The following is a 72,089-nucleotide window of genomic DNA, read 5'->3' as shown; positions in this document are numbered from 1 at the left end:
ACTTTATAAGGTGGGTCATGAACTTCCACAGGCACTGAACATAAAAAACTGCCCAACAGGCCTTTTCATTCCCAACTTTCTTGCTTTCATCTTCAATAACTTTTTAAAAACCCATGGAACTCATATCAAAAGGAGCAACAGATGATGGCTTTTGAGTGGACAAATTTCAACATAACAGGTATCAATTTTGAACATCAAGGTATTAGCCATAGCACAAAAATTAGTATTAATTAGTATTAAATCATATTGACAAATTTCAATACAGCAGGTGTCATAATTTTGAGCATCAAGGTATTAGTCATGGCACAGCAATTAGTATTAACCCATAACAAATTTAATTAACAATCAAGTATTGAGCCATCTGAAGTACTCAAAGAGTAGCATGGATTTCAATGTACCAAAGAAAAGGAATTCTCTCCACTTTATAGAAAAGGGATTCAGTGACACCGTAATCAAAATAGCCTGGTACTGGTACAAGAACCAGGCATATAGATCAATAGAACAGAACAGAGACCCCAGAAATTGACCCAAACCATTACGCTCAATTAATATTTGACAAAGGAGGCAGGAGCATACAATGGAGTCAAGACAGTCTCTTCAATAAATGGTTTGGGGAAAGTTGGACAGGTACATGCAAAAAAGTGAAACTTAGACCACCAACTTACACTATATACAAGAATAAACTCAAACTGGATGAAAGACTTAAATGTAAGTCATGAAACTATAAAAATTCTAGAAGAAACCATAGGCAGCAAAATCTCAGACATCTCCCATAGCAATATGTTTACAGATACATCTCCTAGGGCAAAGAAAACAAAGGAGAAAATAAACAAATGGGACTACATCAAAATAAAAACCTCCTGCACAGCAAAAGAAACTATCAACAAAACAAAAAAGAAGCTTTTTTGTTTTGTTAATGGGAAAACATATTTGGCAATGATATATCTGATAAAGGGTTAATATCCAAAATATGTAAGGAATTCATACAACTTAAAAGAAAGAAGACAAACAATCCAATTAAAAATGGGCAAAGGACCTAAATAGACACTTCTCCAAAGTAGACATACAGATGGCCAAAAGACATATGAAAAAAATGCCCAAAGTCACTGATCATCAGAGAGATGCAAATTAAAATGACAATGAGGTATCACCTCACACCTGTCAGGATGGCTATCATCAACAAATTTACAAATGACAAGTGCTGGCGAGGATGTGGAGAAAAAGGAGCCCTAATACACTGCTGGTGGGAATGCAGACTGGTGCAGCCATTATGGAAAACAGTATGGAGTTTCCTCAGAAAATTAAATATGGGACTGCCATTTGACCCACTGATTCCACTACTAGGAATATATCCCAAAAAACCCTAAATACCAGTTAGAAAGAATGTATGCACTCCTATGTTCATAGCAGCACAATTTACAATAGCTAAGATCTAGAAATAGTCCAAGTGCCCATCAGTAGATGAGTGGATAAAAAAGCTGTGGTACATTTATACCATGGAATAAACTCTTCCAAAAGCAATTGTAATCATGAGCATAAAAAAGAAGAATCTCTTACCCTTTAGATTTATACTTATATGGTATAAATCTGACAGCATGGAGGGACCTGGAGGGTATAATGCTAAGTGAAATAAGTCAGTCAGAGAAAGGTAAGTATCACATGATCTCACTCATATGTGGACTCTAAGTAACAAAATAAACTAATGAGCAGAGTGGATCCAGAGACATGAAAGCATGGAATAGAGTATGGAATCTTAAAGGGAAGGCAGGGGAGGGTGAGTGGGTGGGAAGTAACCAACAAAGGACCTTCTATGCATATATGCATGGCCCATGGACACAGAAGAGGCTATGCATAGATGCGATGGTGACGGCCCGGGGCAGGGGACAGGGGTGGTCTGGAGGGAGTCAATAGGGAGGAAAAGGGGACATATGTAACACTTTCAATAATAAAGAATTATTTTAAAAAATGAAATAAAATACAAGTGAAGGGGGGAAGTTTGTACTACACACGAAAGAAAGAAAGAAAGAAAGAAAGAAAGAAAGAAAGAAAGAAAGAAAGAAAGAAAGAAAGAAAGAAAGAAAGAAAGAAAGAAAGAAAGAAAGAAAGAAAGACCCAGTGACAGAGTGAAGATTTTGAGATTTTGCAGCTTTAGTCCCAGCTCTCTTCTGATATCTACTTTCTCAGATTTTTCTCTAGGGCTTAGGCAGTTCATGCTGCCCTGAGAACACAGAGGATGCAGTGAAGCTTGCTTTGTTAACACTACTCAGAGTAAGTCTCCTGTGCCTGTAGTGTTAACTTTGGAAGGGCAAGTGATGTATGCAAAACACACACACACACACACACACACACACACACACACACACACACACAAACAGTCCCAACTTGAAAAGTTCTCTGCACAGGGAGGTACTGGGGTATGATAGAAAGAGCATTGGCCAATGAAGCAATAAAACTAATTATGTACCCAGCTCTACCATTGGCTCTGTGACTTCTTTAAGCCATTGAAACTGCCCAAGTGTCTGTTTCCTTATCTACATAATGAGGATAATAATAAACTGTCCTTCTTCAGGGCTTTCCATGAGAATCAAATGGAAAAAAAAATAAATAGGAAATGGTTTGCCTGACATGGAGTTATAGTGAGAAAAAACACAACTATATAAGCTCTCCTTAATTGTATTCCTTAGGACTTACTGTTTGACTTCTTTAGAAGCTTTCTATTTCGATTTAACTTCGTTATTTGGTTAAACCACTAATCAAAATGTCACTTTCATCCCCTCAACAGGTTTCCTAAAATATGAGTAAAAAACCAGACCTATCAGGTAGCCATAATGTCTGCAAAGAAATGATGAAATGCTAGGGCATGAGGTAAGGCTAATACCATCCTCTATGTGGATCAAGAGATGAGATAATAAATGCAAAAGATCTCTGAAAGTATAAAGCACTAAACTACTGTGTGTTGTTACTATTAATGAGGAAGGGTTGGGTTTGGCGACAGTATTTCCTGGCTGGGCCCAAGGTCATGCAGTCAGACCTCAGACATCGTATAGACGGTTGTTGCTCTGACTAAGGAACAAATGCCCTCTGTCTTCCTTGTCCCTCTATAGACCCCAAACATTACTCATGCTGCTTCATCATCCTTGTTTGAAGGCTCCTGTTGACTTCTGATGGGGTTTAAATGAAGTTTTCTTTCACACCTACTTAAAAACACTGGAAAGTCATCATGCCCTCACCTCTGATGTGTGCTATTTTATCTGTGAGGATTGTTTAAAACCCTTTAGTTTCATTGAATGAAATATCTGAGGATTAACTTTTAAGTCAGAGTCACTTCTGTCTTCAGAAGAAATAAAGTACAAGGTGCATTAACTTGGTCATGGTGGTTATTGGAATGATACTAAGGCAGTCACAGGCACCAAGCATGTGGGTGCTAGTGTATCTTCTGTATTTCTCTAATGAGATGATTTTAAAGTGTACCACAACAATAACGCAAAAACATTGCCTCTCTACCCTCATTAATTCTTCTTGGCAGTCTTACCACAGACACAGAACCTTGACATCCTTTCTCTGGTCTTCCCTCATTCTCCCTTTCACCTGCCAAACCAACACTCCTGAACCAGCATTCTTAACCATGGACTAAAGACCTAAGACTACACAAATTCAAAACCAACTGTTTTTGGTGAATGGAGCACTGAGACATTCTAATTACTCATCGCATTACTCGTCTCCATTTATACTAAAAGCACAAGACCAGCTAGATATTTGTATGTTTGTTGGTTTAATTATAAAAGTGACAACCTCCCGTTCTAACGGGTCTCTGTAATTAATGTTTACCTGGCCCTGAATGTCAGACTTGAATAATAGAAGGCCTACATTAAAAGCACCATGGAATTTGAAGGGACCTAAAATACCACGTTATCAAATCTCAGTAGTTAACAGATAAAGAAGCTGGGGTGCAGGGAAGGCAAGCCCTTGCCTGTGGCCACACAGCCAGCGGATAGTCGAATCTTTCCGGTCCATCACTCTTTTAATTACAACATGCTGAAGGCTCTCCTTGACCCCCTAAAAACAAGACTTCCTCCCAACACTGGCACTCGCCTTTGCTCTATAGGTGTTCCAAAGGGAAGAACACTAATTAAAATTGTCAGCAGAAATTTTAAAACGTTATCCTGTTCATCTATCTTACAAGTTGCTGTCAAGATTTTAAGAGGTGCTAGAGAGAAGATAACACAAGGTGATATGCATTTAAATATGTATTTAATTAATCATGAAAAATATTCATAATTAATATTGGGCAAATAGCCAAATGCAGTAAAGTACCAAGGATTTGGAGAGGGGATCATTTCTCCCCCACTGATCAGTCACAGCCTGGTGAACACACTACTCGGGAAAGAACACGCTCATAAATACATATATGCCATCCTGAGTACCCCTCCATTTCAATAACACTAATTGCCCTTTTTTTCCTTGCTTCTCCTAGCCATATTTCTTGGAAAACAACAGCTGTGTTTATTCAAATAGTAGCATACTGATGACTTGATGATAGGGTAATCTGCTGGAATTCCAAGTGTGACGGTCCCAGGGACAACTTCTCAGCACACCAGATAAGTATCCTTTGCATAGTACAAAGCTTTGGAAAGGAATCCCAGTTTATTAGCACGTGGGATTGGGTGTACTTTATTTCAACTAGTTGCGACATTGAATTTCTTCCAGCAAGTATCATATTTTCTGGTTCTTGCAGAATAATCTTCCCATGCATCATTGTCAACAAGTAATCGGCAACATGAACATTTTCACTCCAATGGTTTCTAAGCAAAGGGATTAAACAGTCCCTTGAATTACAATGAAAACAGGCCACAAGATCCAGTGCAAAATCAGAGCAATAAATTCCATTTGTTGGTATGTTCTCTGAGTCAGTGGGCACGGGAGGGGATAATAATAGCTTTAAAAGCTATTTACTGGAAAAACAAAACAAACAAATAAAAAGCCCAAATATCCCTGAAAATGTAATTAATTGAAGCACAAGATGAATTTCCAAGAGTAGCAAGGGTTAAATTTCTGCAAGAAGTTAATCATATTCTTTAATGAAGTCCATGCAAGGTACCTTTTATGAAATATAAGATCTTTAAAGGATACTTAGAAATAAAATAAGTTTTTAAAATTCTAACCAACATTTTTAGAGTGATGAAGTAATTGCTCTTTTTTAATAATAATTTTTATAATTCAAGAAGTTTTAATTTTGTTTCTTAGATGGTATTTTCTATAATTCTTTTCTGTAAGAGGCATTCTCATATCAATTTAAAAAGTGAGATCTGTTGTATTGATGATTACATAAAGTGTAACAGTAACAACATACATGTATAGCACAATGGGAACTGTTTTATAAGATTTAAAACATTAGCTTGTGCCCTGGCCAGTGTTAGAGCATCGGCGGATGCATCGAAGGGTTGAGGGTTTGATTGCTGATCATGAACACATACCTGGGTTACAAGTTCAATCCCCAGTCCTGGTCTGGGCTCATTTGGGAGTCAATCAGTCAATGAGTCTCTCTCACATCAATGTTTCTCTCTCTCTCTCTCTCTCTCTCTCCTCTTTCTCTTCCTCTCTCCCCCTTCCTCCCTCCCTTATACTCTCTCTAAAAATCAATAAAAATATCCTCTGGTGAGGATTAACAATAATAATAATAATAATGTTTTAAAAATTAGCTCATCAAATAATATAGGACCTTCATTTTTTTTTCCAGAGGGGAACATGAAGCACAGAAATATTGTCATTCGCCCAAGGTCATGCAGCAAATAAGAGATGGAGTGGACATCCCAACCCAGGCCTTAGGCCCTACAGTCCATGCTCTTCATCAGGATACTAGACTCCTCTCAAACATGCAGAAAAAACAATCTACCAAGTGTGAAAAGCAAAATTTTACAGTTATAAATAATCCCTTTAGATTAAAGACATTTATATAATAGCATCCAGAAACAAAGGAAGTACGTTAAAAAAGACTAGAGTTGAGGGATCTGCTAAGTCAGAAAATGTTTTACATACAAATATATCTGACGCATAAGGAACTCAAAATCAATTAAGACTCTGGCCAGGTGGCTTAGTTAGTTGGAGCATCATCCCATACACCAAAAAGTGGTGGGTTTAATTCAGGGCACATACCCAGATTGTGGGTTCAATCCCTGGATGAGGATGTATAGAAGGCAACTGATCAATGTTTCTCTCTCATGTTGCTATTTCTCTCTCTCCTCTCCTCTCTAGGTAATAAATAAATAAGTAAATAAAGTCAATTGAGAAAACTTATCTCCAGCAAGAAATTGGACGTTTTTCAAAAACACAATTCTCTGTATTTCCTAGAGAGAGCAACAACAACAACAACAACAAAATAGACTTCTAAAAGTTTCCATTCAGGTAGGGTTAGAATTTCAGGAGAGCTTTGTTTAGGCCAAAATGTGTTTCTAAAATGATTTACAGAAATTGTTCCTCTAGATGTTATGTTTATATTTTGCTTAGTTGATTTTGATTTTTAATACAGTAGAATGCTACAGGATGAGACTGGTTTGGTGCATTCCTAAAAGGAGGCTAATTAATGGTCTCCATAACCTCATGAGGGTCCTTCTGTCTTTGGAATAAAATGAGATGAGAATTCAGCTGTTTTTTTACTCACATGGGACATCTCAACAACATTCTCAACAACATTAAACAAATTCTGAACCTCTTCTGCATGGATTATATCTTTAGTGTTAATTTCAGATTAAAAATTGCAAAAACAGGATGGTATTTTTAAATTGGCATTTAGCTGTCACTTACTAAGACAGAACATCTAAATTCAATTGAAAATCCCTAAGACAAAGAAGATGAGAACTTAACCTCTCTGTTTCACTCTCACTTCACACATACATGTATGTTCTGTGTATACATATAGACACATACGTGTCCTTATATAAAAATATATACACATAAATATGCATACACAAATGCCTGAGTATCTGTGTGTTTGTGTTTTATGTGTGTGTGTGTGTGTATACCTATATTTTTTAAATGAGAATGATGGTAAGTATAGGGAAAAAAATAGAAATTAAGTCTCAGAATTATGACAGAATTATAGAGGCTCCCAAGAAAATAAATGAAATTGAATCAATTAGCAAAGATGTAACTACATCTGAAAAAAGTCCTTAATACACACATATTATATGTACTATATATACTTCATATTTATATTATATATAACTATATGTAATACATATATATTTCACTATGTTCAAGAAAGATTAAGTAAAGTATATCTATATCTAGAGCAGTGGTTCTCAACCTTTTGGCCCTTTAAATACAGTTCCTCATGTTGTGACCCAACCATAAAATTATTTTTATTGCTACTTCATAACTGTAACGTTGCTACTGTTATGAATTGTAATGTAAGTATCTGATATGCAGGATGGTTTTAGGCAACCCCTGTGAAAGGGTCGTTCGACCACCAAAGGGGTCGTGACCCACAGGTTGAGAACCACTGACCTAGAGAAAACCTTGAAAATGTTTATATTTCAAGAGTAAAAATATTTATTATAAACATGTAGAAAAATGTATCTATACTCAAAGAAACAAAATTAAAGTTAGCATCAGACTTCTATTTTGTAAATTAAATTGAAGACAAAAGAACAAAATAATATAATTTTGAAAGTGAATTTAATATACAGAGTACTTATTTAAAATGCACAATTAATAATATCCTCATATTAAAATACCTCACAGATTTTCATTTCTCTTAGAACAAAGTACCAAATCCCATCATCATTAATTCATACGGTAATCCACAATTGATTTTCTAGCACCCCTCCCTGTAACTCAGATGTCCCACCTCTTCAGTCCCAGTGCTCCAGGCATACTGGTTTGTCTCTCAAATTTGCTGTATGCTTATGCCTCAAGGCCATAATTCATAAGTTACTTTCCTCCCATACTGCACTTCTACTCAAATTCCAGGTCTTGGTCTAGTGATTTTTTTTGTTTGTTTAAGTAGAAATTTTCTCTGATCCCCTAAACCAGTAGTCAGCAAACTGCGGCTCACGAGCCATATGTGGCTCTTTGGCCCCTTGAGTGTGGCTCTTCCACAAAATACCACGTGCGGGCGCGCATGTACAGTGTGATTGAAACTTCCTGACCCATGAGCAGAAGTCGGTATTTTGTGGAAGAGCCACACTCAAGGGGCCAAAGAGCCACATGTGGCTCATGAGCCGCAGTTTGCCGACCACTGCCCTAAACTATATTGTTAGATTGTTCCTTCTGACTTACACTTACCATTTCTTCTTTATATTTTCATCTCCCTTATACTTTCTTTCTCAATATCTGTCTTTTCTAGTAAATTATAAGCTCCAGTAAGGCATGGACTATCATGTTCTCTCTTGTAATTCTAATGCTGAGCACTAAAATCAATTAAATATAGATCCATCTACAAAAACGTAAAATTTAAAACTGTCATCTATCTACACTAATAAAAGACAAACATGCAAATTGACCATACCCTTGCTACACCTTAAGCCACGCTCACCAGCCAATCAGAGCAACTATATGCAAATTAACCCAACCAAGATGGTGGCCGGCAGCCACAGAGCTGGAGCAAGCAGGAGGCTTGGTTGCCAGTGATGGAGGAAGCCAAGCTTCCCACCTGCCATGGCTATCTCTGAGCTCCACTCAAGGCAACAAAATTTCAATTATAGAAGATAAATACACCCCAGATACTTGCTTTCAGCCGGCCGTGGCCACGGAGCTGGAGCCAGTAGGAGGCTTGGGTTTCCCCTGGTAATGGAGGAAGCCAAGCTTCTCGCCTGCCCTGGCTGGCTCTGAGTTCCACTCAAGGCTACAAAGTTTCAATTTAAAAGGTAAATAAATCCCAGAATAATAAAAAAAAGGAAAAAAGGAGAGGCTGGGAGCTTCCATTGCTGGGGGGGCTTGGCCAGCCTGAAAACAGCCCTCAGCCCCTCACCCAGACTGGCCAGGCACCCCAGTGGGGACTCCCCACCCTAAAGTGGGTGTGGCCAGCCTGAAAACACACCCATCAGCCCCTCACCCAGGCTAGCCAAACCTCCATGAGGTGAGGGTCCCCACTGGGGGGGGAGGGGCGCTTGACCAACCTGCAAACGGCCATCAGCCCCTCACCCAGGCTGGCCAGGCACCCCAGCGGGATCCCCACCCTGATCCGGGACACCCTTCAGGGCAAACCAGCCGGCCCCCACCATGCACCAGGCCTCTATCCTATATAATAAAAGGGTTATATGCAAACTGACCCTAACAGCAGAACCACTGGGAATGACTGGTCACTATGACACACACTGACCACCAGGGGGCAGATGCTCAATCCAGGAGTTGTCCCCTGGTGGTCAGTGTGCTCCCACAGGGGGAGCTCTGCTCAGCCACAAGCCAGGCTGATGGCTGCCAGCACAGTGGTGGTGGCGGGAGCCTCTCCTGCCTCCTCAGCAGTGCTAAGGATGTCCGACTACAGCTTAGGTCTGCTCCCCGCTGGCAAGTGGACATCCCCTGAGGGCTGCCAGGCTGCCAGAGGGATGTCTGACTGCCAGCTTGGCCTGATCCCCCAGGGAGCGGGCCTAAGCCAGCAGGTGGACATCCTCCGAGGGGTCCCAGGCTGCAAGACGGCACAGGCCGGGCTAAGGGATCCCCCCCCCCCGCCCCCAGAGTACACAAATTTTTGTGCACTGGGCCTCTACTACTGAAAATAGAGGAATATGCAAATTTTCCAGGACACCATCACAGTAACAGTAATGACCGAACAGTAGGCTGGCAGGCTGCATGGGGTGACAAGGCTGGCAGGGGGGTTAATGAGGGACATCCAAATGACTTGACAGTAGGCTGTGTTTGGCGACCAGGCCGGTAGATGGGTTAGTGAGGGATGATCAGATGACTGAACAGCAGGCTGCATGGGACAACCAGGCCAGCAGGGAGGTCAGTGAGAGACGTCCAAATGACTGAATAGCAGGCTGTGTCGCGTGACCAGGCCACCAGGGGGGAAGTTGGAGGTGATAAGGCTGGCAGGGGACAGTAAGGGGTGACTAGACCAGCGGGGGAGGGGGCAGTTAGGGGGGACCAGGCTGGCAGAGTGGGGCTGTTGGGGGTCACCAGGCCATCAGGGGGGCTGTTAAAGGGGATTAGGCTGGCAGGCAGAGGTGGTTAGGGGTGATCAGGCTGGCAGGGGTGGGCAGTTAGGGGTGATCAGGCAGGTAGGCAGGCAGGTGAGCAGTTAGGAGCCAGCAATCCCACATTGTGAAAGGCAGTCAGACATCCCCCGAGGGGTCCCAGATTGGCAAGGGTGCAGGCTGGGCTGAGGGGACCTCTCCCATGCATGATTTTGTGCACCGGGCCTCTTTGTTAAATAAAATAAATTTGAAATTAACAAAAAGTTGCTAGAAACATCTATCAGTCATGGGAGTCTGGCTGATTTTTACTTTTTATATGTTCCTTTATTTTATTTACTAAATAATCTACAAAAAGCACATAATATTTTCTAAAGAAAGGAAAGAAAATATATTGAAAAAATTTAAAAGAATAGTTTAAAGTCATTGGGTCAACTAATTTCATTAATAAATTCTGTGAAAGAAATCTCTATACCTTTTTGGACCCAACATTTCACAAACCTATTTGACAATATTAATCTTTTAATTTTTTGATACATCTATTTACCAATGTGTTGTATTCTGCAAATAAGTTGAAGAAAATAAGGCACTAGAAGCATTTCCATGAGATTCAGGATGATATAGGCAAAAATATCCTCTGTTATTCCTGGACTAAGAATTGTGCACAAGGGCTTTTACTATAGCTTAATTTATAGTATAAAGCATATAATAGATAAATTTACATATCGAGGTAGAAATATATTTAAGCAATAAATATATATTCAATAAACATAAAACAAATTAATAACATTTTCACATAACATTGAATGCCTGGAAAATACTATATATTGCTAGGTTAATAAAGCAGGATACAAAATTGTACATACAGTATGAATCCCATTAATACACACACATTTTAAATATATATTAACAGTAGTTATCTTTGAAAGCTAGAATCATAAGCAATTTTTCATTTTATTCTTTCTACTTTTCAATATCTTAATCAGAAATAATACAAATTATTTTTTACAGATGTAGAAATAGAACAGTTTCTACCCTACAAAATTTCTGCTTTGTCCTTCAGTAGGCACATTATCATTAATAATAACGCCTATTGAGCAGGAATAATCTGTGTTCAGCATGAAACATCTCGTATTCATGCAAAAATAATCTTACTACTTATTATTTTTAATGAGAAAAATGTGTTCAGGTAGAACAATTCTTATCAAATACTTGATATGAACATGTAATGGAGAACTTGACTTTGTAAAATCTGCGCTGTACACTAAAATGTTATAATCGCCAATGAACTATGGAGAGGGGAAGAGAGTCTGGCAGCTGGCAGCAAGAGTGCAGCCTGGAGATTCGCAGGTCCATCCTAGAAGCAGGTCCTAATGTGGTCCAATAGATCTCCACCATTACCATCACCATTGCCCGCTCCCAACCCTCCCCCCCCCCACACACATATTTAATAATGAACATTTCTTTAAAGGCCTTTTTCTTTCTTGTTTCATGACTTCTCTAGTCTGTAGCTGTCCATTTTCTCCTTCCTGGCTCTTCTTCATTTAAAATTCCTCTGCTAAAATAAATATTTGAGAACATTTTCACTGCATCACTTCCAAGACAAATTTATGGCTGCCTGTGACTTCTCTAGAAGTTAACTCACTGACTATTTCATCATCTTCCTTGGAGTCAACTTCAGGGCGTATTTCAACACTAAAGGCCACTTACTTGGGGGATATGTTGCCTCTTCAAGTAACATTGCAACGGTAGCCTCTAGATTATTGGTTTTATTTTTTTTTTCTCTTTTGTTTTCTTCAATTCTGCCTTAATTTTATTTGAACTCTGACACTCTGATTGTAACATCATAAATTGTGCTGAGATACACATTCTTTCAAAGACCTTATGAACAACAAAAGTGTATCTCCTTGAAGAGTGAAATAGCTCAGTAAAATGAACTTACGCCATTCCCATATTTTTCTCCTTTGCACATTTATTCAGTGTTCAGAGTTAATAAAATGGTGCTTCTAAGATAACACTGTGTCTTGTTTTGGTAATTGGTTTAGTCCACCTTCTAAAAGAACAGAAAAAAACAAAAAAAACAAAACCAGATCCATTAGAGCATGAACTTACATTTCAACCGTTTTTATTTGTTTTAGGTTATCTGTAATAAAACATAGAAAAGTCATTGTCTGCCATTGGATCACGGTATAGTATAGAGCAGTGATGGCGAACCTATGACACGCGTGTCAGAGGTGACACGCGAACTCTTTTTTCGGTTGATTTTTCTTTGTTAAGTGGCATTTAAATATATAAAATAAATATCAAAAATATAAGTCTTTGTTTTACTATGGTTGCAAATATCAAAAAATTTCTATATGTGACACGGTACCAGAGTTAAGTTAGGGTTTTTCAAAATGCTGACATGCCGATCTCAAAAGGGTCTCCATCACTGGTATAGAGAGAAAAATATATCCTTTGAGTCAGATCTGGGTTCCAGTCTCAGCTCTACTAAATATTTTTAATGTTACACCATTTACACACCCTAAGCCTCCATTTATTTTTATTTTTTGGCAAATAAAAAGTATAAATTGCCTGCCTTAAAGATTTTAATGATAGATAAACAACATTCATTAAATCTACACTAATAAAAGAGAAACATGCAAATTGACCATCCCTCCACTATGTCCACCAGACAATCAGAGCAATATGCAAATTAACCCAACAAAGATGGTGGTTAATTTGCATACACAGGCGTGGAGCAAAGACTGAAGACAGTGTAGAAGGAAGCCAAGTGCTGCAGAAGGGAGCGAAGTGGCGGAGAAGGGAACGGAGCTGAGGCAGCAGAGACGGGAGCAGAGCTGAGGAAGTGGACATGGGAGGGAGCGAGGTGGTGGAGACGGGAGGGAGCGAGGTGGTGGAGACGGGAGGGAGCGAGGTGGTGGAGATGGGAGGGAGTGAGGTGGTGGAGACGGGAGGGAGCGAGGTGGTGGACATGGGAGGGAGCGAGGCGGCGGAGAAGGGAGCGAAGCCTCAGGAAGCCCTATTCTTGCAGGAATCTTCCTGCAATGGGCCTCTAGTGTGTTATATAACTGTTTATATCCATATCACTTAACTTTAGATAGGTGCTAAAGATAGGTAAATAAAGTTTATTATTACAGTGGGTAATGCAAATTAAAAAAAATAAACACATTACAGAAAATCATAAAATATGCTCCCAATGCACCAAATTTTGCATGTAGATCACTTTAAAAAAAAATCTGTCTCTCTCTATTAAAGCAATAAGTTGATAGTTTTCTGGGAAATGAGGTTCCATTTTCTTTCATCAGGCTTTCATGTTGCCAGTTTTAATTGACAATTATTATAGCAAGATGGCAGCCTCCACTTTGGAGCTCAGAAATGTCACAGAGGTTGAGTGAAAAGCTGCTTTAAACTCTCATGGGTAGTTTTCATAGTTTGTTGTGAGAAGGGAATGGAGGAAGTTAAGTACTTATTACAGTGTCAGCAGACATACTACTAAGATGAATCTATTTTGACCTTTGTTCACATTCCATCTGCTCTAGTGACTAGAGTTCACAGGTTCATTATGAGTCAGGTTTCATTTACATCCTTAGAAACATTTGCAATAACACATCACACTGTGGAAACCCAGAGTGAGTAAAGGATTTGCTAAAGACATTGCCATGACTTAGGTAATGTGACAGAGGTAATTTACTCAAGTTCCTGCACTGAAATCACCTGTGTCCTCAGTTAATTCCAGAACCAACCTTGTCATTATAGAATTAACCCCTGGCCAAATCATGACCCTTTCCCAATAAAGGTAAAATTAAATAAAATAAATATCAAGAGCAACCTTAAAAATGTGACTAGAGGCCCAGGGGGTGGGGGGATCCCCTCAGCCCAGCCTGCACCCTCTTCAATCAGGGACCCCTCAGGGGATGTCCCTGAGATCAGGCCTAAACTAGCAGTCGGACATCCCCCTCACAATCCTGGACCACTGGCTCCTAATCGCTCACCTGCCTGCCTGCCTGGTCACCCCTCACTGCCCCGCCCTGTCAGCCTAATTACCCCCAACCGCCCCCTGCCAGCCTGGTCACCCCAACTGTACCCCCTCTGATGGCCTGGTCACTCCTAACTGGTCACCTCTTAGTGCCTCCCCTGCTGTCTTGGTCACCCCCAACTGACCCCCTCTGCAAGCCTAGTTGCCCCCACTTGCCCCCCCTGCTGGCCTTGGTCAACCCCAACTGCCCCCCCCCCACCGGCCTGGTCGCCCCTCACGGCCCTCCCCCGCCAGCCTGGTCGCCCCACATAGCCTGCTGTTCAGTCATTTGGTCATCCCTCACTAAACCCCCTGTCAGCCTGGTTGTAGGCAGCCATCTTGTGAGGGCATGAGGGTTGATTTTCATATTATCTCTTTATTATATAGGATAAGCCACACGACTCCCCTCTGTAAGCAGAGACACATATGCAGATGAAAGAGAGTGGGATTACTCCTTTGCCTTAGGATGAGGTGGGAATCCAAGGAAAGCACATCTGGCTTCTCCAGGTTGACACCTACATGTGAAACTCAGTCTTTAGGGAAAAATGGTGGAAGCACTTCATTTTCTTCTATTGCATCCTAGTTATAAGAACCAGCCAAAGTGGAATGACACAAATTGCCCTTCCATTAGAAACAATCAAACAACCCGGTAGTCCTTCCTGAGCAACACCCATCAATAGGTGTCCCGTCTCAGTCTCCTTAGCAGGTTCCCCTTATTTTTTCTTTTAATCTCTAAGCAGCGGAGGACTCAGTCATTAAAAATCTTTTCACAATCTATACTTAATGAGATGTTAGTCCCAGAGTTTTAAATATTATCTATTCACAGAAAAAGAAATTCCCAAATTTTATCTCTAACCCTGAGCTCTTGATTTAACTACAAAATCGCCTAAGTGACATCTCATCTTAAATATCTAATAGGTATCTCACTCAGCTTTATCAGATCAAAAACTGATTATTTGGTTCCCCCTTTCCAACCATCTTGAAGTGTTCCTTATTTCAGTAATTGGCATTTCAATCTTGCCACTTAGACTAAAATTCTTACAGTGATCTTTGATTCCTTTCTTTTTATCAATAAATCATTCAGTAAAAGTGTCAGCATGTCCTATGAATTATTTCCAAACTCCAACCATTTCTCAATGATTCCACTGCCAAGATTTTAGTCCAAGGCCCCACTAACATCTCTTGTTTGAACTAGTCTCCTAACCAATTTCACCAATTCCATACTTGCTTCCCTACAGACACAGAATCCAGGATGACACCTTTAAAACGTAAGTCTGAACATGTCACTCCTGTTATCTACATTCCATTAAAGGCTCCCCATGTCATTTGGAGTAAAATACCAAGGGTGTGCCAGAGCATACAAGGCCTTGCTTAATCTGGATTCCTGCTAGGGCACTACCCTCCACTTCTACTTTCTACCAGTTCTTTCTGCCCACCCATTCTGTCCTCCTTCTTCCTGAAACACTGCAAGAACACTCCCGCTTTTGGGCCCTTGGAGTCACTAGTCCTTGTAGATAGAATGCTCCTCTACCAAGATGTCCCTTACTTCCCTCAGATCTCTACCCAAAACTTGTCTATTCAGAGAGACTTTTTGTGATTAGTGTGTGTCCTTCTTCTTTTACATTTTTCTTACTGGAGTACTTATCATCATCAGATATGTATTGTATTATTTGTTTACATTTTAATTTTATTTCTCCCCTGACTAGAATGAGAGCACTTTGAGAAGATGAATTTTATTTATGACTAGAGGCCCGGTGCACAAAAATTTGTGCACTCGGGGGGGGGGCGGTCCCTCAGCCCGGCCCGTGCCCTCTCGCAGTCTGGGACTCCTCGGGAGATAACGACCTGCTGGCTTAGGCCTGTTCCTGGGTGGCAGAGGGCAGGCCCAATCCCTAGGTGCAGCCCCTGGTCAGGCTCAGAGCAGGGCCGATTGGGGAGTTGGGGCGCCGCCTGTCATGCACAGAGCAGGGCAGATTGGGAGGTTGTGATGCCACCCTCAGTCACGCTCAGGGTAGGGTTGATTGGGGGGTTGGGGCACCATCCCCTGTCACACTCAAGGCAGGGTTGATGGGGAGGTTGCGGCGCCACCCCCTGTCACGCATAGAGCAGGGCCAATCAGGCGGTTGGGGCGCTGCCCCCATCACACACAGAGCAGGGCCCATCAGGGGGTTGGGGCACCGCCCTCTATCACCCACAGAGCAGGGCCGATCAGGGGGTTGGGGCGCCGCCACTCTCACACTCAGGGCAGGCCCGATGGGGAGGTTATGGCTCTACCCCATCACACACAGAGCAGGGCCCGTGGGGGGTGGGGTTGGGGAGCTCCCCCCTATCAGGCACAGAGCAGGGCTGCTCAGGGGGTTGGGGCCCCGCCCCCTGTCACACACAGAGCCGCAGGGCAATCAGGGGGTTTGGGCGCTGCCCCCTGTCACACTGATCCCGGTGCCAGGAGGAATATTACCCTTTTACTATATAGGGTAGAGGCCTGGTGCATGGGTGGGGCCGGCTGGGTTGCCCTGAAGGGTGTCCTGGATCAGGGTGGGGGTCCCTGGTGCATGGGTGGGGGTCCCCACTGGGGCTGAGGGCTGTTTTCAGGCTGGGAGTGACTGAAGTTCCCAACCGCTCCTTTTTTTCTTTTTCTTTTTTTATTCTGGGCCAGTTTTACCTTGAGGCTTGGCTCCAGCTCTTAGGCCTCCGGGGCGGGCCTGCAGTCGCAGGCGGGGAACGTTGGTTTCCTCCGTCACTGAGGCAAGCAAGCCTCATGTTAGTTTCAAGCTGCCTGGCTGCCGGCCGCCATCTTGGCTGACAGTTAATTTGCATATCTCGCTGATTAGCCAATGAAAAGGGTAGCGGTCGTATGCCAATTACCATGTTTCTCTTTTATTAGTGTAGATAATCACCATATTTTACCCGGAACATAATACCTGAAACAGAGAAAATGCCCAATAGATATTTTAAATGATTGAGTATATCAATATAGTTCTTGTCTTCAAGGGACTCATCAGCAAGTAGGGAAAATCAGGATAGGCACAGCTAACTATAATGCTATCCAACAGTGACTAAACAAATTACAGGATAGCACACAGGAGACAAAATTCTAGCTGGGGTTGGGGAAAGGTCAGAGTTTTCTCACACATACAGACATTGGGACTGAAACAGATTAATGAGATTCTAAGAAAAAGAGATATGGAGATCAGTATGGGCACAGGGCGAGAACTTTAATGCTTAGAAAGGCTCAGCATATTCAAGGAACACCAAATGATCCTGGTGCCTGCTAAGGAGAGCTAAGGGGAGGATAAGGGGAAAGAGATGGGCTGGAACAATCGAGAGAGCCAGATCTTAAACAGTTTTGAATGCAGAGAAAGTTATATTGTTTATGTAGTAAAGAAATATTTGCTGGGACTTTTCAAAATGGCAGCCAAATAGGCAGATGAGTCTTGTGCCTTCTCATGGAGCAGATAGAAGGAACAACTAAATCAAATAATATCCACACAGAATTGGTGAATTAAACACAGCTGGTGAGCAAACCACAGCCTGAAAGGACAGAAGATGCCTGGAGAATGGCAGGATTGGGGATCTGGGCTGGAGAGAGAGAGAGAGAGAGAGAGAGAGAGAGAGAGAGAGAGAGAGAGAGAGAGGGAGAGAGAGAGAGAGAGAGACGCATGACCACCGGGATGAGAAGGTCAGAAGGAACACTCGTGCACTGCTGGTGGGAATGCAGACTGGTGCAGCCACTATGGAAGACAGTATGGAGTTTCCTCAAAAAACTAAAAATGGAACTCCCATTTGACCCAGTGATCCCACTACTAGGAATATATCCCAAGAAACCAGAAACACCAATCAGAAAGTATATATGTACCCCTATGTTCATAGCAGCACAATTTACAACAGCTAAGATTTGGAAATAGCTTAAGTGCCCATCAGCAGATGAGTGGATTAAAAAAAAACAATGGTACATCTACACAATGGAATACTATGCTACTATAAAAAAGAAGGAACTTTACCATTTGCAACAGCATGGATGGACCTGGAGAGCATTATGCTAAGTGAAATAAGCCAGTCGGAGAAAGATAAATATCACATGACCTCACTCATTTGTGGAATATAATGAACAACATAAACTGATTAACAAAAATAGATCCAGAGACAGAGAAACACCAGACCATCAAACCTCAGAGGGAAGGCAGGGAAAGGGGTGGGGGGGGGGGGTAAGAGAGCAACCAAAGTACTTGTATGCATGGTTATAAGCATAATCAATGGACATGGACACTGGGGCGGTAGGGGCTTGTCCTTGGGGTTGGGAGTGTCCGGGGAGGGGTCAATGGGTGAAAAAAGAGACATATGTAATACTTTAAACAACATAAATATATATATTTGTTAAGAATTTACTCTAGGCCAGTCTCTGTGCTAAGTTCTGGGGATACAGACATGGCATCTCCAGTCCCTGTGTTCAGCAATGGACAGTGCACCATAGGATATACAATACGCAGTCAAATGAGTGCCACAAAGCGTTGTGAGTCGTAGCAGCCCTCTGAGGGGCAACACAATGAAGGGCTAAAGATTCTATAGGGTAGATAAGGAGTTTCCCAGAAAGATTTTATGGAGGAGACTATGAGTCAAGGACTTGGAGTTGGAGAGTAAAATGGTGGCATCTAAGTTTTAGAAGGATTAGTCAAGGCAGGGTAGGCAATTGACTAGAAGGGCAAGAACCTAGAAAAAGAGCTAATTCTCTTCTAGAAAAGAGTAAGGAAATCCTAATCAAATTACTTTGGACTTGAAAAGACATCTCAATGGTATCCTCTGTCCTGGTGAGTACTTACCTCCTCAGAGATTTCCTAATGTTAAACCAGTTTCATGTGTATCAGAATCCACTTACCTGATGATGTTTTCCAACATTTCTCTTTAAGTTAAAACTCGTAAGCTTCTGACTGTGGATCCGAAAATTCCAGGTTCAACTCCTGGCTGGCTTTGAGGTTAACTTTCCTAATCTTTCTGGGGGCAGATCGGGTGGTGTGCTATTATTTGTAATCCATATGTATCCAAAGAATTGAAAGCAGATCCTCAAAGAGATTTCTGCATACCTGTGCCCCTAACAGCAATTTTCACAATAGCAAAAAGGTGGAAGCAATCAAAGTCTCCACCAAGGGGTGAAGGAGTAAACATAATGTGATCTATCCATACGATGAACTATTATCCAGCTTAAAAAAACGAAGGGAATTTGGGCACATGTTACAACATGGATGAACCTTGAGAATATTACCCTATGCGAAATAAGCCAGTCACAAAAAGACAAATACCATAGGATTCCACTTCTATGAGGTACCCCCAGTCGTCAAATTCATAGAGACAGAAAGTAGAGTGGCAGGTGCCAGGGACGTGGGGAGGGGACCATGGTACGTCATTTGAGTTTCGCAAAATGAAAAAGTTCTGGCTGTGAATATGTGGCTATACATACCATTATTAAACTGTACATGCTTAAATGGCTAGCAATGTTTGTTTTTATGTTATGTGTATTTTACCACAATTAAAAATTTGTTTATCCCTGAAAACAAAACAAAACAATAAGTAAGAAATCTAGAAAAAGCCATGCAAAAATTCTTAGGACAAGCGTAGATGTGGAGGAAGAACAAAGGAACCAGGCAGAGTGTGATATTATGTAGAATGCTCTTTAGTACATGTATGTTTAGTTACTTCACAGCACTGGCTTTTATCATTGAAATTATTTGCATATCCTCAGTAGTTTAATAATAAAAACTCTCAACATGCTATATTCCCATCTTTCTACAAACTCTCATGATTTCAAGATGTTAGTTCTGACAAGTTCAAATCATAATCACCATAATTAGTATTTGACACTTAGAGCCTCTTCACCAACAGTACATGTTGTTCATTTGTCAACATATAGCTGCGGTATAGGAAATATTTATCATACATAAGAACCACATTTTGAGTCATTTAGGAACATTTTGATAAACTAAATATACTGAAGGGTGCTTCCACCATTGATTATTTTTTCCCTATTTTGTTAAGATGTAATTTTATAAGCTAAATTGGTTTTCAAATTCTTGTATGTGTTGAGTTGAGTCCCTCAGAATTATTCTCGGAATCACATAAACGGAGTCATAAAATTGACTCACTAAGTTTAAAAAATTAAATATGAATAAATGCAATCCCCCCACATATTACTATAGCGAACATTTTTTGTGTCATTTCTTGGTTACTACAAATGTGTGGAAAGCATATATCATTTTTCCATGTAATACTCAATATAGTTATTTTTTTCTACAAAAACTAATGGTGGGCCAATGGCATTTGTATTCAAATGTATGTTTTCTTGTGGAAACTCAAAGCCTGTGCATTCCCCTGCTTTCTGACAGTAATTATTTTGACTTGAGATTGCCCAATAAGATTTCATCTACAGACCAGATTAATATTTCCTTAGATGGTTGAGGTGAAGTTCAAGTATGTATAGCATCTGCATTCATGATCTAATTGAGAAGAAATACAAGTGTGAAGTGTAGTAACGAGAACGTCTATAGTTGCAAGTTAAAGAAGAGTTGTCAGCATGAATTTATTTTAGAGTATGTAGTCTGTCCTGCTCTTTTACACTGGATTTATGGCTATAACCACTTTGATGCCTATTTATTAGAAACTATGTATCTCATTAAGGTTACCTATCAAAGTCACCAGGCCTAAAAATCGGCAGACTTGCCACCACCCCTTCTGGTTAGGCAGCCAAACGACTAGTCTTCAGTGGCCCCTAGATAAGATTTTCTGACCCCATCTGGCCAAGTGCTTGCCACAGGGAGCCTAAAAACACCTGCTCATGGTTTCTTGGTGGCTTCCTCACAAATATCATCTGCAAGCAATGCAGTATATATAGAAACAGGCCTAGAGTTCTGGGATTGTACAAGGCACTTTGATAGAGAACTGACCAAAATAAACTGTGAAAGTAAGTAAACACTAAGTTAACCACATTTGGAGAAGTGGTTTAGAGCATATCCAGGGGAAACAATTCTCCTCAAAGCAGATTCCCAGCATTTGTTTGCATCAGAATGATCAATACATTATTTCAGTCTGTAAGGGTATGCGTAAAGCGTATTATGGCAAAACTTTAGTGAAAACAGTGCAAGCCTGTGAGAAACTTCAAATGAATTGAAATACACAGAGGGATTAGATCAGAGAAAGATAAATGTATCCTTAAGCAGTGTGTGCCTGAGAAATTATGCACGATCAAAAAAGTCTTCCCACAGACCACTTAGGAGTAAACATCCTTAATATGAAGAAGAAAATTACAAACAGGTACACTGCAGCATCGGAAATAAAAATGAATAGTTTTCTCTGTTTCTTCACCTTTTACATTTGTATAGTCCTTTATAGTTTAAAAAAGAACTTTGAAAGCATTACCTCCTTGATCCTTACAACAGCCTGGTGTGACAGGTAAAATATTTATTTTACAAAAAAAAAACAAAAAAAGACTGGGGTAAACAAAAGGAACCACTGAAGACTAGTAGTTTGGCTTCCCCAGCTGAGTCCTACATTAGAGGTTAAGAGATGGAGCTGGGCAAGGAACATTGTCAGAATAGAAGGTGCAATACATGTGTGCATGTGTGTGTCTAATTGCAACTTTTTTGCCTCCCAAACAAACTCAAGAAATTTCTGAATTTCATAATTTCAAAAGATGTGTATCTATTTCTTTTCCTTTTTAAAAATAGGTTTTTTGTACTGATTTTTTAAAGAGAGAGGAAGGAAGAATAGAAACATCAATGTGAGAGCATAACATTGATTGGCTGCCTCTTGCATGCCCCCTACTGGGGATCTAGTCCGCAACCCCAGCATGTGTCCTGACCAGGAAAGGAACCAGCAGTCTTTCGGTGCATGGGATGACACCCAACCAACTGAGGCATATTAGTCATGACATATTTCTTCTCTTTTAATGAACATGAATCCTATATAATAGGTGATATGCAAATTGACCATCACGCCCTCACAAGATGGCTGCCTACAACCAGGCCAGCAGGGGGGTTAATGAGGGATGACCAAATGACTGAACAGCAGGCTGTGTGGGGCGACCAGGCTGGCAGGAGGGGGTAGTTGGGGGTGACCAGGCTGGCAGGGGAGTGCAGTTGGGGGTGACCAGGCCAGGAGGGGGGCAGTTGGGGGTGATTAGGTTGGCAAGGGGGAAAGTGAGGGGCGACTAGGCCAGCAGGGGGTGCAGTTGGGGGTGACCAGGCCAGCAGGAGGGGGTGCAGTTAGGGGTGATCAGACCAGCGCGGGGGGGGGGGGGCACAGTTAGGGGCAACCAGGCAGGCAGGCAGGTGAGCAATTAGGAGCCAGTGGTCCAGGATTGTGAGAGGGATGTCTGACTGCCAGTTTAGGCCCAATCAATCCTAAACTGGCAGTCAGACATCCCCCAAGGGGTCCTGAATTGGAGAGGGTGCAGGCTGGGCTGAGGGGACCCCCCCCCCACTCCTGTGCATGGATTTCATGCACTGGGCCTCTAGTAAAAATATAAGCATCCAAAGAGAATTGTGCAGTAAACACAGACTGGTATGAAAGCTTAGATAGAAAACTGCAAGAAAAGAGAATAGAGCCAAGTGACATGTGTTGAAACAGTCATGTAGTATTGCATGCTAGAAGGCACCGATAGGTACTGGTAAAACCATAAGAAGAAACATGTGAAGAAGTCTTCCCTATAAGGGCAGTTTTTATTGAACAACTGTTTTCCATGGTCATGCTCCTATTTAGAGATATATTAATATTAAAACCCTGGTTTCTCCATTATTTACAATAGTTATTGCTCTTGAGTGTGGATCTGTATAGAGGCAACTTTCCATCACAGAGAGACATCTGTTACTAACTTTAAATGTACCTGTATTTCCCACTAAACAGCTCTACCTTGGTTTTTTTATTGACATCTAGAACCCAGTCTTTAAAATCTAATCACACTACCTTACTCCTCAAACTGAATTGTACTACATCCCCTTTCTCAATAAATGGCAAAACCATTATGCAATCTCCCAAGGTATCAACCTTGTTCCCTGGACAGCTTCCTCTCTCTCTCATCCACACATCACTTAGTCCTGTTGATTTTACCTACATGATAACCCACAAATAAATGCCCTTTGCTCTAGGGTCACTACTATTATTTCAGTCCACATAAAAGGTAACAAGGGTCTGGAATTCTTGCAAAGTTTTCTTACTGACCCATAGGATAAAGTCCCAGTTCCTAAGCATGCCATGGTAACTCTTGCTTTATGAACTAGAACTTGCCTGCTTTTCCAAACCAGGCTACTCTAACTCCAGCCATGCCAAACTCCTTGTAGTCCCCAAATGCTAGGCAGTCTTATTTCTCTACACTTCACCTCTTTTTGTTCATTCTTCATAAAATATACTTTCCCCAACACTGTCTGTCTCCCTCTAAGTAAGTTTCAAAATTCAGCTTCAATATCTCTTCCTCTCTGAAACTTTCTCCATTCCCTTGTTGTATGTTTGTTACTCGGGCCTTCATTATTATTGTTGATATGATGAGATGTTTTTTTGTTCAAACATTTTTCCATAGTTTTTGTCTTCACTAGTTTAATAATATGTATTCTATACCTATTATTCACCTTTATTCACTTCTATTCCAAGCACCTGCCATGTACTGAGCCAGATTCTAAAGTAATAGCCTACATAGACAAATTATAACCAAAAAAATGATTTATCATGATGATAATAAAAGTTTTCAATCCATCCCACACATCTTCTAATTTACCTTATCACTACTGGACAAAGAAACACCTGATTTAAAGACTATACTGAAATGATTATCATCACTGCCTCTGCACCAGTCCAGAGTGCTGCCTCCATGAAGCTCTGTAAGAATCAGTACTGGGGCTTTTCCTAGCAGGTCGCCAGAATGATATCTAAATCAAGGACCCAATGCTCTACTCACATAATGTATGTCTGACACTATGATGGGGGAATAAGATTCAAAGTCACCTATGTTGAATGAAAATTATTTCTATAAAAACAGAAAAATATAAATGTACAAATGATAGCCTCCTAAAGGGTAAAAACTAGCTGTAAAAATCAATATAATGAAGAAATAGTTGGAAACCACTTTTAAAATATGAGAAGAAACTAAAGTTTAATGTAAGGTTTCTTTGTTTGTTTTACCAGGTCAGAAGTCTTCAGATTATGCTGTCTGGTTTAAATCGCCATTTTACTCTCAAGGACAGTAGATTTGGGTAGAAGGTTCAGAGAAGAATTACAAAGAGTATTTAACAGAAGGAAAAGATGGGGAATTTTAGGCTAGGGCAGAAATGCTAAAATTACAGCAACGAGGTAACTAATGATTGGAGATATATTAAGAAGTTAACAGAAAGGGCACTCAAATTGTCCATATCGGTGATCAAAACCAAAGAATACTGTTAAAATCAAAGAGCGAGATACTGAGTTTAGGAAAAAGAATGGCTTTGTGAGTGATAAAACTCTAGGTGATTCTTGAGGGGGCTTATATATCCTTCCAGGAAGGACTGAAAACTGTCCATTTGGAAAGGTCTAGGTATTCAGCTAGGTCTAGGTATGCAGGAATGAGGGTGCACCATATTGTTTTCCATGAATATTTCCAGTGCTATAGTTTAATGACATTATCTTATATTCCTCATAAGTTACATTACATAATATCCTGAAAAACACAATACACTCTATGTTTATTTAATATCTTCAAGTTCATCCTCTGGAGGAAAATATCACAACAGCTTTAAACTTTCCTCACAGAATGTACATTTGTATCTTCCACCATTTTTGTGTCCACCAGCCAGCTTCTCCTCAATTTCTCTGCAAATTCCAATAAATATGGAACGCCAAAAAATACACAACTCTTCAATAGGTGCCCAAGAAATACCAGGTCAAAATAGACAGATTACTCCATGGCTTCTGCATGTCATACATCTATTAATACATCCTCGGATCATGTTAACACTTTTAATAACAGCACCAGGCTGCTGACTCACATTCGGGCATGTTTCTACTTCCTTCTTACCTACATAATTATTCCTTCTTGTGTCAGCCTGGCTTGTTTTCTTCTCTAATCTCATCCTGTTTAGCTTGGCCAACTTCTCTCAATTTTCAAGGGTCTGTTCAAAATTGTTGTCTTGGTTTCCATGTATGGGCAACACTACCAAAATGAGGACCTTTTTTTCTAACTTTCAAATAATCAAAGGATAAAAAAGTCAGAGGGAAGCTCAGTAATTTGTTTCAGTCATGTGCAAGGCTCTCTGCTAGGTGTTAGGGGTAAGACAAACATGGTTCCTACTTGGTTCCATGCGATAGATAGATACAGGCTGTTAGAGATAAGTAAATAGAAAACTGCCAGCCTCTGTGATAAGAGTTAGGATAGGAAGGGAAAATGGCAATAGGACAAAGTGAAACTTTGAGCACAAGGACGATGATGGGTCTAGAGGCTGTGACTGCATGTTATTGTGCCACTTTGACCTCCAAAGAGAAGGCTGCAGAAGAGGGAGAGGCAAAAAGGCTGAGAATTTGCACAAATATAAAAAATTAGCTCTTTTAATCTTCACAACAACCCTATAGGAAAAGTACTGTTATGCCAACTTTACTGATGAAGAAATTCAGTATTTAAGAAGGTAGCTAACTTATCTGAAGGTCACACACCTCTAGCTAATAAGTAACAGAACTGAATTTCCAATCCAGTCTATATGACTCCAAAGTTCATGTATAAGACCATGTTGCTTTTCAAACATTCTCTATGTTTCTAGTTTATTAACACACACACACACACACACACACACACACACACACACACACACACACACAAATGATTTGTGGGAAGAAATCCAAAATTTCTGAAGTCCAGATAATGAGTGCTGCTTTTATTTTATGTGGCATTCAGTCAAAATAAAACCATAAGCTGATTTGACATAAGTTCATCTCAAATTATTCTGGAAACTTCTGAGACTAGAGTTCAGGAAGCCAACTACCCAGTGACTTGCTAGTTATGTTACCAGGGCCTGAGGATATAATACTGCATCCATAACGTCAACAGCCATTCTTTTTCTTCCAGTTTTAAAAAAGGTACCATATTTTTCCACCTTTGGGCATTCTTATTTTCTGCAGAAAGTATTCTAATAATAGTTGAAAGCACTCAACAACTTCAGAAGTAGCGTGAGTATCTATTTTCATGGTTCAATGATAGTAGTTTCCTGTCATAAGCAGGTAGCTAATAATTAATATGTATTTAAATAGGAAAAGGAAACAATCCAGGAAATCAACTTAGCCCATAGAATTGTTTAACAGATGTTATCTGAAATTCTATGTTCAACTGCTGTCACTATCATTCATCTTATAAGGACAATGCTTAAGCTAACTCCTGCAATGGGTCATTGAAAAGGACCTAAAAGTGGCAGTGCACCAAGAATAATAGTTTGCCCCCATTCTGTACCTGACAGGCAACCTGTTCTCCAGCTGTCCATTCCTCTAATTTCCGGTTGGCTCAGGAGATGATCCAGTTACTACCAACACAACCATATCCAGCACTCAGGATTTTCTTGATAGATAATATTCTGATAGATTTCTAAAAATACTCCCTTTCCTCAAAAGCCCATCAATATGGCATTTAAATCAGCACAACCACATCAGAAAAATCAATGTTTACTAAAGCTTAACTTACACATACCCTATGACCCAGCAACAGAAATGCCTACATGTGTTCACCCACAGACATGTACCAAAAAGTTTGTAGCAGTGTGCTTTGCAATGTCCAGAAGTAGAAACTATTGCAACATCCAATTGCAGGAGAATTAGTAAATGTGCTGCATTCACACCGTAAAATACTTTGCAGCATTGGGGATGAATAATGACAACAACAGGCAACAATAGAGATGGATCTCACAAACTTCATGATGAGCGAAAGAAGCCAGACACACACAAAAACAGCATATACTCCATGATTCTACATATGTAAAGAACAAAAAGAGGCAAAATTAATGTATTCTATTTGAAACCTGGATAATTGTTACCCTTAAAGAGGGATGGAACAGATCAGTAGGATGAGGATGGCATCTAAGGTACTGGTAATCGGGATATTAATTTATTGAGTATGCGGAATTTTGTAAAAATTCATTGACTTGCTTTTCTGTATATGTATTATACTGCAATAGAAAGTTATTAAATCCCCTAATGCTTGAAATGTTGAAGAGCTAATGTTTGGAGAGATTAAAATGGACTATATAAAATATTACCTGTGAGATAGAAAAGTTTGGAGTAACGATCTGCATTATAACAACACAGGCTTAAATGCCTATTTCAAGATAAAACCAGATCCCTTGCTCTTCTAGAATTCATAAGTTTCTCACAACTCCCTACACATTGCCCCTGGTCTTTATCCTGGCGGTCACAGCCAATCCACTCCCTCGGGTCATAAATAATGTTCTACTTCTGCTAAAAGGCTGCCCTGGCTCTTGAAGGATATGCCCTGCCTGTGGGCCTTCAAAGAAAGACACTTTTCTACCAGCCTCAGCTATTCTCCTCCTGGCCTTTAAACATGCTGCACTGGCCACGCAGTCACCTCCTTCTCTCCGCAGGTCACTCTGGGAAATCATTCTCAGATTGGCCTCTCTCTCTCTCTCTTTGACATCTTTTAGTTTGCCTCCCACAGCAATTAAGAGTAGGGAGGCTGTTTCACATATTGATACAAATCCATCCAAATGTCCACTTGATCTTGATGGCAGATAATGCTTTGTTTTTGCTTTTACTATTTCCTAGGAGAGCCACTTCCCACTCATAGATCATTTACTGACACACCTGAGTCCCCAAAAGGGCCAAATTATAACTGCTTCAGGTGGCCAGCCCCTTCCACATATTCTGGTTCTCTTTGATAAATTATCACGCAGGAGCCCCTCAGCAAGCTGCTTATCTAGAGTGACATGATGACAATTTTATACTATTAAAAATTAACGTATCTTAAGAGAAGCCAATATAACTCTCACAAGGAAGAGGAATCTAATAGGGAACACCTACTGTGTGCAGAACATTATGCTCAGTATTTTCCTGTATATTATCATTTTCAGTCCTTACACAATGTTATACAATGGATATTATAACCTCCCTTTTGCAGATGGGAGAAGAGAGGTTTGGGATTTAAATATACAGTCCCAAATCACACAACATGCAAGATGCATAGCAAGACATTAAACAAGGCATCAGCCAATGATTTTATGAAGATTAACAAATATTTTAGGTTTTGTGAGTAACACAAGGTCCCTGTCATCTACTTTTTTTTTGTTTCTTTCTTGATTGGTTTGCTTTTATAACCCTTTAAAAAGATAAAAATTCCATTTTTAACTCCTTGGCTGGACTTGGTCCAAAGATGGTCGTTTGTAGATGCTTGTCTTAAGAAGTTGGGGGAGCTTCCAGCTTTCAGCTCCGAGGGGGCTTAGGTGCAACTTTCCTTGGTCGTTCCAAATCCGGGTTCATCTAACACCAGCAGCCTCCACCATGCCACTGAAGTTCAGCCCCAAGGAGATCAAAGTCATATACTTGTTGTGCACTGGTGAGGAAGTCAGTGCCACATCTGCCCTACTCCCAAGACCGGGCCCCTGGTGAAGACATTGCCAAAGTAAATGATGATTGGAAAGATCTGAGAATTAAGTGAAATGGACCAGTCAGAACAGACAGGGCCAGATTGGAGTAGTGCCTTCTGCCTCCGCCCTGATCATCGAGGCCTTCAAAGAACCACTAAGAGAGAGAAGCATAAAACAAAAAAACAAAAACAAACAAAAGAATACAAACAAATCTTTAGCACAGTGGAAATATCACTTTTGCTGAGATTGTTAACAGATGCAGTGCCGATCTTGAGCTAGAGAACTCTCTGGAACCATTAAAGAGATCCTGGGAACTGCCCAGTCTATGTGCTGCAGTGTTGATGGCCACCACCTCCATGACATCATAGATGACAACAGCAGTGATACAGTGGATAAACAAATAGTTAAGACTACAAAGGAAAATATTTCTGTTAAGATCATTTGACAACCAAAAGAAAAAGAAGAAGTTGGAATAAAATATGTGATTAAAGCATGTTCTCTGGACTTTGGTCTAAATGTAAGCCCTAATTCCATTATTTACTAGCTAACAGTTTTGAAGAGCTTATGAAGTACAAAAAGGGGGCTATTCAATAAACCTGAAAAGCTCAGAGGGGCCATACTTGACAAGCTCAGGGACTAAAAGTAACCACACAGGATAATCTGATCACAAATTCCTAAGTGGGCAGGTCATAGAGGTAGTCATGTCCCAGGCCTACAGTGTCTTTAACAAAGGTCAGTCTTTACCTTAGTGAAACTTATCCATTGTCCTTATGCATGTAGAATAAGATATTTTTGAAATGTCAGAGTAATTTTTTTTTCCTATTCCTTGGAGGACAACCACAAGCACCAGAACACTGGAATATCAGAGCATGAGACCACAGAAACCCCCATTGTTATCTTGATCCCCATATTCCATCTCTATATGCTGTAATCTTATTAACTATCTCATTACCCACCTGGGAAAATAAGTATATATTTCTCCATTTTGCCTTTTATCCAATGCTAGAGACTTCTGCTTTGCTTTCTCCTCCCCTCTTAATCTACCACCAATGGATTTCATGTAACTCTCCTTATATCTGGTCCTGTGATTCTAATGTATAAAATAAGCTACAACACTGCCTTTCTCCAGAGCATTTTCTTAATCCATTGAGATTTTGCTTCCCAGCTCATGTTGTCAGTTTGGATTAAATGAAACCATAAAAATTCTCTACCTATTTGGATGCTTCTTTTATCAACAGCACCACACAATATTCTAGGTAATTTACATGTATTTACTAATTTAATCCTCACAACTCTGTGAAGTAGGTAGGCTCTATTATTTCCCCAATTCTGCATATCTGGAAACTGAGGCCCAGAGTAGTTAAATAATTCACCCAAGTTACACCCAGTAAGTGTTATAGCTACAAAACCCATGTTTTTCAACCACTATGTTAATATTATTTAAGCTACCAATAAACTACTTGAGCAGGATAATTGGATTGCATTTTGTACAAAGAAGGAAACTTTTTTGTTATTTTTATAATGATCCTTTTAGCCTTGCAAGAAAAGGACTCAGTAATGGAAGTTCTTGTAAGTGGGACTGAAGCTTCAAGATTCTAGAAGGTGTCATTACCTAAGGTTCTACAGGTTCATGAGTGTGCTAAGCAGAACCTAGATAGCAACTATCCCAATGCAAAGGGATAGACTAGATCTGAATTTAATTAATCAAGGTCAAAGGAGCCCAAGGTACAGTTGGAACTCAAACCATGAACAGGTGGAGAGCCAGGTGAGGGATAACTGAGAGGCATCCAAATGGACAGGCCCTGGTATCAGGACCTTCAGCTAAGACATCAGGGTGCCTGGCTCAGGGGCTAGCCCTGGAATATTTAAGACCCCCCACATCCATCTTGACTCAGTTCTAAGCTGCAGAATTATTGCATCAGTAATGGCAGCTCTTTGCCCTAGGTCTGCATTGTGCTCATGAAAAGGGCTCATCCTAAAAGGCAAGGTCAATTATGTCTAACTACTAGAGTTAAAGATCTATAGCAGTGATGGCGAACCTTTTGAGCTCGGTGTGTCAGCATTTTGAAAAACCCTAACTTAACTCTGGTGCCATGTCACATATAGAAATTTTTTGATATTTACAACCATGGTAAAAGACTTATATTTTTGATATTTATTTTATATATTTAAATGCCATTTAGCAAAGAAAAATCAACCAAAAAAAGTCATAGGTTCGCCATCACTGCTCTATAGAGACAGAGACCCAGGAAGATCCTTCAAATACATGGAACTTCAAGTTCTTTAAAATCCAAAGTAACAAATATTGCTATTTATTGTTATTTCAATTAATCTGTTTTCAACCAGATAATGTAAAGGTTAACAAAAAGGAAAGGAAGGAAAAGGAAAAGAGAAAGGCAACCGTCGTCTTGTGTGATGATAAGTTGCAATGGCTTAAGAGGCCTGTGTGATCTGCCTCCTAAGGTTCCTGCAACATGAGACCCTTTGTGCAGGTTGACCCCTTTGTGACTGAGCTTACATTTATCACTTTTTCTTTTCTCTTCTTTTGCTGTCACATTTATCATGCTTTTAAGTATACATATTTTATTGCCTGTTTCCCTCACTAGACTGTAAGCTTCGTGAAAGCAGAGACTATATATGGTTAGTTCACTATGGTATCTCCACCCACTGCCCAACAGTTTCATAAGTTTACCCTCTGTAATTATTTGTTAGGAATAAATCGCGACTGGTAGGGCATTGAAAGGCCTAAATATTATTTCTCTCCCCAGACTGAACAAAAACTTCCTGAGGCAAAGAAATATGTACTACAAATACAAATTATCTGTCAGTAGTCTTATGTAACAATACCAGGAAAATCATAAGACACGGGATAAATAGAGTATCATAATGTTATTTATACCAAAATGTGCCCACAAGGTCCCTGGGACAGAGAAGGGACTATATATATAACAAAAAGATTTCGCTGGTAAACAAATAGCAAGAATGTTTCTGCCATCCACACAGTAAACATTATGCTTCTTTCTTTTGCTTGCTGGTGAAAAAATTGACCCAAACAATCAGTCCTGGGTTTTTTTTCCCTTCTATTTTTGACTTAAGAGGGCTATAATTTATGACATAAACTACCTGGCATCCTTGGAGTACTCAAAGTCCACATTGTCTATCACCGCTCAAATAGCAAGGGCATCTCTGGCATTCCAAATGCATATAAAGTAATCAATACAGAAAAAGAACAAATTAATCGAAAGTTATGTAATCCTATACCCTGAAAAGGACCTGATTAAATCTCCATCCTTTGTAGCTATTTCTAATCTTGGATAGTACAGGTGTTTACAATTTTTTTGTGAGTTGACCTCAGGTGACCCAAGGATAGTTTTAATTGCTTACCAAATGTAATTTTATGAACGAGATAAAGATATTGTGAATGTATATCAAACACCTTTGAAATACAGAAAGCCTTTCAAGATGAAATTTTTAGTTAGCTTGCTACTCTTTCTTTAGAGTCTAATTGATTTTCTTGACATCTCTTTAGCCTGGCAAACTGCCTGCCTAAGTACTTTATCTGACCTTCAGGCTGTGTGCCAGGTATTGATCCAGTACCTACAATGGCTGTGTTGTACCAGCTCTTCCAACTTTGATAAGGGCTAATGTACTAGCACCAGGCAGACAGGACGTCAATGGTCTCAAAATTTCTCTCATCCTCTTCTTCTATCTGCATCTTCCTTTCTTCTTATGCAAGAATTTCAAGTTCTATCAAAATCGGATCTTAAGATCTGATGTACATTTAGGCCCAATTTATCTTCTAGGGCAGTGGTTCTCAATCTTCCTAATGCCATGACCCTTTAATACAGTTCCTCATGTGGTGACCCCCAACCATAAAATTATTTTCGTTGCTACTTCATAACTGTAATTTTGCTACTGTTATGAATCATAATGTAAATATCTGATATGCAGGATGTATTTTCATTGTTACAAATTGAACATAATTAAAGCATAGTGATTAATCACAAAAACAATATATAATTATATATGTGTTTTCCGATGGTCTTAGGCAACCCCTGTGAAAGGGTCGTTTGACCCCCAAAGGGGTCGCCACCCACAGGTTGAGAACTGCTGTTCTAGGGACTTTTTTAAAGCACACCTTAGAAGACCTGTCTAAGCAATAATAAATAAAAATGTTTAGAAATAATAGATTTCTTGCTGATGTTAAAATATATTATCATGATGGGTTTCCTTTTTAAAGAAAAGTAAAACTAAATATGAGTTATAGTGATGCTTAGGGAGGATTTAGACAAACTGCATGGCATAGAGTGAGAGAGACCAGGTAGTAAGGGGTCTGGAAATCATGCCATAAATAAAACAATAAAAGACAATGGGATGTTTTAGTTAGCCAGAAGAATAGCATTCTTGGGAAGAGCAATGTGTTAATCCTATGAGATTAATATCTGTAAGTTAATGTGACTATAACTATTAATTTGTAGATAGCTCTCATGTTTTTCATGCTTTGCAGTGACAGTAAATTTTAGGAAAGCACTTTCATTGAACAAATGGCCCTGTGCAGCTGGGGAGATTCTCTCCAACAAAACATTCCAATTATTCGTGAGCCCAGGATGGAATCCTTGGAGAAGGAGAAAACAAAGGACCTGAAAGTAGAATTGTTGAAATAAGCCCCTTGGGAAACAGAGTACTTTAGTGAGAATATATTTTGTGCTTTGAAGATAATTTGAGATCGAAAACATTGACTGACTCTCTGGTATACACGCTTTGCCCTTTGTCATCTAACTTCAACAAAACAGTTGGAAGGATTTAGAGACTTCACAATGGCTTTGCATGGAGCAAATCAGTGTTGACTGGTGCCTAGTTTGTCTGATTTCAGGTCTTTTGTAGCTTGGAACAGAGAGAAAGCCATGAAAATTTTACTTTTAAGTTGCCAACCTGAGGGAAGCAATTCTTACTTAAAGTAAACAAACACATTCACATTCATCATCCTCAGAATGCCGCTTCAAGCCTTCTACATCCAAAGTCATTTCAAGCAGTGGGGTGAAGATTGAGCTGATGACTGGCCATGGTGGGAAAGGGGCAGAGTCCCACAGAGCTGCCATGGGTGGAGAGGGGCGCAGGATCCCACAGGGCTGGCTATCAGAGCAGGAGATGCGGAGCATTTCCCAGAGCTAGTTTGCATAAACCCAAGGAAGCTGTGCTAAGAAAGGTGCTGCCTGGCTATTTATCTCCACCCATACTAAGCAAGGGCCACTGAAAACGTTCATCTGTTAGGCTCACCAGCCCAAGCGATAATGCAGATAAGACTGAAGGATAGACTTTTCCACTGCTCCCAAAACCATAGGAGCTTTTTGAATCTTAAATACCAAAGAGTTGAGACACTAATGGTTAATCCATTAGGAGAGGCAAGGGGAACCCCCTAAGAAGAGAAGCACTATTAAGTGAAAGCAGAAGAGGGGTAATCAATGTGAAGACCTAGAAATGCCTTTCGATAACTGCACACTATGCTGGCATAGGATCCCGTTACTGACAGGCTTTTGGACAAGACCGCTTTGCCAAATCCATGGCTGCTGGGGAGGAAGTGTTAAGTAGAAAAGTAATGAATAAAAAGTGATGATTACTCCACGTTGTTTTGTTAATTATCAGTTAAATCACTTCTGCTATTGTGATTACAAGAGTGTTTTTCTCTGGGACAACTGGGGGCAAAAAGACCATGAAAACAAGGGGAGGAAATCAACTGAAATTTGGCATGAAAAAAAAATAGTTCAGACCAATACACCCAGGGGAATAAATATGACAAAATGATGGAAAGTCTGAAAATGCACTATTGCCGGGAGGACCAGAAGGGTGGCCAACGTGGCAGGAATGTGTTCGTGGCAAAGCAACAGAGAGCTCTTGCTGCAGGCATTGTCTGTGGATCATGGGGATGAGGCAAAGACTATTTACCTGCCACAGGAAAAGTCTGTGGGATCAGATAGAAGGTGCTATTTATGGGTTTGCATTTAAAAAAAAACAAAAAACAATAGGACAGGAAAAACAGAGAGAGGTACAAGAAATTTAGTAAATGACAAATAATCAAATCTGATGGGATCCCTCCTCAAAAAATAATCATCAAGCCACAGTCCTAAAATGGGGAATAGAAAGAGAAAGGCGGCGGTGTGTGTGTGTGTGTGGGGGGGGGGGGAGACCAAAAGTTGAATAATAAAAAAGGTGGAAAGAAGTTAAAATGTTGTGTTTATAAAGCTACCTCTCAGGAGCATAAAAAAAAAATCACTTGACCTCTTTGGACCTCAATTATAAAGGGAGATTTGTGGATGACATTCTTGTTAAGGCCTCTTCTAGTGCCAAATAGCTATGCCCAAAGCAAGATTTAAAATTCAGCTTCTTCTAAATCAAGCTCCAACCTCACCTTGGGGAACTCTTCTCTGCTATATATCTGGTTTCACTCAGTTGGCCCCTTTCCTCATATCCACAAAAGGTCATCTGCTTATACTACCTAGTTATGAACAGCACATTTGCCTTATTTTTTAAATGAGGATTGGAAGACAGTGTTAAGAGAATAAACTGGAAATTAGAAGCCTTGGCCTCTGGTTCTGGCTCCTGCACAGACACAGGATGTATCCCTCTGACCCGCAAAGAGATGGGTCAGATTAAGTTACCAGTCAGGTTCTTGCCTTTTCTACTTACTGATCATGTTCTAGTTCTCAGGCCTTCAAATGGGTTCTTAATTATGTGTCTCTTAACAATGAGAAGGCAACCACTGAGTAGAAAAAGGTCCAGGTCTCTTGCATTCCAATCCTCTATCTAATCTATGACATGACAGCTAGAGGACAGAAAGTACGTGACACAAAAGAAAATAGTAATAATAGACCAAAAGATGAAGAACTTCCCAGATTGGTGACTCACTCCGTTACTGACCAGTCTCCAAAGAAAGGAAGAGTCACTTCTCTGGGAGACACTTGAAATGAGATCTGAAAGAAGGCAGACAGAACAGTCAACAATTGACGATCCTCTGCTCGTGCTCAGAGAAGCTGGCCCCCGTATTTCCTCATGCCTGAGGCCCATAGCAGTCATCTCTGGCTAGTGCTGACTTGGAGACCACTAGAGACAGCCTCTGCATCTCCACCCAGCAATTCTGCAGTTTTCTGTTTCCTCCATGTCATTCTTGCAGCAGGTGGGCCACCCTGCACCCTGCAGTCCTGTTAGGTGTCCTGTCAGGCAAAGCTGGTTTATTTAAGGTCATGCTGGCAGCTGAGCCCAAGAGCCTGCTGCCTGTGCTGTTAACCTTGCCAAGTTGAGCTGCATCTATTTTTTTTTAATCTTCAATTATTCCTAGAAGTATCAATTCTGGAAAACTGTTTTCCCACATAAGGTTTTGGCAGCCAATCCTCAGTAGTTACCTCATCCTTAGCCCTACTGCCATCTGAGAAAACATACCAGGAAAAATCTGTACACCTGTAGGGAGAATCAATGCATAGAGACTGAAGGATTGGATGGCCACTTCCTCCTGACAGGGTTATGTAGGAAAGTTCTTCATGGCATTAAAGATCATTAGTGCTGTCAGAGACCTGAAATTCCACCTAGTCCAAACCTATCACTTCACATGCAAGGAAGCTGAGGCTATGACGAGGGAAGTCCCTTCTGTAATTATATCTACAAATATCTGCAAATATATGAATGAATAGATATATAATTACTTACTTACTTACTTAATTAATTAAATGAGTTATATAGAGAAATTCAGAAATGGAATTGGGAAGACAAAATGTACACTTGAGGAACACAAAGTAAAGTCAGAGGAAGAAGGAGACATCTTTGTAACTGTCTTAGTCTATCTGGGCTGCTCTAACTCTAACAGAATATGATAGAAGACTGGTTAGTTATAAACAACCGAAATTTATTTCTCACAGTTCTGGATCTGGAAGTCCAAGACTAAGGTGTTGGCAGATTCAGTATCTGGTCAGAGCTCAATTCCTAGTTCACAGATGGCATTTGCTGGTGGTGTTCTCACATGGCAGAACACGCAAGTGAGCTCCCTGGGGTCTTTATTAGGGCACTAATCCCACTTATGAGAGCTTCATCTTGATGACCTAATCACCTTTCAAAGGCCCCACCTCCTAATATCATCACATTAGAGGTTATGATTTCAATATATGAATGCTGGGGGGTTTGGAGGGACACAAACACTCAGTCCGTGATACTAAGTAAAGGACATCCACTCCTCTCAGGTCAAAATGTGGGCACTGGTTGTCATTCCTGACTTTTGGTCCAGGCAGCATTATCAGAAAACAAGCTGTTCATGACTTTAAATCATTAACAATTAATCAAAAAGTGAGAGCTCCAAAGAGCCTTGGGAAGCATGTGGTCAGGTCCTCATATTTTAGAGATGAGAGACTAAGACATGGAAAAAGAAAAATGGCTTTTCCTGAATATCCAATGGCCTTGGGATGATCATACGCGCACACAAAAAGAAATACAGACATACAGACAGACCTTAATCTACTTGTCCCTGAACAGTTTTTTTTGTTGTTCCTATTGAAATAAGTCCAAAACATGTGCAGGCACACATGCATACTCCTGCATCCATACCTACTGCAGGTATAAGGAGTTACTAAATATACTATTTTAACAGCTTGGATTTTACAAGTTGACTTTTTACAAGGTGTTTGTGGTTTCTTAAAATGTGTTAGGCTCTCTTCTTTTTTCTTCTTCTGAGGTTTATTTAATTTAACAAAAATCTTAAATATCAAAGGCTGAATTGGTTAAGACAGTTATTGCAGGGTTACTCTCTACCTTCAAGTCCAAGTCGTGGACAGTGAATTCAAGCTTGGCTGTGTGATACCAACAGTGTTCAAATAAAGTGAACAGGAGCCAAAGTGGCTGCCCTGAGACCCTGCAGAAGTTGCACCAATGGGTGTCCAATTCCCTTTGACCTTAGTGGGAACTAAGAACCAGATCCTATCAGGGGATCTTGTAGGTGGTAAAGCAGCACTACTCTCACTGTTATTCATTGGGCCTTGCCCTGTGATGAGTTACTAAACTGGTAACTTAGCTCAGAGAGTCCATAATACACATGTCTACCTCATGTAGAAAAGAAGCTCTTTCAGGAAACCAGACACCCACTGAAAAAACTAAGGGGTGTCCTGGAGGAGTTCAAAGGGCCTCACACAGTGATTTCATTTCCTCTAAAACTGCACTCATCATCTTCTTCTGGTATCCCCTCAGCTCATCAGCAGCAACAACATTCATTGCAAAGAAATGTGCTAGGAACTGAGTTGGACACAATGCTGGAGACCTTCCTCACAGAATTGACAGTCTGATGAAAGCCAAAATATGTACACAAAAGGCTAAATGATTATATACTAGAATAATCAAAGCACAAAATAAGTTAATAAAGCAGTAATTAATAATTAAGGAGTGCAGAGAAGGAGATTGTGGTAAATTTCAATGAATTATGAAGCCCTTCCTTTGCAGGAATTTAAATCCTTTCCTACATTTGATTCTTGTTTTATTATTTAGGTCAGGTTTATGATTTACCCCCACTAGAAAAGCAAAAAAAAAATGAAGAAAGCAGAAGACTCTGGCACAAAGTGTAGGAATATGAATTCTAAAATATGGTTTGAGTATCTACCAACCATAAAAGAAAATAAAACAATGTACAGTTAAGTAACTGGCCTCACCTTAAGAGTTAAATCTCAGTTAAAAGGCAAGTATGTATGGCGGGGATGGGATCCTTAAATGGATCCCAAGAATGCTATAGGCAAACTTGAGCAGAGTTAAGTGGAGGCCGATGATCAGAATCGTAAGGAAGAACATGGTTAGCCCCAAAGAAGTAGAACAGAGCATGTAATGAGATATTATAGTTTACGGGGGCTAGAGATGTAGGCAGCTCAGACTAGGCTACTAAGAAAGGCAGAAGTGGAGGTGGGAATGAAGTGTTACCTATGGAAATCAGAGAGGTTAGGCAAGGATGAGATATTACTCCAATGGCACCGAGAAGGAAGGTACTGATAGACCCTTTCCCAGACCAAACCACCAGTCAGACAGGGGCTGCATTTGTTCCCTATATGGTAGGGACATCACCTCCTTTCCAAGAGGGAAAATGGGTGCAAAACATTGACACCAAGCCACAAATTAAACTTGGCCATAAATTATTTAACAGCTCGTGCCCCCAATTCCCCTCTGTGACCTGAAGATAGATATGATAAACAGTCAACTCAGTGATTCCATTCATGCAGGCCAAGAGTATAAATTTTTATGTCTCCAATAATTGCTTCTCAAGAACAAAAGTTTAAAATGGAATTTAAACACCAAATATTATATTAAAATAAGATTCATGTACAAAAAAAAGGATATGTCTAATTCCATAGTCAGATCTTGAAGAAAGATTTAGCAATAACAGGGCAATTAATTGTAGAGTTAACATATCATACCCGGGAATTGTGAAAACTCAGTTCCCCATAGGTCTCAATCAGCTCAAAGATTAGTCCTTGCTCAGTATGTGTAGATGATTCATTTTTATGTAACACTAACTAACTGAATCTCTGGGTTATATGATTTATAAAAATGACGACATTCTAAGAAGAGGGATGAAAAGCAACAAGTATAACAAATGGACATCTGAATGTGGCAAGTTTCCTCTTTTTCTTAAACCTAATGTGTTTCTTGGGAAGGTGTGTTTTTGAGTTCTTAAATGACACAAAACTTCTCATGGTCCCTTGGCCCATTGGTTGCCCTGGAGGCAGCACTGGAAAAGGGAAAGGGAGGGTCTGCAGCCTGCCAGCCCTTCAGCCAAATGCTGGCTCTGTCACTTAGTTGTAAGTATTCATTGTTAATAACTATTGAGTTGCTACAAAGTCCCAGTCCTGGGTGCATTCCTTTACCTGTATTTTGTCACAATAACTATATGAGATATGTACTCCTCTTGTCCCCATTTTACAGGTGAGAAAACTGAGATGTAGAAAGTTTAGTAACTTGACCAAGGTCACAATAAGAGATGGAGCCAGGATTTGGTCCTGTATCTACTCACGTCTCTTAATCCTTATGACATATTACCTCTTTTCTCTTGGATTTAGAGTCTGGGTCACTTAACTTCTTTAAGCCTCATTTTCTTTATCAGTAATATGGAAAATGTACTATTTACCTATCAGATTGATGGAGAAATTAAATGAGGTAATACATACAAAGTGTTTAGTGTAGTTCCTGCCCCAGAGCAACTAATCATTAAATCAGGGGTCCTCAAACTTTTTAAACAGGGGACCATTTCACTGTCCCTCAGGCCGTTGGAGGGCCGGACTATAGTTTTAAAAAAAAACTATGAACAAATTCCTATGCACACTGCACATATCTTATTTTGAAGTAAAAAAACAAAACGGGAACAAATACAATATTTGTATTTGCATGTGGCCCACAGGCCGTAGTTTGAGGACCCCTGCATTAAATAGTAGCTATTACTGTATTTGATAGATGATTGTTTTGTAATCTCTAAGATTTCCTGATAAAATGGTTACTTCTTAAGATATATAGTTACATTTTCATTGATAAGAATAAAGTTATCAGTAAGTAGCTTTTTATTAATAGGAGAATCACAATTGCCATTTAAATTATTTTACCTATATATTTTGAGAACACAGTCAAATGCTTAAGAGATAGCTAATCAGGACTGGGCAGTGGTCTGAGACTGTAAAAAAGAAAAAAAAGCCAAAAGGGTGCTAAATGAAACTTTACCTCAATTTTATAATGTAAATGACCAAAAATAGTGGTTTACATTGACCCAGAAACATCATATCACTCAACAGAAATACGAGGTCACCCACATACTGGTATGTGAACTGGCTAGTTTTTTGCACCAAATTTCCTCTTCAAAGCCTATACACCCTGCCCCTCTTCCGTTCCTTCTTCCTTGCCAACAGAGCTCAGATTTTATTCAGGGGATGCATGGCCATAGGTTCCAAAGAGATGAGGACCTTCCCAAACCCAGGTAGTGAATTATTACTGACCTAAGATAATGATAGTATTCCTATCAATTGGTTTAACAATGGACATGTGATAGGAAATTTGACAGGAAATCTAATGGGGACTTTGGGAAATAGATTTTCACTTTCAAAAATAAACATTCAAGGAGAAATTTTCCTTTTTGTATTTTCATGTAATACATGGAACTGCAGTGGGTAACTTGAGATTGATCATAAGGGAAACCAATGTGAGACGATAAATCAATATGCTGAGATTGTCAGATGAGAAGGATGGAGAGCTCATGAGTCCCTGATGGGACACTGAAAATAATAATTAACCTTGAAGGTGCTCTAACAAGCCCTCCAGACTTCTTGTTAGTGAACTATTTAACCTACTCATTGTTTAAACCAATTTGAGTTGTGTTTTCTGTAATCTGAAGCTGAATACATCTTAACTGATATCCAATCCAGAAAAATAGGTCTTATTAAGCCTACAGAGTCAAAGATAACAGAGACTATCCAACAGTCTTGATTCTGTGATTCCTACCAAAGGCATATGACTAAAGAAAGAAGGGGAACCAAAAATGTAGTATATAAAGGGGGTAAGGAACTTGGAGAAATCCTCAGGTCCTGACCATCTTCCAGAGACTGACTGTTCCTTCCTACACTTATTAACTTCTCTTGACTAGCTACCTACTAGCCCCTATTGATGTGCTTGTTGTAAATCTGCTTATAGAAATCCCCAGAATGTTATAACAGGACCTCAGATTCAGTTGCAGAAAAATTTCTCCATAACTGATACATCCCCTGAAAAAGTGTGTCCTTGCTTAAGTGTGTTTCTCTTACTCTGCACACAAACATAAAATGTCACCCCTGACTGGCTCTCGTTGAGCTTCTACTGGCCTGGCAAAATCAGGAAAGCAACTGAATCAGATTGGAGTAGTGATGCGTGAGCTGCCCATGAACCACTAGGTGTGTCTTTGACCATGTTGAGCAATCAGCAAGAGAAATTGTTGCCTGAGTGGGCACAGCCATGGAGAGTGAAGTACAGGAGTTTCTTAGAGCCACTGAATGAAAATCAGGGAGAAGCAGAGACTGACAGTAACAGCCTCCATTTATCAGGGGTGACCGCGTGGTTGTCGAGAGCAGCTGTTCTCTTCCACTACTGACAGGCAGCAGGATTACATCTGGGAACAAAACTCCCCACAGCAGTTTGTGAGAATAAAAACATACTATGGAAGAACATTATAAATATCTTCCCTGGAGACTTTGTATTATTCTCTCATCAAACTCTATTTATATTTACATATATATATATATATATATATATATATATATATATATATAGTGAAGCAAAAGTAGGTTTACAGTTATGAGTACATGAAACAGCCTTTATTATTGTATTATTTTCCATACAAAGAACTGTAACTCTACTTTTGCCCCACCCTATATATGTATATGTATGTGTATAAATATATAGAAATATGTGTGCATAAATATATACATATATATAGAGAGAGAGGTGAACAGATGTCATGATGATAAGAGAGAGAGTGAGAGAGAGAGAGGGAGAAAGAGAGAGAGAGAGAGGCAGAGATTCTATATACAAGTAAAACGGAAGGGACAATACTTAAATGCAGTTCTATGGTAGAGATAGACAAGCTATTCTCCAGTCCCATTAATCTGTGATATGCTATATCCTAAGGACACATTCTGCCCCCACCTTCCCAATGATTATTGTCATCATGAATTATTCTTGCACTGGTTGGTCTATTCCTTTCTTCACAGGCTTGACTAAAGAACTCTCCCTGAAATTTCAGCTGTACTTCTTCCTTACCGCTGCTTCTCATATCCTCTTTGTTTCCCTGGGTCTCCGATTTCATCCTTTCCCCTCTCTTCTTAATCCATCATTCTTTGTGAGACACTGTTGGCTGAGCACCGCACAATAGGCCTTGTCTCACCCTATTTACCATGCCCATTAAATCTATTAGTCTCAGTACACCATCAGCTTTTAAAAGTGCCCCTTTCACAGGCCCCCTTCTTACCTGTTCTAATGACATTGTCCCCTCTCTCACTGCCCTTTGAACACTCATGTCATTAAGCTCCGATTTCACTTTGCTTTTGATAATGACAAGATGGCTGTCCTCTATAATCTTACTCCGGAGCCTAACAGAGAGCACGTTTACAGCAGCAGCCACAAGAGATACCTATTGATTGCTCCCTTTGCCTCTCCTTCCCTCAAGGTCCCAGGGCTGCTATTAGGATTTGTTCAGTCCAAGCTAGTTCACATAGATGCTTTTAATTGGTTATTTCATGGACACTGGAAGGTGGATATTTTGAATGACTTTCCTCCCTGATTGCCCTTTTTCTCTTCCCTCTTCCCCCTAAGCATTCTGCTCCGATATTCAGATCCTAGTCATTCCTTCAGCTATGTTCTTACTGAGTGTATTTCAACTGCCAGGCTCTGAAGTAGGTGCTAGGGAGACAAGAAAAATGATATTCAGTCCCTTCCACCAGGAGATTTCTATCTGGGCAGAGGGGACGAAGAAGATGGACCTGCCATAACAATTGCCATAACAATAGGTGAATGGCTTTATCCAATCCACCAGGGACTCCAAGCTCACCGTTTTCCTTTTTTTTTTTTTTCCTGTACTAAAAATAACAGCAGTCTGTGCAGAGCAGTGTGAATGTGGACTGCACCAAATAAGGGTGGTTCAAATCTTGCTCAGGCACAAATTTGAACAACTTGAGGCAAATCACTTGAGGGTGCCCAGCTTGAAGGTGAGCCAGGGGCTACTGTGAGGATGAAATAGAACAACACCTGGAGAGATAGCTAGCCCAGCACCGGACACTCCATAAATGTTAACTGGGGGTACATGAGCTTTTCATATTTCTCAGAAATCCTCTGATTCCCAAGGCCCAGTATCCCTCCACTAAACTGTTTCCCCTAGTGATCTACAACTGGTGAATTGCCGAGGACGGTTGTTGAATAAATGTGTGAGCCATATCCGCAGCTCAGTTAATTCACCACTAGCACTGGGACATGTTACCCATGAGAGTTTAGACACAGGGAAATTGGTTTAGAGTTTCTTCTGTGAATTTATTCCTGTCACAAAATGGAGCTGGATTTATTACCATTGACAGTCTCTACTCAAGGGGAGTCAGAGCCCTGAAAAGCAATGGGGCTCCAGATCAAGAGAAAGCCACATTAACTGGCTTTCTGTGGGGGCCTCATGTCAACGCCGGAGCAGCAAAGGCCTCGAACCATCTCCTGCTGCATTTCATTGTGACAGAAGATCTCCCCTCTTCTCCCCAAGGGAAGGGGGTTTCACAAAAATCCTCCCACATATTAACGTTCTAAGGATTAAACAGTAGCAACTTAAGAGCAGTGAAAAATGATTATTGAGCCATGTGCAGACCACCCCAGCATTTTTAATTACAGACCATAGAAGAAAAATATAACTTCTTTTGTTTTGCCTACATTCCAGATAGTCTTATCAGGATTGTCAGGAAAGAGTAATACTGCAGTCAAAAGAATATTCAATGCCCCTTCAGGCACTTTTCAGAATTCAGAGTGTTGGCATATATTTAAAAACCAAATACAGACGAAATGCATAACTTAGAGAGTTCAGGTGCTAAATTAGCAGAGTCTGCGGGAAAGAATGAGTCAGGAAAATGCTTCCCCATAATGCAACCTAGCCTTTAGCCCCAACTTTTTCAACTCTTGTCAAAGTGCTGAAGTCTGGTGTCGATGTTGAAATCATCTGACAACTTGCAACTCAACTATAAGCAGTTAGGCATAAGCTACAAGTGTCTATTTTTATACACCAGCAGCAATTCCCCCAGGAACCCCACCTTTCCCTCCCGCCTGCTCCTCTGTCATGCCCTCCTATGGATGTTCCGTTCTCTCGTTGGATGCCTTTAGAAAGTTGCCTTCCAGTTGCTAATTACCTCAAGCAGCTGCCTAATGCAGCTTCCAGGCTCAAACCACTGTGGACTATCCATTTTCACACTGAGCACTCTCACTGACTGGTGTCAAGAGAGAGGGATTGCTTCTGTGACTGTCAGGAAAACAACAGTTGTTGTATTCATTGGCCTCCCAGGAAACTAGGATGCCTTGCCATTGTGCTTGAGATTTTCCCCTGGGACTCTGGCTGATGAGGCATCAGGCACCAAAGAGAAATGGCTTTATTCTGCCCTCTGTTCTCCTTGGCAGGGATTATATCATTTTCTCAAGTACCATCATCAACATGTCTATATATACACTGCCTACAGAAAACACTTTATAAGCCAAAAGCAGTCATGATAAACAAACACCATTAAGACCTTATTCTCTCTAGGTAACACGACACAGTGCCCAGTGCCCAGGCAATGGCTTACTTATTTCAGGAACAATTCCAATTATAAAGAGCACTCGGCAAAGACTTGTGGATTAATTGATTCCTTGATTGGCCTGGAATCCATCGATTGAATACTCTGAAATCTGCATTTTGATATGAGGGCAGGGTTTTCACAGCAATGGCACTTGCTGCCAGACATTTACAGAAAGGAGAGTCTTATCACTGAGCTTCCCTTGTTTCCTTACACAGAATAGGCAAGCTGCCTAGCCTCCCATTGTCCTTCCCCCCTCCAAAAAAAGAAAGAAAAAATTATTAAGAAAGGAAAGGCAAGATTCTTATGGGCTTGGGCTTTCATTCAATAAAAATCAACCATTTGCCTGTATTGTTGGTGGTATCTTTTGCCTCCTTGTTGGTGCTATTTACTTTGAGACCTGTTTTCAAAGAGTGCCCAATAATTAATCGCCAGTGTTTCAAACTCACTATTCAACAATCTATCTCTTTATTTTCACTAATGGTTTCAGAAAACAATCCAGTATCAGGATTAAGTGTTGAAAGAGCAAGGCTCTTTAATGAGAATAAATATGCAAAATGGGTTCTCAATTTGTAAAAATGGGGCACCTAATTAGGACCAAACTTCCAACACTGAATTCTCCCAACATTGAGTTCATTGTGCCTGGTAATTTGGGGGTAGATTCTACTTGGTGAACTTTTCCAGAAAGTGAAGAGATCCAAAGTGTTCCACTCTGCCTGGGAAGGACCACATCGACCTGGCAACACAGAATAAGGCAACATGCTTCGGAAAAGTTGTCCAGCACTTGGTTCTCTGACACTCATCTTTTGCATGAATTTCTTAGAATGATCACCACAACAAGGCCCCTAGGAGTCTCTTATATCAGTGAGGTGAAACGGTATTGAATATGTTGTAAGATCAGAGTTCCAGGCCTGGTGCCTCCTCTATCCAAGAAACTTAACTTCTCTGAGACTCAAAGTCCTTATCTTTAAAATTAAGGACTAACATCCCTCAGCTCCCCTTCAGCCAGTCTCTGTGATTCCTCACTAAGGCACCACAGATGGTGTGGCTAGGAGAGAAGAGGACACGGGAAGAAGGCAGGTGAGAGTCATGAGGGTGCCACAGTTACTGAGCATCTTCCAGGATGTCATTTTTTTCTGTCATTAATCTCTTACCTGATTTTCACCATGGGGGTGGGATGATTCACAAGGAAATAGGATTCTACACACTTTAATATGTAGTAGGAATTAGTTACTTGAGCTGAAGAGCCCAATTGTGTTATCAAGAGACCCTCTGCCATATTAGAACTCTCCTTTCTGTAGAAGGAAGGGATTGCTCACAGATACCTCTCAAAAGCACACTTGGGGTGTTTTTCCTGGAGTGCTGAGGGATTTGTGATATAGGTTTCTCCTCCCATGACCAAGCATGTGTGTCTGAGAAACACCTACCCAGGACTTGGGCCCACTGTCACGGCCTAGACAAGACTAAATGCCTGATGCTGCAACATCTTCAGCTGTGGCCCCAATAGCTCTGAACCCTTCCCAAGGCAGAGGGCCCTGCAGATTCAAAATACAAGGATGGGGGGAGAGAAAGGAACAGAGAGAGAGAGATGGGGAGAAAGAGAGGAGCTTTGAAACGCGGGTCATTTTGCTACTCAAAGAGTAAAAATTAAGGAAGCTCTTTCTTATATGTTTATCCATTTTTACTTTTTACTTTTTCTCTTCACATATAATTCTCTGCTATGCATCTTATCTTATTTTGCAGTTAGGCAATAATAAACAGTGTCTTGGCTTTCTTGTTGTTTGTGATAAATACTGAGGTTGTTCACCATTACTGCAGATTTTCTATCAATCTCAGGGTCAGACTGACTTTCCTGCCTCCTTAAAATTGGTCAGACACATATGATTTGCTTTGCCAATATTTAGAGGGGGGAAAAATCATGTGTATTGCTTTGGGACAAAACCCACTAAGGGACAGGCATTTTTGCAGGCTTCCTTCCTTCCTCCCACCAATGTCACCAGCAAATCTCCAGATATTGGAGGCTCCATCAGCCTGGCTCCAGAGTGAGAAAGGCTGGAGTCGAGCCCCCAGCTGCCCACAGCGGACATGTATTGTGAAAAGGACATAAAACAACTTTGTTATTTTGAGCCACAAAGTCTTGGGGGTTCTTCTTATTGCAGCATAACTTACGCAAACCTGACTGACATGTCATTGTTATTACTGGTTATGATTAGTGAAAGGCTGTCAGATACCGTAGTTTATAGTGCAGTTTTACAGAACATTAAATGTCTGACGTAGAAATAAATTCATTTCTAAGAATGGGTTCTGTTCACAAAGAGGTGTTATGATCTTCTGCTGGGTGTGGAGTTCACCACTTGCAGTTTCATCTAAACAAAAATTTCTGTATATTGACAGCTCTCTGGGTCTGAGGGGAAGTGTTGATTGAAAATAATGAAGAAAGATGTTTCCTTCATCATAGACATTTTTCAGGGATTATGATAAGAGAATAATTTTTATGAGTATATAACAGCTATAAACTTGTCAGAAATAGACACTAGAAAATAAAATTATTGTTGTCATGATTATTTTATCATCTCTAATACCCAGCAGCTAAGCTCTCAAAGATTTTTAACACCAAATAAAATTCAGCCAGTTCAAAGCAGGTTTATGAACCTAATAATCTTGTGAAGTTTAATCTGTAGAAATAACTAAATTGATCTGAAAGTATTTTTCAGATGAGAATTCTTAGCTAAAGAGATTAAATATTGGAGAATGCAGATATAAACAAATGTTACCTAACCTTTCCTGAACATAGCCTCATCCAGCCGTTGGGATCTTTAATGCAAAAACGTTATCTATAAAGTCACAAATATATGGCAGTAGCTTGCATATTCTGGAAATTATGCCCTTTCTTCACACACTTAGCCAATAACAATTCAAAAGGAGGGAGGTATTTTCACAAAGTAGAGAACAGATTAGCCACTCTAACCTCTGCTCCATTACTGTGTTGTGGAAACATCCTGGCAGAGGTGCAATCATTACAGCTCCTTAAGGTGGAAAAATCCTCTCCGAGCCCTGGCTGGTGTTGCTCAGTGGGTTGGATCATTGTCCTGTGCACCAAAATATCAAGGTTTGATTCCTGGTCAGTTTCTCTCACATCGATATTTCTCTCTCTCTCTCCATCTCCATTCTTCTCTCTCTAAAATGAATAATATTAATTAAAAAATCCTTCCCTGCCCTAGCCAGTTTTGCTCAGTGGATAGAGCATTGGCCTGCAGATTGAAGGATCTGGGTTTTTATTCCAGTCAAGGGTATGATCCCTGGCCTTGGACAGGGTGTATGGAAGGCAATCAATCGATGTGTCTCTCTCATATCGATGTTTCTCTCTCTGTATCTCCCCCTCCCTTCTACTCTCTCTAAAAATCAGTGGGAAAAAATCCTTGGGTGAGGATTAAAAAAGACAACAAAAATCCTCCCCTCAGTCTAAAGTTCTGCTGAATAGAAAAAAAAAATTCAAGAACAGAAGTGTTGTCATCCTTCAATGTAGATGGGTGGGCCATAGAGAACCTGGATTAGAAATAGCCTGGTAGGCTTTTTCCCAAACCCTGTGTAAAAAGCACAAGAACTTGACAAACATAGATCTGAGCATTGTGTTCATTTAGTCATCGTTTTTCCATGTCCATAAGGATTGAACTGTATAGGACCTCATTATTATAGAAGCTTCCTAGACCTATGTCAAACCATACCCCACTCTGAACAAGCTTAGAAGTTAAGACAGCCTGGTGACACATTCACTCCAGTATAAAATAAAATTCATATACATTATTTCTTAACAAATCATTTTGTCTTTATTTACAATAAAGAATAAAAAAAATTGCTTTTTTTATCATTTCTCATTTTCTATTGTTCTTTATGTCTATAAATCACTTGTCATAAAAAGCACCTGTCCCCTTCAAATTCTTCTCCACTCCATCATAATCACAATGTAAAGATGCAAAATATATTTAGTAACAGGCATTTTTAGTAATGTAAGTTATAAGGAGTAACATAAAATGCACATGTAATAATCTCATTTCGTTTCAGTAATCAAAAATGAGCACAGGCCCATAAATCAGAGAAAAGAAATAGCTCAGCCTTCACTATGTCAAACACTGTTTACAATTTCTCAGTCTTTTCCCTATCCTATATAATAAAAGCCTAGGTGGCGTCATGAGACACCCTCACACAACATCATCACAAGATGGCCGCCATGATGTCATCACAAGATGGCCACCACAAGATAGTCACCACAAGATGGCCAGCAGGGGAGGGCAGTTGGGGGCGACCAGGCCGGCAGGGGAGGGCAGTTGAGGGTGACCAGGCCTACAGGGCAGGGCAGTTGGGGGTGATCAGGCTGGTAGGGTAGGGCAGTTGGGGGTGATTAGGCCAGCACAGGGGCAGTTAGGCATCAATCAGGCTGGCAGGGGAACTGTTAGGGGGCGATCAGGCAGAAGCGGTTAGGGCAGTGATGGCGAACCTATGACATGCGTGTCAGAGGTGACACGCGAACTCATTTTTTTGGTTGATTTTTCTTGGTTAAATGGCATTTAAATACATAACATAAATATCAAAAATATAAATCTTTGTTTTACTATGGTTGCAAATATCAAAAAATGTTTATATGTGACATGGCTCCAGAGTTAAGTTAGGGTTTTTCAAAATGCTGACACACCGAGCTCAAAAGGTTTGCCATCACTGGGTTAGGGGCAATCAGGCAGGCAGGCAGGCAAGCAGTTAGGAGCCAGCAGTCCCGGATTGTGAGAGGGATGTCCAACTGCCTATGGGATCGGGCCTAAACTGGCAGTCAGATATCCCCCAAGGGGTCCCAGATTGGAGAGGGGGCAGGCCTGGCTGAGGGACAGCCCCCCTGTACACAAATTTTGTGCACCGGGGCTCTAGTTCTATATAATAAAAGGCTAATATGCAAATTGACCAAATGGTGGAACGACCAGTCGCTAGGGGGCACACTGACCACCAGGGGGCAGACACTCAACCCAGGAGCTGCCCCCTGGTGGTCAGTGCATTCCCACAGGGGGAGCACCGTTCAGCCAGAAGCCGGGCTTACAGCTGGCAAGCGCAGCTGCTGTGGCAGTGGGAACCTCTCCTGTTGCCACAGCAACACTAAGGATGTCTGACTGATGGCTTAGGCCCACAGGAAGCTGGTCTAAGCCAGCAGTCGGACATCCCCTGAGGGCTTTCAGACTGCGAGAGGGTACAGGTCGAGCTGAGGGACTCCCCTCCCACCTCCAGTGCATGGATTTTGTGCACTGGGCCTCTAATAGAAAAATAATATTTTAAATGTTTCTAATTTCCATTTCCTGAATTGGATTTTTTTGGAAATTATTTAAATGTGCGCTGAAAAACAGAGTGCCTTCACCACAGTCTTTTTGGTGGCAAAATTCTAAGACAAATGCACTGAATATGTGTGCTCCTGAGTAGAATAAGATAATTGGGAGGTGGTATATTATTGCCTCTTTTCAATATCAAATAATAAACCCTCAGTACATCAGAAGGCCAACATGAAGTCTTATTTAAAGGTAATTAATTCACTTTTCTTGCCAATTTAAATAGAATCAAATATTCCTTATTGTTTGAAGACTTCCTATGAAATAATTCCCCATGTTTTGTGCTACATAAATGTTTGTGCATTTTATGAGGTGATTAACATCTCCCTACTGTAGTAAATACACATTATTAAAATAATTGATCCTTCCTTTCAAAACAAAAACAAACTCATAGACACAGAGATCAAACTGATGACTACCAGAGGGGAAGAGAGTGGAGGAATGTGGAAAAAGGTGAAGAGGAGTGTAATCAGGTAATAGTGTGATAACTTTGCATGTGACAGATGATTACTAGGCTTAGTGGGGTGATCACATCCTAAGGTATATAAATATCAAATCACTATACAGTACACCTGAAACTAATATAATATTGTATGTCAACTCTAATTAATTAATTAAATCCAGGGTTTTTCAGGCCTTCGAGACAGAACATGCCATATCAATATAGGCGATAGTGATATAGCAAGGATTTAGTATGGCTGTTCTCAACAGGATTAGGGATAAATGTATAAAAATCACCAAAAAGGTTTTTGGGGTGTTTTTTGTTTGTTTGTCTTTTGTTTTTTCAAACTACATATGTCCATACCCTACTTGAGATTCTGAAATATGCCTGGTCTGGAAAAAACTCCTCTGGTGATCCTGAGGTTCACTGCTCTAGGAAATTGGGCAGCTCTTTGAATTTAACATAGAAATGTTGATTGAAATGTTTTCTTCTCTCTTCTAAAAATTTTGTGCAGGAGTAAAACTCAGATTAATCTTAGAGAACTGATCCATTGAGTTATTTTTAGTTAAGGTCTTAACTGCATGGCTAACTCTGCTTTTCAATCTATAGAGGCAAATAGGCTGCCTTTGTCTTTCACCAAACTGGAAACATTTGCTTAGAGAAACATTTGCTGGAGAGTTGACTATCACCACCAAACACCTCGGTCTTGCAGTTAACTGGCTTTGCTGCAGCCTGCCAGGAGAAAAACAGCAGCTGATGGGCCAAGTCTAAAACACACAGTAAAATGGCTCTATTAAAGTCAGAGATTAAAGCATCCTGCTTTGCAAACTAGGCTAAAGCCCCAAACCGCAAAATTATCTTGATGCATGTGATTGGGAAGGACTAATTAGAAGAGAGGTTGTCATCTTATTTTCTAACCAGCCCTCTCTGATCTGAAGCCTCGACACCCCCTCACTTGTTTCCTAGCAACCCTTCTTTGTATATGTAAGGTTATTCCTGCAATGTTATTAAATTCATTTGCCATTTTAAGTGTCCTTATCCTCTTTAGGACTGTCCCACCCTGGTGTGAGTGGCCTTCGGCTCTAAAATACCAGAGGGCAGTCAATTAAGTGGGTCTAAGTATCACTGTTTGGCCCACCATATAATGGTGCTAAACAAATGCTATAGATTTCACCTTGGACTTTGTGGTTTTACCAGAACCCTCCCCTTCTGAAACCCCAGCCAACCACCACCCTCTGCTAACCCAGAAATTTTGCTGTCATTTGCTTTTATCTTGATTGAAAGAATATATGCAGGACTGCTTCCTTTTAACTCAGTGGAAAAAATGATTATTAATTTAAACATTAACTGGTGTCCAATCTAATCACGAAGCTAAAAACAGAATTTGCTTCTGCATATTGCACTAAACTTCACAATTTCACCTAAACCCTAGCAATATGTAAATAGGTAATCAGCCACATTTGGAAATGTATTTTTTAATCAGGTAGTTTAGATGCATAATCACCTCCAAATCAAGCCGCCATTAGAGGCCATTAACTCTTCAAGGGAGGAATCTCGGTTAACAGAATTCTGTCAGAGAGATCCTGATTCCACCCGTAATTCTTGTAGAACCTGGGCTGAGGCTTGTCTCCTAGTTGCCTTGCTTTTGTTCTCCTTAATAAGAGAATTTTGATTCTCTCCCAGTGCTGGAAAAGAGTTAAGAAGCTTAACAAAACAATGAAATAAAGCACTTGAGTTCTTAGGAAAGGCCTATTGCCTCTTTACTGTTTCTATTTTCCCCTCAGTCAGTCACTTGAGACTTGCTCGTAATGCCAGAAGTCTAAATACTGACAGAATACCAAACTCCAGGACATTCTGATATACAATATCTAATATGCAATCTAATATACATACTCACAATAACATTTGCTCAAAGCAGCAGCACAATATTGCTCATGCTAAAAAAAAAACACCCTGTTGTAAGAACCCAAATTCCCATTCATTGCGGTACCCAAATAATTCCAAACCTTCACTGCAATTCTTTGGGGGTTTTATACAGAAAAGGAATTTGAAAGCATTTGTTGTCTACCTCCTACTGTGCTGGTTGGGGGATAATGGCAACAGGTGGACCTAAGTCCTCGGATATGAGACAGTGGGGTGCATAGCCTGCCAAATTTAGATAACTCAATTAAAACAGCCCTATTCACCCAGACCAAGAAGAAAAGCTGGAGCTGGGGGCAGGGAAGAGGGCAAGCATGGGTGACAACTGCAGATTTTCTTCTCTGGGGTCATTAGCTATGTTTATATTTCTATAGCATAACTGCCTTCGAAGCTAGCGCGGTTATTTTTGCCTTTGCCTCATCACTCAGTGCACAAGGGCAAAGGCGAGAGCCTATAAATTCACACAGCTGCTGGCTAAGAGAAGGCATTTGGAAAATAGTTCAGTATTGTGGGCCTTTATTTCACACAAAGAATTGTTCTTTGGGGAAACATCCTCCCCCCGCCCTCGCCAACCCGCCCCCCCCCCCCCCAACTAAACCAAGAGAGCACCCAGGCTCCTGCAAAACCTTCCCAGGGTAAAGCAAAGCACCATTTCTAGTCCTCCTGCCAGCCGGAGGTAGGCAAACATTTTCTCAGCAGGAAGTCACTCATAGACATCACATGAATATTTAAACAATGGGAAGCCAGCAAAAAGATTCTTTCACGCTGCAGGATGATAGTGACTTCTGAAATTATCACAATTATCATTCCATTATTGCAAAACAAATGACCTGATTTATTATGCTCTGCCTCTGCTCATCGCTGGATCTCTTCCTGATATATTACACAACCGGTTACTTAGGCATTCTACACAAACAGCATTTGTATCGACTACTTCATTAATATTTTGATTATTATAAATCTCAGGAACTCAATCCACATCCTAGACTAGAGTCAGCTCTCCCCCAGGCTCTTTCCCTGAAGGAGAAGATGAGAGAATTTTAGAGTGGGATACAATGCTGTAGTCCATGAAATTCTGGAAAATGAGGCAGCTCATGAGGTAACTCTCTTTAGTGCAGAAATGCTCCTCACTTATACCTCACAGCGGAAAAGGCCAATAGTTCTTGAATCAGCAAGAAACAAAGTTTACATTAAAAAAAAACCTAGGCAGAAATTATATTTCTTAACATAATTCCAGTGCCATGTGTGACATTTTTTTCATCTTTATTGTTGAAAGTATTACATATGTACCCTTTTTCATGTGTGCCATCTTTAAAATTAAAAAAAAAAGGAGTTTCCTCGTCATTTCCCTTTAAGAAGTAAAGATGGGGCGGATTATGGAGGGGCATAGCAGTTATCATTAAGCAGCAGGGACAATACTAAACACCTGGTCTTCCAATGCGATCCTCTTTTAACTCCTTCAGCTACATAAGGCAGCGGCATGTGCCATATTTGCCAACCCATATGCCAGGTAAGGCAAGTTTCCTTATCCCCTTAACAAAACTCAGCACAGGGTAGTTGTATCCCAGCAGGGACACAGTAGGGTGAGAGGGGAATTCAGAGACAAAACAAACAGGACACTTGGCAAAAAGCAGATCATGGCAACACGAGTGTTGTAATGAAACAATTGATGAGCCATGAGTCAAATTCCCACTTCTTCAGCTGGAACGTTATCACAGTATAAAGTGCTTGGAAAAGAGCATATCTGCTATACACTAATGACTTTAAGTGGGCTTGTGCGTCAGGCTGCAGGATGGAAAGAATACTGAAAGCATTTTTCATGTGCTATGAAATCACTTTGCACACGATTTAAGCTTTACCTGTCCAGCAACAACTTTAGTCAGCCCTTTCCTTCATCTGGGTCTACTATTTGCTCAGGAGGCACAGTATTGCCATCTGCCATCAGGTGAATCTCAAATTGGTCATTCCAGGTAAACTGTCAATGAAACGTTTGGATGAATTCTCCCGGCAACACCCTTCCCACTTCTTTTATTATACCCCCTCCCTTTTAAAAAATGTTCAAGAAGCAAGGGTAAAATTATCAGGACTCCAAAAGCAACTGGCCTTGTGGGTCCTTGGGAAGTTTCTGTTACAGTAAATATTTCTTGAACATTATGTAGAACATCATAAAAATAAGATCAAGACACAGCCCGATCCTCTTCAAAAAGATAATAATATAGGAGCAATACAGAAATCAAGAAGAATCAAGCTAATTCATTTGAAGGAGGTCACTATATCCAGTTCATTTAGCACAAATTTGTTGAAGTTATTAGAGAACGTCATTAGAACTGTTTCCAGCAGGCAAGGAGAAAGGAGCTAGGAGGTAATCTCATTTTATGGTTTGGGGAGAAAATCAGACCTTTTAAAAAAAATGTATTTTTTATTGATTTCAGAGAGGAAGGGAGAGAGAAATAGAAACATCAATGGTGAGAGAGAAGCATTGATCGGCTGCCTCCTGCACAATTATTCCAGGATTGAGGCCGCAACCCGGGCATATCCCCTGACCAGGAATTGAACCATGACTTCCTGGTGCAGAGGTCTATGCTCAATCACTGAGCCACTCTGGCTGGCTGAAAATCAGACCATTTAAATAAAGATTAGAAAGATAATAGTAATTACTCCTAGCTAGCCCTCACCCAGTGTCAAGCCCAGAGATGCACATAGTAAACGTAGCCCGAAAATAGGGGAAACTGGACAACTTGGTAGGTTCTCATTTCAGTAGACGATAGGTGTTGGGGTGGAATGCTAAGGAAGGAGCTGTTTCCAGACAGAGGTAAAAAGGAAGGAAAACCATGTCATGGGTACAGCTAACTCTGCCTGGAACCAAGAGCTTGGCTGGGCTGGTCTGGACCGAAACACCATCTGTAACTTTCTTTTCATCCACTACATGGGAGGGAACATTTTCATCTCACACAAATGATGCTGTGAAATATCCTAAATTAGCCACAATCCTCTCCTTTAATCAAACAGGCATTCTCACTGAAAGGAATAATACTTCAGAGAAATGCATTTATTTCCCTTTGTATTGGAAAGGGCACCAGGTAAAATCATGAGTAGACAAAAAATAAGACTGAATCTTTTGCAATATAGCACTATTGTTTGGTAAAGCATCTACTCTAGAATTATTTTTCTAACCAGAATAAAAAAAAAAATTGTGTCCTATTTCCCTACAAGTCATCAGTGATAGGCCTAGAACTTTTAAGGCATCATATAGCCAAGCAAGGGAACTAAAAGAGAAGGAGAGAGCAGTAGGAAAAAACAAAACAAAACAATAGCAGCACTGTATAAATGCACAAGTTTAAAGCATTGGAGGAAAGCCTTCTGTTGCATTACAAATACCTTGAGAGATTGGTCTAACTTTTTTGACTGTGAAAATTCTCAGTATTCTATTATAATCTTCTATTGTCTAAATCAGACCCATCTCTTACCACAAAACAAGTTGTAATTGGCCTTTGGCACCACAACTGGAATAACTCAAGGAGTGATTCTGGCAGACATCATTTAACATTCTCCCATTATACTTTCCAGGATGTTAGTTTTATTTTCTTATTTCCTTGGATCCAAAAGGATTTCTTTTTAATTAAGGGATAAAAATGTTTTTCTGTGCATATTGGATTTTTTTGGTCCACTTGCAAGTCATAATGAATGATGCTAAAGAAGTATTTCTCCCATTTTGAATATAAATTATAACTTAGAGACAAAAGATATGACCCTCCATTGCTATAAACCAAGGTCTCCAGTATAGCATAAACTCCAGTCTGAAAATGAGAAAATGACAATAAATTCAAATTGATAGGCATGTTTTCAAAGAGCCTGCAAAACCTAAAGTGCAATACTTTTATAACCAGATATGTGAGAAATATTTGTATTGATATGATGTTATTAAGGTGACATCATATGGATTAACTGCTCTTTGCCTTAGGTGTCTGCTCCGTTGATTTTGAACATCCAGGGAGGTACTTTAAAAAGAAGAAAGAGTCCTGGCCCCACTCTGGTTCTAATAAATCAGATTTTCAGGAAGTTGTGAGGGCTGGGAGAATTTTTTACAGCCCACAAGTGTTGCCCGAACAAGACTAAGAACCATAAGTGTACTCTGGCCTTCAGGAAGTAGGACTTCTACAGTATAAGAAGCAAATGGATTTTCCATCTTTCCAAGGCTCTAAGCAGAGTGACAGGGACAGAATTCATAAGCAAAAATATTATCTGCAGCCCCAAGAAAAGGCACAACACAAGCGGTCTGAACAATTTTGAGGTTTCTCCACAAAGGATAGCACACAAATGTTTTTCCCAGTTTTGTCTATTTTACTATCCTTTTAAATAGGAATTCCTAATGTCCTCTCCAACCTTGACCATTCCTATGACTCAACAGATATGTCCACTCTAGGCACATCATCTATTTTACAGAACAGTGCTTTGGGTAGACAATTTGTTCAAGAATTTCACCTTGCAGATAGGTTAACTGACAGAGGATAGAAGAGCATAAGAATATAAAACTGTCAAATGAAATCACATTAAATTGATGAGTTTCAAGAACAGAAAGTCTATTGCACCCCTCACAATTTCCCAAATATATGAAAGCTTGAACAAGAAGAATCTACGATGGACATAGACTTGACTTTGGGTGGTGAACACACGATACAGTCTACAGACAATGTGTTGTAGAACTGTGCACCTAAAACCTATTTACTTTAATTTTATTAACCGGTGTCACCCCAATAAATTCAATAAAATAGGGGAAAAATAGACATCTAAAAATAAAATAATCAAATCCAATGGATATATGACCACAAGGTGATAAAGAATTATAAATAGACAAGAGAAGAAACACATTCTAAAAAAAAAACCTCTCTATGACGTCACCAATGTAGAAATATGTTAATTCTCCAGTTAATTTGACAACTGAGTATAAAAAATATAAGGCAAAATGATCTTCTTGCTTACTTAACCATCAAAGAAGGATGTTTTCTATGTGCTGGGCATTGAGCTAAGCATTTGGTTAGTATTAGTTCATTTAATTCATGCTCCATGCTCGGAGCAGCTCTATGACAGATTTATTATTAGTAACCCTCCTTTACAAATGATAAAAATGAGACATAAAAATGTTAAGTTACTTACCAAAGACCATATAATTAGTAAGTGGTAGAGCAAGGTTGCAAAGTAAGGCAGTCTGGACCCAGAATCCATGAAGTTAAACCCATGGTCTACAGTCTCTCATCTGTTACCAAAAAACTGTATGGCCGAAAAAGTTTATGGCTTCTCCCAACAGCTTATTTCATTCCTTCCTTCCACCAAATTACAACATTTTCTTAGCTCCCCTTTCTCCTATCAAAGCTTCTGCATCTGGTATTTAATTTCCTGAGTCTTGATGTCTTCTGGTTCATAGAATCTACGCCAAGAATTAACAAATAAAAATAGCTTAACATGTTACCTCTTAAAGATAATGGGTTTCCACTTAATCACAAGCTGTTAATGCTTAACTCAAAGCAGTAGTTACTGTGGGATTCTTGTCACTGATGGTAAGCACCTTTGGGCAAGAATTCATATCGCATTCATATATGTAGTCTCAGCACCAGCACAGTGCCTGGGACAGAACTCATTTCTAATGTAAATTTATTGCATTGTAAAAGCAGGCCAGGATGTTCTGCAACCATTCTACATAATCCAACTTCATCTATGAAACGACCACCTAAGAGGAGCTCTCATGGTTCCCTTGGACTTAAACTAAAATATCTCTAAAATGGGACATCTTGGCTAAGAACCTCCTTTTTTTATATAAATGTAGGCCATACATGTTATATGGGAGGGGTGGGGGGCGGGGGGAGTTATAGGCAGCCACATTCCAGCCAGTCATAGGAAGAAAGACCAGACCATGGGCCCTGAGTGCCAAAAAATAAAAATAAAGAAAGGAAGCTTTGGTGAGGAGATACCTAGAGAAAAGGTCTTGATCATAGGTCACTGCTTATGTGTACCAAGCCTAGGGCAACCTGGGATCCTGGCTCCTTAGGGGGACCTACAAGCTAAGAAAGAAACGCTTGCTGAAAGCAAAAGGGATCTAAAATGGAAAATGACTGGAGCGTCACAGGTTTGCCTAGGGATATGTCTATAGAAAAGTCGCCAGTGAGGCAGATTATATTTCCCAAGATAGCACCAGACAACCTCTCATTACCACGTTCTTCTTACCGTGTGACAGTGACATTCCTCCCATCAAAAAGTGAGCCTGGCCGAAACCGGTTTGGCTCAGTGGATAGAGCGTCGGCCTGCGGACTGAAAGGTCGCAGGTTCGATTCCGGTCAAGGGCATGTGCCTTGGTTGCGGGCACATCCCCAGTGGGGAGTGTGCAGGAGGCAGCTGGTCGATGTTTCTCTCTCATCGATGTTTCTAACTCTCTATCTCTCTCCTTTCCTCTCTGTAAAAACTCAATAAAATAAATTTTTTTTAAAAAAAAAGTGAGCCTGTGTTCCCTCCCCTTATACCTGGGGAGGTCTGAGACTACAGTGGTAGTGAGACTATGTGACTCCCTAGGCTAGTTCATAAAGGGTGATACTACTTCTTCTTGGTCCTCCTGGGACACCATCACTGGGAACTAGGCTGTTAAGAAGCCAAGAAACCACACGAAGATGCCACATGTAGTTGTTCCGGCCAATAGCCCAGCTGAAGTCCCAGCTGACAGTGTCAACCACCAGACAGGTGGATGAGGAAGCCGTCAAAATGGTTTCAGCTACAGCCAGCATCTGACTCCAATTGCATGAGACACCCCAAAAGGGAATCATCTAAATCAGTGGTTCTCAACCGTGGCTGCACTTGAGAATCACCTGGGAATCTTTTTAAAATCCTGATTTCTGGGCCTCATCCTCCGGAAATTCTGTTTCTTTATTACTAATGTTGTGGCCCCACCCCATAACAAAGAAACAGGATTTCCGGAGGACGAGGCCCAGAAATCAGGATTTTAAAAAGATTCCCAGGTGGTTCTAGTGTGCAGCCAAGGTTGAGAACCACTGATCTAAATGAACCCAATCAACCCTCAGAACCATGAGAGATAATAAAATAACTGTTTTTCTTAGGTCATTAGTTTGGGAATGGTTTATTATGCGGTGCTACTGAAATACCCAGCCTGGAAACAGGTTCAGAAGCCACTTTGTGCAAACCTGGTTAAAACCCAAAGATTTGGGCTTTCCTAATAAGAGAAAGAGCTGAAGCAGTTTAGAAACTGGGTGGGACTGGCTGAGTCACGGCAACCAGAAGGACTCCTTTTTTCTTTCTATAAGTTGAGAAACTATAAAATCTCCCTTGAGAGCATGCTGAGCCTGCCCAGAGAGAAGCCACCTCACAGATGATTAGAATGTAAGTGGATAACGAGCCATTTGAATTATCTGCTCTAGTTCAAACACATGCTGTTGCCAATATGCTGTGGCAGCCAGCTAACATCTGAGCATCTTTAATTTAAATTGCATATACTTAACTTGAAATGGCATCTCTACTCGAAAACTAAGAATTTACTGTACCATCATCAGATCATAGGAGAAATCATCTTTTCAGGAATTTCCTAAATTTGCCTTTTTACTGCGCTCTAATGTGATAACAGCTTAATGCCTGATGGCTCCCAAGTCAAATGTTTCAGAGTATGAGATATAATTCCTATTCCAATCAGTTTGTTAATACACATGCTGTTTCCTGTCTACATATGTAAATGGAATAATTCTCAGCACTTTAGGTTTCATTCCTTCATAAACACCAAAATCATATCTGTAACCTTAGACAATAGACACATTCATAAAGCTAATGTTTAATTTACTGAATTTTATCAGAACTAAAATTTTCAAGGCAAAATCTCCAAAAGAAACTAAAAAAAAAACAACAAAAAAGAAAAACACACAAAAAAAAAACAACAACAACAAAAAAAACAGACTTATGATAGAAAATTGAGCCTGTACTCAAAATTTGAAAAATAAATGTGGAACCCATATTCTAGGCTCAGGATAAAAGCAACAATCCAAAAACATGTATTAGACCTAGTCATATTGCATTAGCTATTTAAAAACCGATTGGAGCCCTAACTGGTTTGGCTCAGTGAATAGAGTGTTGGCCTTCGGACTGAAGGGTCCCACGTTCAATTCCAGTCAAGGGCACATGCCAGGGTTGCGGGCTCGATCCCCAGTAGGGGGCAAGCAGAAGGCAGCCGATCAATGTTTCTCTCTCATCAGTGATGTTTCTATTTCTCTCTATCTCTCCCTTCCTCTCTTGAAATCAATGGGAATATATTTTAAAAAATAAATAAAAACAGATTGGGTGGGTCATCATATTAAAATGGCCTCTTTTTAGACATCATCCTACTTGAGCATCCTATATAACATTGTGGACCATGTAAATCCCCCTCTCTGTCCCAAAGCTTCTTTTTCTCTTGGATTTTTACATTATTCCCCCTTCTTTTCTTGCTTCCTGGGAGGCAGTTTCTAGAATCCAGGTCAATCTGATTTACATCCTGGCCAGCCCCTCACAGCTATGTGACCTTTCACAAAGTAAATTATCTAAGCCTCAGTTTCTGCATCTGTAAAACAGAGATGATAATGACATAAAGATACAAGGGCCATTTAATGAAATAAGGCATATAAATGACTAGGTACATAATAAGTATTTAGTATATGTTAATTATTAGTTTACTGTATCTTAGTGGTTCTTGGTGTCTGCTGGCCCCTGAAAAGTTGGATTTCATGGGGATCTGTTCTCACCTCCTGTTTATTCCCTCTGAACTGCCATATCCCCTTCCATAGCATCAATCCCCTCCAATATGTCAGTGATTTTCCATTCCTGATCTTTCTACAGACCTTTATTTATATGTGATCACTGCCTTGTTCTTCCAGAGGAACCAAGCCATGCCTACTTTGTGTGTTTAGATCCGGAGGGCAGTTCATACATCTCAGAGGTCCTAGAAATGGTCTATAAATACTGTATTTTTTCTGTGTATAAGATGCCCCCATGTATAAGTCACTCCCCACTTTTCCAACCCAAAATTAAAAAATCAACATTTTAAACATTTTGCTGGTTTTCCCCTTAAGGTCTTCTTCTTTTTTGGCATCTTAAGGAGTTGCTCTTCCTGTTTTCTCTACTGTCTGATCATACGCTCGGTAAGATGAGGTCCAAATTGTCTCTTTGCAGCTCTATTCCCATGCCCTTTTGCATAGCTGATTACATTCAGTTAGAATTTTGCAGTGTAAAACAATCACTTACGGGATTTATCTTTTCATTTTTTGACATCTTTATGGGCTCAGAACGCTCTGGTCCCTGTTGCAGCTGTGCACTCTCCACCTCCACATCCACCCACAGCATCAGCTGACGTCAGTAACAATAAGGCTCGTGATTGAAGGAAGCCTGTTTGACAAGGTATGGGCAGCTACTAGGCTGACTTCCGTGTATAAGATGCCCCTCAATTTTCAGTCTAACAATTTTAGAAAAATATAGCATCTTATACATGGAAAAATGCAGTACCTTCACCTATGGGCTATCAGTTGAGAGATTATGAGCCAGATGTTGTTTTAGGAGAATGGGGTTAAGATTTGAGCTTTGAGGCCAATCCTGTGACAAGCTAACAGGCTAAGCAAGCCCTCCTCCTGTGTGTCCTGCTATGTTGGATTTACCCATCCTAATACCACCTTCACCTATCTCCACCCAAACCTTTGCCCTGGGAAACCTGCATGGACCACATCAAGGGACCCCTATGCCCTCTGGCTACTAGCTGGGCTTAGCTACTGGGCACCCCTGGCAAGATATTGAAGACAGGGACGAGAGGGAGTTTGGCATATTTACTCCCTTGGCTCCTCCCTGTGATGTCTCCTCTCTAGGCTGATTTCAAACCTCAAGTTAATATTGCAGTTTCTTTCATGGCAGCACCTTCCAGAAGACTGGCCTGTGGAGTTCCAAGCTTCTGTGGTACTAGCCCCAGGGCACATCTCTAACTTGCCTACACCTTTGAACAGTTTCTTCTTTAATTCTTGTGAATTAAATTTCAATGCACCATCTGTCTTCTGCTAGAATCCTGACTAAAACACCTGCCTGTTTGGTAGCATAGCCTTTCCTTTAAAAAAATTAAATTAAATTAACTGGAAATTTTTAATGATAAATACATTAAAACTATGCTATAAAAATTTTCTGTAATCCCATCATACTATTAGAATGTTAATATATCGCTTTGCAGTATTTCTGATATATATTTAACAGTTGTAACTGAGATATTTATAAAATTTCATGATGTTTCTTTTTTCATTTAATGTTATGAAATTAGAATTTTCATTGTGCTAAATAATCTTTACAAACATCATTTTTAAGCTCCATAATGCTCTATTAAGGAGAGTGCTCCAATTTGCTTGATTTTTCTCATATTTGTGAACATTTGACATGACCTTCCCAATGCATACATTCACATCTACCATCATACATATGGTGATTTCCTTTCCCTTTTTCCACTAGATTAGCTAGAGGGCATATTTTTAAATGTACATATATGGTCTGTAAACAAAAGCCTTTATGTTCCCTAAGGTCTCTCCTTTGGAAAGGTTTTCTAGTCTTGTGCAATGGAAAGCACAATGGGTTTGAAGTCAGAAGTCCTTGGTTCAAAGCCCAGACTTTTCGTTGCAGTCTATGACCAGGAATACTTCTTTGAAGAAGTTAAACAGTTGATATTTAAAGTCTCTTTAAATCTAATATGCTCTACAAATTATTCACTCTAGAGTCACAACCATAAAGATAAGGACAATGAGAAGTTCATGAATTTTCATTTGGAAGCATGAGGTCTCAGAAATCATCTAGTTGATTAATACATTCTCTCCTTGTTCTTAATTACCATTCTGAGAATTCCCCTTTTTGCATCTGAGGAAGTTGAGGCCCATACAGTCTCTGTGACTTGCTAAATCATAAACAGATCATTAGTTCTAGAGCCGGCACTCTGCCCACACCTGGTGACTCCTGGTCCTTGTTGTGTTCAGTACTCCCAGTATAACTCTTGAGAAGAGCATTTAAATATCTACAGACCTGCCTCACTAACTAAGATATAACTCCTTGACCTGCAAGATCATGGTGTTGTTGTTTTTATCTTGCAATTACATAACCTTCCTCACCATGCTTTCACATCAGATGATATCACTCTTTCTTTCCCATGACTATATGCAAAACTGCTAATAGAAATAGGTTTAAAGTTCTTATGAAAATTAATGAATGAAGATTGTCCACATAGCTTTTTCCAGTGCCCAAAGAACTTGAAGATAGAAGGGAAGCATTTGAGGCCAAAGTGGAAATGAAAGAAAGAAAAAGAAAGGAAGAAAGGAAGAGAAAGAAAGAAAGAAAGAAAGAAAGAAAGAAAGAAAGAAAGAAAGAAAGAAAGAAAGAAAGAAAGAAAAGAAGGAAGGAAGCTGGGAGGGAGGGAGGGCGGGAGGGGAAAGAAAGAAAGAAAGAAAGAAAGAAAGAAAGAAAGAAAGAAAGAAAGAAAGAAAGAAAGAAAGAAAGAAAGAAAGAAAGAAAGAAAGAAAGAAAGAAAGAAAAAAAGAAAGAAAGAAAGAAAGAGAAAAAGAAAGAAAGAAAGAAAGAAAGAAAGAAAGAAAGAAAGAAAAGAAAGAAAGAGAGAAAGAAAGAAAGAGAGAAAGAAAGAAAGAAGAGCTAAAAATAAAACAAAATAGAGTTGAACACTGAAATTACACTAATAGACAGTGGTACCTCAAACTCACCCTTGTCCACTTCTACAGACACTGAATCATCAGCACCAATCTGATAATTATGCCATCCACACAGTTTTTCAAAGGAACTGTCTCATACATTATCTCATTTTCTTCTCACAACAACCTCTTGAAGTAATTACAGCAAGATTTCCCACTGAACAGAAAAAGATGCAGATAGAGTAGTAAAATGACCTTCCCTTGGCACAAATTTCTTTGTATGAGATTTGGTTGCCCTAATCAGAAATTAGGCAAAGTGGATCAGCATCCTAACTGTAGGCTCTCTACCTATCTCAAAGGAGGGTCTTTAGAAAAGCATGGTAGGGTGGCTCGGATCTAGAATCCCCGGATAAGTGGAACTTGAAGTCCCACATGTTCTTGTAAAATTATTCCCTCCCAGCTCCTGAAAATAGGGGCCCAAAACAAGCTGTAAAGCAGGCTCCTCTGACAATTACTCCTAAATAAAACTAGAGGGTCACAAATTCAATGTTTACAACAAGGCACTGACAAAATAAGAAAGTCAAAAAAGGGTACTTGGTCCCTCCCCACTTTAGAACCAGAAGTGGCCCAGAAAACATTGAATTCAACCTCTTCAATCTGGGTTTCTGCATTCTTTCTCTTTCCTGTCCATACATTCCCTCATTACTATATCCTGATGTCTATGGTCCCTCAGAACCATTGGTAGCATCTGATCATTCTCAGCTGTCTTGCCCTGAGACAAGTAAAAAGTATCCTGCCAATGAATAAAGGAGGATAGCACATTCCTCCGTTAGAGATTTACCCAATAGTCATTCTAACTTCTCCCTAATAACAGCATCCCTGTTTATTGGATAAATCATAATGTTAATAAATTATTTTCTTCTTTCATATCTTCAACTTCCCAGATTCATTTGTATGTGATTACCTCATGGGGGGATAGAGGGCTTTCTGTTAAGAGGAACTTCCTTTTGGCTCCCACTGCTTGGTCCCTGGCTTTGACATGGTGTCAGAACGTAATGCTTGAAGCCATGGTCATTATTTTGCCACCAAGAGATGACAGCTACAAAGATAAAAAGCCAATGTCATGAGGATGATAATTCAGAAAAGCAGGAAAAGCCTTTAGAGTAACTCCGAGCAGGTGAACCAAGCTTCGGGGTGACCTAAATTTCAAACCCTTACATACAATAATTTGTTGTTGTTGTGGAAAGCATGCTTAGATGGCTTTTTTCTTCTTATAAATATGCCTTTTCTGGTAACACCTGCAATTTGACATGGGTTTCAATGCCTCACAACTCAAAAGATTAACTAAGGCAATCATTATGGGTCCCTGGAGCATTGTGGCACAGAAAGTCATTTTTTTAGTAAAGACATCACCTAAGTGGCCACCACACATGGTCCTCTACCCCTTTCTCTCAGCACTACCAAAGTTTTCGTTTTGAAAATAGAAAAGAAGACATATCCCCATTAGAGAAAGTCATTGCAATAAGTAATATCAAAGCAGCAAAAAAAGCAGAGTCCTCCTTTTTATTTTAAACTTCAAGAGACATGTATGCTAATGACCCCCAAATAAAGACCTGCCAATTCCCCAAACAAGTCCCATGTGAAAGCTGAATGGCACACATCCCAACACCAAGGCCAGTGCCGCCACCACCAGCAAAAGGCAAATGCCTTATTTTTCAAAAGCCAACAGTCCCAGAGAGGCCAAAATGCTTCAATTCTTTTATGAATTTACCTCAATATTTTCAGCATCTAGACCAGTGGTTCTCAACCTGAGCTACACATTAGAATCACCTGGGAATCTTTTTAAAATCCTGATTTCTGGGCCTCGTCCTCCGGAAATTCTGTTTCTTTGTTACTAATGTTGTGGCCCCACCCCATAACAAAGAAACAGAATTTCCTCTACAGCACACATTTATATCTACCATAGAGGAGATCATGGCAAAATACCTCAGTGCAGCCCCCTACCCCCAGCAGCAAATGGAGAGAAAGTTTTCTAAATAAATATTTACTATTCTTAAGTCTGATATTGAGGTCAAATTTTTCTGTTATTTAAAAAAATTTAAAACACAGATACAACTGTTTAAAAGCTCAAGTTTTACAATCCCATTCCAAAAAAAAAAAGTCATCAGTTGGTTTCAGATTTAGATTCCTTTGCTAATCTGCAATTTTGGAATTATAGTAGAGCCATGTGACCTTGGCGCATTAAAGCAGCTGTTTCTTTTCCCCTTTCCTCATTAAACTTGTGCCGTGACTCCATCACTCTCATCTTCCTTATTGTTTTCTATCCCTGTAGACTCAAATTTTTTATCCTCCACCTGGTATTCTCTCTACTTTTTGATACCTTTATCACATGCTTTTCCTCCCACCCAAAGGACTATGACATCAAGTCCTCATTTCTTGACAGAGGGACAGAGAGCATACTCCAGCCAGTCTAGTACTCATTCCCTGGTGAGATACTCCCTCTTTTTGAACTCCTGCCTTGAGTTCTTATTCCGCAAATCCTCTTTCTCCTCAATTGCTCAAGGAAAAATTACATGTGCCTCATTTTTAATTTCAAATGTACAGCTTACTGTTGTGTTTTTCCTTTATAAAAGCTCATGTCTGCACCTTTTGACAGCTTTGTCACTCCCGATATGACCCTTATAAGCTGTCGACTTCGTAGGTACCAATTGTTTAAATGTAAAGAAGAAAGAGTTAAACATGCATGTAGGCTATTTTTTCCAGTTGTGGGTTGCACTTGCTGTAATCTTGTTATACTCGCTCTGTAACATGTATGTAATAAAATGATCACTTCAAGTGTTAATGTATGGCCATGGAAAAGATTTAGAGAGAAGACTCGAAAAGTCTAGGCCCCATTGTGTGCTAATCAATGGAAAAAATTTCTAAAGTACCCACTCAATAACATCTTCTAGATGTTCCACAATTAAATTAAGAAAATAGGTCATTTAACTTGCCACCTTTGAAAAACATCTCTAGCTAACACCGATAGAAAATTTATTTTATGTCCAGCCAACCCTACGAAGGATAAAGAGAAATAAAGAAGGTCAGAGGCCTTAAGTAATTGCAAATTATTTGAAGAGATGATGAATGTTTAAGGAGAATTCAAATGAGGACACACATATTCTGCTTCAACAGTTTGCACCTTCCACCTTTAGTACCAACCAGAAGCCAGTCTATGTTTGCCAGCAGGTCCCATTCTCTCAGGCATTCCCCTCCTCCTTAAACATTGGGGGAAACCTGTCAGTTCCCAACTTGCTTTCTAAAAGGACATTTTGAACTTGCCCTCGTCTCTCTTTTTAAATGGATTTACTGTTGAACACAAAAACGTTTCTTACCTACATGATTGTCAAACTTCTCAGTTCCCACAGTGTATCTCCTACAACAGGCCTACATCCTGTCAAGGGGAGGAAAACAACTCCCAGATGCGCTCAGTGGAAAACCGAAGTCAGACAGACTGCACCTTGGAATATCAGTGAACATTTTCAGACTCTGCTTCGTGCTCGTGCTCTTTGGGGCTTTCTTAGTTTGTGTTTTCTCCACAACATGTGGACAGCTCTTGGCTTTTATGTAGAAAACCACAGACTCCAGTTATCTGTCAGTTGGAAAACACCTTGCTTATCTGCCCTAATATTTCTTTCATTTTGAATACTATAAACAAAATTAAATGAAGTTATATAAGCAACAACAATTCTCCAGCTATAACAGATGGACCCTATCCATCTCAGTTGATAATATCTCATAAATGATTCATTGCCATTGCTTTAACCCCAGAGCCTTTTGTATTTTGCACTTCTAAGTGAATAACCATTAGTAAGCTTTACACATTGCACTGTGTAAATTATCTTGGGTCTGTCACAATCTAGAGAATAGCACTGATATTTGGGGAAAAGGTCTAATTATTTCAGTGCTGAATTGTGTACCTCAACAAGAGCTATAGATTATCAAACAGAACCAGATTCAATTCCAAACCTGATCTGGGTATTTCCTTTAATGTTTACAAATGGAGCATATGTCTTATTTAATACCTTAACAAATAGAAAGAATTTTTATTCCATAGGCTTTATAAATATTATGTTTGACAGGAAAGTTAATTGTAATAAATAATTAAAATGTAGCCCTAAAAGATACCTGAGTTTTCAGGCACAGGCCTCCATTACCTTAGAAATATACCTCGAAGTAATAACCCTATTTACCTGGTGCAGGTACAAAACAAAAACAAGACTTGCCTTGACTCAGCTGCTGAATACGGAAGCAATTGGTTCCAAATAATTCTAGGTCTTACTTCAGCTATCCAAGGCAATGGAGGGACTAAGCCTTTATTAAGGCAGACCTGGCCCCCCCCACCCCCGCTCCCCCTCCTCCCTCCACTCACACATATACAGCTGCATTGTGAAGCAGGGTGTCAAATTCAAAGTAATGGAGTCACATAGGATAAGGGAAATAAGAAAAGAGGTGGCTGAAAAGTACATGTGGGGATGTGGGGCTACCACACACTCCTGGCAGAATGCAGAGGTCAGGTGGGAGGTCTTGGGCTCCCAGTCTACATTTCTCCATTTCTCCCCACACGTCTACATTACCAGGCATTCCCAAATATTGTGGACTGGGATGCCTATGCCCCAGGCCTTGCCACTTTCATCAAAACATACTTCTGCCCTGATCCATTTCCTCCAACATAGCTAAGCCAGTGCTAGCTATTCACTAATCACTTTATACTGGAGTTAGTGGCTGCTGATTCTTCATGGATTAGCCCTCAGAGATAATCTTATTACTTCTTGGGTTTCCCTTTACCCTAGGAAGTAAGGAATGCAGGAGAAGACATCTTCCAGATCTCCCCCAAAATTCAGAGGGTTGTTAATGGCACATCATCCTAGACCACATATTCTGACATCATAGTATTTGCATTTTAAATTAGGGCTATGTTGGACATGGATTGTGGAACAGAATGTGAGTTGGTCATTATAGTCCCTTCTTAGGCTCATGAGAACAAAGCATGCAGAAATGTTATATATAAAATGTACATAAATATGACCCGGCTAAATGACAAGACATTATCAAGCAAGAGAAAGGAGAAGTGATCAAGATAATGAAGGAAGAGAGATAAGGGCCTGAGAATTAACCTGGAGCAAATGCATAAAGTTTGAAAATGCAAACGCCAAGAGGAAAACAATACAAACATTTTAAAGTGGGTTGACTTTTGCTCCAGTTCTGAACCATGTTGATAAATAAAATAAAAGTGGCTAATTAGCATGAGTCGATACTTAACAGCACACCACCCTATGAGTCATTTTATGGTGTTTTTAACAAGCAAGGTCATTAATACAAGACAACACAAACCAAATAAATAATTTAGACATGAGCCTACTGCACATGGTTTGGGTTCCTTTGCATGACCTTTGAAAGAAACAGCCCCTTGGCATAATTGATCACCAATGAAAGTGAAGTCAGGTGGACAGTCTCTTCCCATTCTGAACAGGAAATTAACACCATGGGTCAGAACAGAGCCCAAGGTGAAGAGAGGAAGGAGGTTGCTAGCCCTATATACATTCACCTCTTCTCCTCTTTTGTTTTCTCAATCCCAGGTTTAACTGCAGAGTCAGCCCAAAGCCCTGATCAGAAGGAGAGGACTTCTCTCTGCTCCTCACTTGGGGCATTGGCAAGAAAGAAGTACCACTGTGCCCACACAATCACAATGCAAAACTTTGCCAGTAATGGGCAGAACTTAACAAGATGTCTTAGGCTCAGTTTGAAAACTTAACTAAATAGTAACAATTCTGAATGTGCTAATTTTTACTCATTGGCACTGTGGCATGGCAGTTAAGTTACACTCTGGAGTCTATGTTCAAATTCAAGTTATAGCCATTCATTGAAAACCTTGGGCCTCCGTTTTCACATCTGTAAAATGGATGTAATAATAGTATCTACCTCATAGATTAAGAATTAAATAAGATAATGATTCTCAAGAACTTAGCCTGAGGCTGGCCTGAAAAATAGTAAGTATTCAATAAGTCATAACTATTACTATTAATATTATCCTTTTAGTCCTACTATAAATTCAGTACACCATGATGAGAATACATACCTTGGTTGCCAGGCACATTTTTCTGAAATAACTGACTAATGTTTGCATTCCTTTAGTCTCCTCGATCAAACTAAAATTACTTTATGACAAAGACCAATGGGTAAAATAGTCAATAAAGCAAAGAAACCAAGGATTTTATCATAGTGATGATCAGAGACCGGGTTTCAATATCTTGTTTAAGTCAGGTAGATAAACAGAACTGCCTGCAAAAAAAAATGTCTTCAACATTTCATTCCAATAAGATTAGCTTGTATTAAAAACTGCACAATTACTATAGCTTTGGAAGATGTTATCATTTAGAGAAACCGAGTAAAGGGTTCACAGTATTCCTCTGTATTATTTCTTTTTTAAAAAAATGTTTTTATTTATTTCAGAGAGAGGAGGGAGAGAAAGTGAGGTAGAAACATCAATGAGGAGAGAGAATCATTGATTGGCTGCTTCCTGCACACCTCAACTGGGGATCAAGCCAGAAACCTGGGCATATGCCCTGACCAGAAATTGAACTGTGACCTCCTGATTCATAGGTCGACACTCAACCACTGAGCCACACCAGCCTGGCTTCCATATTATTTCTTATAACTGCATGTAAATATACAATTATTTAAAAATAAATTTTATAATTTTAAAATGCTTGACCCAGAACATGGCCTCATAGAATAATTCAAAAAGAGATCTGGGAGATATACCATATGACCCAAACGTTGTTTGACCAATTGAAAAGCTGAGAACTAGACTCAGCTGCTTAATGGCTTCTAACCAGAGCTTGTTTCACAACTCAGTGTTGTTTCTATATCAGTATATATTGTGTGCCCTGGTATTTGTCCAGCCCATTGGCAAAAACAAGAAGTGTGTATCATCATTCATAATTCACACATGAGAGAAGGAAGGTACAAACGTACATTATTATTTTAAAAGTTTGTAATTTTAAATTTCAAATAAGGTTCTAGCATATGGTTTATAAGAGTTTCCTAGGGCTGCCATAACACAATATCACAAACTGTGTGGGTTAAAACAATAGAAATATATTGCCTCACAGTTTTGGAGTTAAAAGTCTGAAATTAAGTTGTCAGCATAGCCATGCTAGTTCTGAAACTTATAGGGGAGAATCCTTCCTTGTCTCTTCTGAGCTCTTATAGTGCTATGTGCTCTTTAGCTTACACAAATGCATCACTCCAATTCTTCATCTTCATAGGGCACTCTTTCTGTGAGTCTTCACATCATCTTCCCTCTGTGAGTGTCAGTGTCCCTGTACAAATTCAGCCTCTGGAAATACACCAGTCATTTTAGATTGAGGCCATCCTAAGACCTCATTTTAAGATGATTACCTCTGTAGACCCTATTTCCAAATGAGGTCACATTCTAAAACTTCAACATATCTTTTTTTGGGGGGAACACAGTTCAGCTCAGAACTGTACACAGTAGGTGCACAATAGATATCTGATCACTCACTAACAAAGGAAGGGAAGTCATTGACATCAGAAACCAAAACAACCACCCACAGGTACCAAGTCAG

The sequence above is a fragment of the Myotis daubentonii genome, chromosome 7 (genome assembly GCF_963259705.1).
Source record: "Myotis daubentonii chromosome 7, mMyoDau2.1, whole genome shotgun sequence".
NCBI classification, from domain to species: Eukaryota; Metazoa; Chordata; class Mammalia; order Chiroptera; family Vespertilionidae; genus Myotis; species Myotis daubentonii.
The sequence above is the reverse complement of the archived record's forward strand: the minus strand, read 5'-3'. Positions refer to the sequence as shown.